General features: G+C 44.4%; 2 protein-coding genes across 2 annotated transcripts in view; one reads left to right on the top strand and one right to left on the bottom strand.

The window, feature by feature from the left end:
* Window positions 1–25,558: 25,558 nt before the first annotated feature.
* LOC119650915 (pickpocket protein 19-like) lies at window positions 25,559–55,346 on the top strand. Its single transcript, XM_038054140.1, has 8 exons — window positions 25,559–25,617; window positions 38,922–39,606; window positions 39,664–39,813; window positions 39,952–40,084; window positions 40,144–40,197; window positions 40,289–40,424; window positions 44,522–44,625; window positions 55,141–55,346. Exons 1-8 carry the CDS (start codon window positions 25,559–25,561, stop codon window positions 55,344–55,346), a joined length of 1,527 nt encoding a protein of 508 aa, XP_037910068.1.
* Window positions 55,347–60,777: 5,431 nt separating this feature from the next.
* The window catches only part of LOC119650901 (degenerin del-1-like), a 13,674-nt gene continuing 2,362 nt past the window's right edge, over window positions 60,778–72,089 (bottom strand). The window contains exons 3-4 of the mRNA XM_038054081.1: window positions 66,842–66,945; window positions 60,778–60,938 (exon numbers count right to left, since the gene is read on the bottom strand). Coding sequence (XP_037910009.1) covers window positions 60,778–60,938; window positions 66,842–66,945 — 265 coding nt within the window. The remainder of the gene's footprint in view (window positions 60,939–66,841; window positions 66,946–72,089) is intronic.

Here is a 72,089-nt window from a genome sequence, read left to right as displayed (position 1 = left end):
ACGAAGGAAGGGCTCTAGGAGAGGACATTTCGGAGAAACTATTATCATCTATGTGGTGCATAGAGATAAATTATCAGAGGAATTTGAGGTTCAAAGCCGGACCTGCTAGGGTTGAATTTTGACACCGATATTATTTCTTCTTGTTATCTCGGCCACTTGGTTTTAGTTCGGTCGACAGACTTGCTGCCTCGCCTTCCTCCCCGCCCACTCAGAGCCCCGCATATACCTGTCATACGTACGTGATGTGATCGGAAGAATGGTAATAAATAGATGTAGGACGGGCGACAATTGTATTGCTGGCTACGAAATAGAGTGGAATCGAATCGACCAAGATGGGCGGTGGGTGGGTAGGCCCAAGAGCACTTAGCGCAGAACGGTAGAGGAGGAGAACGGGCCTCTCAGAAAATCGTGAAGGTACTTGAGGCGGATTTTAAGGAACTGTGAACGATGGGGCTTAGGTGTGGTTGACGCGCTTTACTCCACCAAGAGGTGAATAGCAACCATGCATAAATGCAACTCTGCAGATAATCACAATTGTACAGTCGATGTTCAAGAGAAACGCTTCCCGCGTTAGCGAAGATGCGAATCCCGCTGGTACAAACAGTAAAGTATTTAGGAGTTCATCTCATAATATAAAACTCATTATGATGTATGCATGCATTATCTGGTGGTCGGGATTGATTTTGCTAACAGCAGGTGGCTGCTGGGGGCGGGCCGGAGAGTAGCTAACATACAGCGTTGATACCATTGGCGCGTAGAAGGACGGCCAATCATACGTCATGCCTCCATCTGGACATTCCTCGGCAAACGTGAATTTGTTCTGATGTCTGCCGATCATATGGTTTTTAGATACGTCTTTGAGAAGGCAAACTTTGGGTTTTCGTCATTATCATCATCAACGGCGGAACAACCGGTATCCGGTCTAGAACTGCCTTAGTAATGAGTACCAGACATTTCAGTTTTGCGCTGAGGTCCATCAAATTGATATCCCTAAAGGCTCCATCGTCCGATCGTCAGCATAGGCCAGTATTTGGGTGAGTTTGAAGAGGATGGTGCCTCTTTCATTTACATCTGCATCACGGATCGCTTTTTCCATGGCTGGGTTAAAAATTATGCCTGATAGGGAATTCTCTTGTCTTACAGATGGTGAATGGTGAGAGTGATCCATGGTCAGGGACTAGTTCGTCTAATCATTTTGTCGGGATATGTAATTTTCTCATGGCCGTGTACCATTTTACTCTTGTCTTGAAGATGAAAAAATAGTGTAACTGATGGCCATATTTCAACAGTTTGTCCATTGCTTGCCGCACGGAGAAAATCGGACGCCATATTGATTTCCCTGAAGTGAAGCCTCTTTGGTATGGGCCGATGTTGATCTGGGCGTATGGAGCTATCCCGCCCAGCAAAATAGCCGAGAATATTTTATTGATGGTACTCAGTAACGTGATATCTCTATAATTACTGTATGTATGGGACAGGTAATGCCGGGTTGCCAATAGTGAGGCACTGTCAAGCTATTCCATACCCTGAGCATGACAGGATGAGCATCGAAGTGTACGAGGTTTCATCTGCTGACTTGTTGGTAAAACTTCCGCATCTAATACGTTTGTTCTCTATACTTTCCGAGTTGATAGACCTGTTGATTCTCCCAGGATTTTCCGTCTGTCGGAGTTTGTGATAGGCGTGCCCATGTTCTTTGCTAGGCCAGGATTGCCCGGTACGTTGTAGTCCTCCGTTTCGTTGCTAACTTATATATTCAACGTAGAACCAGGTGTTCCGATTTTTTTTTTTTTTGCGGCTGGGGCCAAGTATGTTTTTGGCGGTATCAATGGCTCATTCTTCAGTTTTCGGCATCCTTTTCTGCCTTATAGTCATTACGGAGGGCTTTGTTGTGGATGGCTGCAGTACATCTCATTGGCAGAAGAGATTTTAGGTTCTGTCTTGATTCGACCCCTTTTGGCTCTGACATTCATCAAGACTGAGAAATGGCACCGTTCAATCAACGCTTTCAATTTGGTTGATAGTGGTCTCATCCTGTCATCTCTTGTAACGCTGTTACTTTAGCCCTATATTAGGACAAGATAGGGTTAGCTGTTTAGCAGCCCTTTTTCATGAATAGGAAGTGCACGTTCCATAAGAAAATGCACAAATCATTAGTCCGATTTCATTGCGCATCCGTAGTTGTAAAATTCGCCTAGTCTGAGGCTCTGAGGGTATAGGATTGTCAGCTCTGTCCAACCCCCAAACTGAAGAAAAAGATGTCCCACTATGCAACTGCTTGGTCTCTTCAGACTTCAGCCGAAGTTACCTCGGTAAGGTTTTCTCTACCAAAGAGTCTGCGTACTCTCTGTCTCGGGGAGAATATGAATGCCGCAGGCGGAAAGTCATTGGATATGCGCTTTTGGGGAACAGTACAACGAGCCTAACAAAGACCTGAGTACTTTCAGTTTGCGATAAACAAACATCTTTTCCTCGATGATATTATTCGTCCTTTAAAAGGATTGTCAATAATTATCTAACCTATCAGGAATATTACCACAAACCGCTCCAGTGATTTTCTATTAAAATACTCCTTTGTTAAGCAAAGGTCAAAAAACGTTTAACTCACTCCTTCACGTGGGAGTACATGATAAATATCAGCGAACTCGGATACGACAGGATCAAATCCATTAAATGATTGAATGACAGATTTCAATAAAGGCATCTGCTGGAAATCCAAACAATTGAATTATTTGATAATAGTGCCAGCCTCTAAATGCCTTTTCCTTTTCAACGCACTTCCTCCTTCCGGAAAAGAAAAACCTTAGAAACATCCACCTACAACAGAACTTTGCATCGTCCTTAAAGAACATCCTGAATGTCTCTGTATCTCTGGCTCTTTGGCACAAATATGAAACATAGGCGAGAGTGTGTACATTGGCAAATGAAAGGATCCATCTCGCATACAATACACGGGGATGAAAATTCTCTATACGGATGTCGTGGTTCCGTGATGGTTAATTTACTGGAAAATAATGTGAATGGATGCGGAAGGATGAGGTAATAAAGTAACCGAAAAACGTTCACTTAAATGGTAGAAGTTTAATCTGGTGATTGTACCAGTTCATGGTGAAATTGCGAATCGATGTGTTTACGTGGGCGAGAGAGGTGAGCCAATTTTAGAGCAGATTCACGGAGCTCCATGGCGTATTCAATAGGCAATTGAAGTCACTTATTGATGGCTGCCAGGCTAATTGCTGTGAAATCGAAATTCGAATGATCCTGCTCATTTGGAAGAATGTTGCATAGAACTCAGGTATCATTGGGAAAACCTAGATAATCGTTTCAACCAACGGGGCCGTCGGGACCATCGGGAGTTAAAAACAAATGGGGCTAACTTTAATGCTTTGTAAATAGAAAATGGAGTATGTGAAGTAGTTCTTCACTGGAGTGTTTGCAAATTATAAACTCAACTAAGATTTCACCTTGAATATCAGATGGTTTCCGCAAAGTTGTATTCATATCCTGCTAAAATGGTCGGAAGGAAGGTTAGCTACAACAGTCTTCTCTATCACGGATGTTGTGTAGGCAAAGGCTGACAAAATCGCTTTTGTGCTCTAAAGGAGTGACATCGATAGAAAGGATAAATATCTTTTGTGTGTAGACTATCTAAAATTTTTTTTTTTTTCTTTAATTTTTTAAGCAACCCTCTAGGGCTAATGGAATATTCGCATTTGGAGTACAACAATTAATGGTGAATAGAAGTGTCCCTTTCCTCAACGAATCACTTGCTGATTCATTCAGTGAAAATAAGGGAACGGAAGCCCCTGAGCATCTAAATGGCCTTATTCAAGGGATCAAAAGTGAAATATATGCAAATTCACTTCACCGATACAAGCTGTTGACCTCATTTCTCAAAACTATCAATGGAAACGAATGTGATCCCGCTTTTTATATTCAGCGGACAAAAGTCCTGCGATGACAATGATTCAATCTTATCCAGAGTTGGGTAAACAATATCGTAACCTCATCCCTTGGTACACAATATATTTCTTCCGGGTCATCGATAATGTTTCCTTGTATGGAGCGGAAAAAAAATAAAAATCCTGAAATAAATATGGAGCGCCCAGTCTGGACCTGAATAACTTTTAGCGCTTGGCTAGACACGCACGACTTCGTTTCAATTTCTAAGTTGAATTCACTTGACCGGATAAATTCGCTTGGATACATACATATGTCCTTGTCCGTAAATGTCCTCACTCTGTATGTAAATTTTTAATTGCTCTGATCCAGAGGTGTCGGTAGATAAGATATGTGTCATCGATATGAATTCAGTTCGACTGAAAAGTACAAATCCCAGAATTATTGTTGTGGGAGTCACTTTGAGAGCTTCAGGCGAAAATTGACATTGTCCTTTACGGGGATGAGACCCTATCAAGTGTTGTTGACAACTAGGAGTGTTGAGTTAATTTTCTTTGATGGTACTTCACTTTGCGCACTTTGCGACCAACAAATAAATACGTACAGTGGCTAGAGGAAGTAGTTTGTTGTGATTCCAAAATAAGGGATATGATAACCATAAAAGTCGAAGTGGCTCACAGTGCGTCAGTCGTATCAACTTGCAGGACATTTGGAGAAATTGGCGCTTGTCCTCTAATATTCGGTGTCATCTAACTCTAGGGCGACCCACCGGTCGGTCATCCTGGGCTAATGAATTCTGTTTCACAGTATACCTTTATAGAGTTGAGAGGCTTCCAAATTACCATACAGGCAAAGAGCGAGGTTCGGATTGTTTCTCATCGACTAGGATGCTCAAATTATCATAGTTTCAACTAACGAGCTACTAACAGGGATAATGACATGACCGCACCATCGAAGGTCCTTTTCTCGCAATTCGTTGATCGCCACAGTGTCTACGCCAGGATTGAAGCAGAAGTGAAGAGAGGAAGAAAGCGATATCGAAATACATTCCACACTTCAAACTACTTCTTTGGTTTACCGTAGACTTCGCGATGTATAACTGCATCCTAGGTAGTAGCCTTGAGAAATACCTTTCGGTGAAGAGTGCATCGCGAATGACCGATACATATCGGGACACAATGGGAGTCCCCGCAGCCGTTGACAGCTCCCTCTGGGCGTCGATGGGGTGATATGAGCCTACCTCTGCTAAGGTAGTTGTGCCCTTCGGGGCACTGGTCGGGTAGTGTGCATTGCACCGGGGTTAGTAGACCGCGTGGCCCCGATCGAGCGATGATTCTTCCGTGAGTGCCGGGATCAGCTAACTGTAGGTCAGGCTTTGGAAACTGGGAGTAGGAAACAAATGCTCACATTTTGTAAAAAATTCGATATTAGCTTTTGATTGAGACCATATTTTATAATGAGACTTTGCACTAAATGTTCAGTTATCACAAGAAACTTGACAAGTCTTCTTATCTGTGAAAAATACCAGTAGAGGCTTCAGTTTCCCCGAGGATACGCCCGTTCCTAACTATTCCGGCCCGCTCCTTTGCACACCATGCGCTAGTGAATTTTCCATAGAGAATAAATCTAATTATACGAAAAAAAAAATTGACGAAATAGCAGAGAAGGAGGAATTGCTGACTGCGTTTGGCCGTAGCACAAAAATGCGTCGTTCACGACTAGCAAAGGAGGCAGCGAAGGCTGAGATACCCGATGTTATACCGAGACGCCGAAATAAAGAGGAAGCCTTACCAGGACTGACTGTGCGGAAAAAAGCCCGGTCAAAATTGCTAGTCCTGAGCAGGTGCATTGGATGCACGAACCGAGTATAGCCTACCGTTCTAGCTAGAACCGAAGAGGAATTGCTCATCAGGAAATGCCCGGTGGTGGTGAAGTGAGTGCGGTCGGTAAAGGTCTCCAGAGGAACGTTAGCAAAGGCGTCAAAAACGGGCAGATGGAACTGGAGGAACTACTGGACCGTATCTCCTTCTACATGCGACCGTGGAGCAGCGGAAAACGCTTGGAAAGTAGAAACAGCCGCACTTCTCGCTGAGAACATTGCTAGCGTCATAAGGATCGTAGATAGCACACTGCAAAGCGAACTGGGGGAAAAGCGGAAAGAGGATGACGTGCCTGAAGGAGACTTTATGAAAGCAGTTTCCAGGGCACAAAAAAGACAAAGAAGGATAAAAGGAAACAACTAGTTACGCCCCAGAGACTCGCCTGTCCAAGGAGAAGGACGCTACAAATAAAAAGCCAGGTGCAGAAAAGACAGTGAAACGAAGAAGAAGTAGACCGTCGGCTCTGCTCATCAAGTCGACAGAAGGCAAAACATTTACGGAGGTCCTTAGTGAAATCCGCTACAGGATGAAATCCGAAGACAATGGAGCAGAAGTGTCTTCCATACGAAAAAACCAAAAATGGCGGAGTCCTCGTCGAACTGGGCCCAAAGACGACTAGCAAGAGTACGTTTTGCGAAGAGGTCGGGGGGCTACTGGGGGAGAAGGCTCTTGTTTCTAGTCTAGAGCCTATGTGCTCTCTTGGAATCCGAGATCTTGACTGCCTCACAGAAAAGGTCAAAGTCCAGGATGCCATTAAGACTGAATGTCCAGAGTCCTCGAGCAATAAGCGAAGAAACTCCTTAGTAGCGGGAAAATTAAAATTGGGTGGTATGCAGGGTTCGAATGCGGATAGTCCTCAAAAAGTGCTACAGGTGTCTAAACTATGGACACACGTCAGCAACCTTCAAGGGAATGTATATGAGGACAGCATGCCGGAGATGCGGCTACGTAGGTTATCAAGCGAAGACCTGCAATGAAAGCGAAAGTTCCGTTTTTTTCCGGCGCAGGTGAGAGCACACACTGCGGGCTTGGGACGGCGTCCAAAATTTTAGGGGGGAAATGGAAAGGACTAGGGCCCGAATGGCATTAACATGCACAGGAATGCAATCGCTTACTAGCTGCCGAGGTAAATGCTGTTCTAGAGTTAATCAGTGGGCAATACCGGAACAGGGACCCGGTTTCGTGGCGTTTTGACTTATCGGGTACTGCTGCCATCTGGGTTCGGGACGACGTCCGACTCCCTGTTCTTACTCAAGGTCGAGGGAATGTTTTTGTTTGGACTCGGTGTTTAGGGATAACGTTTTTAGCGTTTACCTGACGCTGGCAAGTCGTCACCAGTATATCGTCTTCTAAGTGGTTGACGCTGCTTCCCGGTGTGCACCAACCCGGCGATACCCCTGCCTGTGGAATGTCGCGAGGGTGAACATCGGGAAGTTTCTCGAAGCTCTTGGAGCAGACATAGTCGCGCTGGAGGGGGCTTCGTGCGGTGGTAGAGTTGCAGCTGACACTGTTGTAAACTCAGTGATGAACCTGATAGCGACAACGTGTGGGGCTTCCATGCCCCGGAGGGGCCCCAGCCGTGACAAGCCTTCTATGTACTGGTCCCTTCGGAGGGAGTGTCATAAGCTCCGGCGTTTGGCACAACGCTTACACGCTAGCAAGGAGGCATGTGTCATAAAGGCAGAGTATAGATCAGCAGAAAGGAGACTCCGCAGCGTGATACCTAAAGGGAAAGCTCGCGGCTCGCAGAACCTGGTCAATGAGGTGAATGAGGACCCTTGGGGGCTTGGCTATAAGATTGTTGCCTTTTTGTCGCTGGAAGGTGGTGTTCAGAGGTGGCGGTGAGGAAGACGGGGCGGCAACCCTGTCGGTCGAACCAAGACTAAGTGGCCGAAGAGAACCTTCATAGTTGTGACACCGGGAGACGCTCTATCGCATTGGCTTGCCGGCGGTGATGCAGTATGCGAATGCCCCAAAGGTTTAATTAGGGCGATCAGACCCGAGGGGGTTCATCTGAAGTGGCAATAGGTCAAAAAACCGTACCAGGGGTATACTGGTACCTTGGGAGCCGGGATAGCCCCTGAATTCACATAGTTCAGGAGAATTCCTGTTGTATGTGGGTTCAGCTCGATTGTTGTGGTTGGCCTCCTAGTAGGAGCTTCATGGTGGTGGTTGGTTACGTTCAAGCGAATAGAGAACTTCGGGCTTCAACGTGGTATTATCCTTCAACACGGGAGCCGTACTCCTTAGTTCGGTAGAGATTTAGGTATGTCTTACATGCACCAGTATGAATGTTGAGCCGTGCACTCGGTATAGACTGGGACCGTTGTAACTTGTCGCAACGGCGCTCTGATTGCGGTCACAAAATCAATCCGTGTCCATGGGATTAAGTACCCGAGGCAGGCACCCACGTAAAATCATAGAGACGTAACTGTCGCTGGAAGGTAGCGAGACTCGTGCTGATTAGCAAGCCAAAAGGGAACCCGGAGGTGCCGTTTGCATACCGACTGCTGCGTATGCTTGACATGACTGGGAAAGTGCTCGAAAAGCTAATCGGGAGTAGACTCGAACCGAACGGGTGGTGAGATTGATTACTTCCTTACTAAACTAACTGAACTCTAAGTTCGGGCTCATCTTATTGCGAAGAAGACTCAACTCGAGCGGCGGAGAGAGCGGATGGCAACGGGTTCCCTGAACTAACAAAACCATTCTTCCCTATCCATTGGTGGAACGGATTCCCAGACTTGAAGGCTCCCAAAGCCGGAAGAGTGGAAGGGATTGCTCGAAGTAATGTGTCAAACGGTTCCAGGCTTATTCTGTGTTGACACGGGGGTGTTCAGTTGGTAGTCCGATGACGTACTGTTGCGGGAGTCCAACATTTTCTGCGTAAACACATTCACTCTGCCTACTCCCAAAAAAAAAAACCGAAGATCGAAGAGGGAGGACGGTAATGTTTCTCTTGATATTTCTCTGTGAACAAATCCGTAAGGGGTATTGCGTTAGTACTGCTTCTAAATAAACGCGGTTTATGGATGTTTGCAAGTCAATCCATCACTTTCTAAGAAACTTGGACACTTCTTTCCCGCACCGCGTAGTTCTAGCGCAACAATTGGCTCGTTGTCTGTCTGTCTGTCGGGCTGTCTGACTTTTTTTTGTGTAGAGTAAGAAATCTTCAAAAGACTCTGACCTGAGTACACCAGAGTGTGGATCTTTTACCAATTAAAACCACCCACGACTCCCTCCACCCTTTGCCCCGTGGAATCACCATAGAGTATTACATAACGTGGCAGAATTAGCTCACTTTAGCTATTTTCCGATCTTCCATACGTGACGTTCGTAACTGCGCCTTCTTCATCATTTCCACTTTTCGCATTTTGCCTGAATTTGCGATCATTGAGTTGATCGCATCCTAATCTACCTGCGGTGCTGGTATTCTCCTCACCACATTTTGCAGTATCAGTGCTCAAAGTGCCTAAAGTTTCCTCTAGGTTTCTCCTTCCGTTCCTGAATCTCGGACAGTGGAAGAATACGTATTCTGAGGCTTCGGGGACTCCCTCGCAGTTTGGATTTGTCCAATTGTCCAATTTGAACCTATAGAGGTGCACATGCACAGGGGTGTTGCCAAACCTATAGTAGATATGGCAATTTTGACGTTTGAGTGCATCTAGAGTCGGTCATCTACCCCGATCGAAAGGAGATTACCTTTCCTCTCCACCTTGTTTCTGAAGAAGGCTCTCCATAATCGCGTATGGAGATCATCGTTCTGAGCAATGAGGTTAGATCGTCTACCTCTAGCACTGCTATTTTGGGAAGAACAATTGCCACCATGTTTGTCGTTGACGTGTCAACCCCAGCACATGTCGAGCATACTGCTTCTTTTCTCCCTGGCAATTTAGGAATCTGCCGTGCAGTCTACCAGTATATGACCTGATCGCACATTATCCTATCTCACGACAAGGCCTTCGTTAACTGCCTGCCCCTCACAAGTCAGTACTTGCTCTGTTTTTGGCAGTATAGTCAGTTAAATGCCCTTGATCGCACTACTACAGCTATGGCGAAACTCCTGACTCCTGGCTTCACTCTTGGCCCATCCTGGATTTCCCCTCTCTATTGAGTTCTGGTTTGGGGTTTTTGGGAGCATTTCCCTCATGTGGGTTGGCCTCCGTTGCTCCCCACCTTCTTGGCTCCGATAATGATGGCTTAGATCAGTCCTGAGCTTTCTTAAAGGCCTCTTCTGGCTTCGGATCTTTCTACAGATAACGCAAGTACCATTTAACAAATGCGCCAGTGAGGTCTGTCTTCTTCCTGACAGCTGATATACTAGTCTTAGACGTACCCTTGATCGTTCCTGCTTTTTGAGCAGTGGTTTTTGTTGGTTGCGATCATCGCGGTAGACTGATGTTGACCTTGAGTATTGCGAAGATGTACTTCCGCCTAGTTAACCAGTTTGTGCGCTGTACGGGGTCCTGCTTGTTTGTTATTGTTGTTTTGTTTTTAATTTTTGTTTTGTTCATCTGGTTCCCACGAGTATGCGGCTTAAGAGGTCCGCCCTGGCAAAGGCCTTCGCAGCACCGCAAAGTTATTGTTACTCACTTAGGCGACCAAGTATCAGTGAGGCTCCGTTCGAATACAGTCAGTTATCCCCGACTGTAAACTATCGAAGGTTACGCACGACGCTCTGGATTGGGGGTGGTGTTTTTCGATGCCTTAGCTTAGATCCGCTGCATTTTGTTGATTGTAGGGTCACCTCTTACAGGGTGTGGCTTTCAGCACCCGCTAAAGGTCTTCGTACGCGAGAGCATCTGCTTCTGGAGAGCCAAGTAGCATCCTTGAAAAGAGATAGGTGGAGTCTATTGCTTGACCCCTAAATATTTACGGACGATAATAGTAGTTTTATTTGGTCCTTCACGTGTTTATCTATATCAAAACGTATGCACAAGCGGCATAACAAATGACAACAAGCGTTTAGGCGATATTGATATTGACCAGTCTACCCATATCCAAATTTTGCTCCTTTTCAAGTCCTTTTAATGTTCACAATTTCCCAGGAAGAACATTCGACAAGCAACAGCCAAAGTACACGCGAAGTAGTAAAACCGTCATCCAACCTTCAGTCTGCACTGTACAGTCCTCGTATCCTTTTCGTAAACAACCCGTATTATCGCTTGGTGGAGGCGATACGGTGTCCATTGTGGTCAACATGTGTGGACACAGGAGGGTATTAATAATGCTTCGGTGTAAGCGATATGAACGATTTGTAAGCTCCTGTGTTCGGTTTTATTCTTGTAATTAATACGGTGACGGCTCCTAGCTACGATGGCGAGCATCCGGCAGAAGGGATTACCAGAGGGGAAATCGTGTGACCATGGAACACATATCAAATGAAAATTAGTCGACTAAACAAGAACAAAAGGAATTGTTCATTTTAATCCTGCCACGGCTGAGGTAGTTGTGGTGCCGGTGATGTGACGGGGGTTCCAAAGAAATGAAGCTTTGAGTGAATGATTTATTGCCTTCCGACTGCCTCTGCTCCAAGGAGCTTATCCAGATCAGGATCAGGATTGTTAGTGTTTTTTTTGTCACGAAATCTGACTGAGCGCTTTTTGCCACTTAGCGGAATGTTTTTGTCACTTTTGCCTCAATGACGACTGACTTTTCCCTGCAGGACACAAAGCCATTACGAATGGGAATAAATAGCGACAATTTAGCAGTCCCGTGTGAGGAGTGCGTGATGGCAATGGTAGTGAGTGTGTTTTTGCCATCAATGCCAACGGACCGATTTCTGTGCACCAGAGTTAATGCTAATCCCCGGAATCTTTAAGGTTTTAAGGAAGTGGTTTCCTTAAATTCAAGCCAACTTTCAGACTTAGGGGATGAATATTTAATTGAGTTTCTTTCGGAGCACGGTACAGGCTCTCCAGGATGTTCCTATACTCCCCATCCGGCAAGCATGTTGATTCACCCCCCCTTTGGAGCGTATTCATCGGAAATTTACTGAGAAACCAATTGGAATTCCACCCTTTTCGCTCAATTAAGGAATTCCTTCACAACCCCTATCTTATTTACATCTTCAATGGAAGTGATTAAAATCTGACATTGTAATCAGATATCAAGTGACATCAGGTAGGATCAGCATTACATTGTCTGCCAACAAAACTACTAATTCTGAAGGTGTACGGATGGTGGTTTGTAGGGAGTTGTGGGAGTGTCATTTGCGAAAGGTATTTCTCGACAAACTTTTCATTAGCTTCCGTTCCCGTATCTGATTTAGGGGCGACAATGAGGGATAGAATGTTTGAACATGGGGTTACTTGTAATTAGACAAAACAAATATTTTTATTGATTTTGGAAGTGTAAAATTAAGTGGTGGTTTGGCACTTAGGGGGAAGGTTTTCATTAGGTAAACTCATTAACTTGTTATTTGGAATTTATTCGAGTTAGGGTGAGAATTTTAATTGTTCAAAGATGGAATCGCGAGTTGTGGCTATGGTTTATGTACCCAGTAATTATGGGGTTGTCTGTGGAGTTTTATTGAAAGTTTTTGGAAACAAAGGGATAATAGGAAAGGGGGATGACAGTTCCTTCGAAAAATCCTTGTTCACTTTAGGCATTGATTCTATGTTTGATACTAGATTGTGTGGATATCCACATACATAGATTACAGGAATGCACAACCAGGTCAACCCGACGCCAATAAAGTATCTGCCGGCAATTACATCTTCACTGCGTGTGACCATAAAGGGCATGTCGACGGTAAAGGCGTGAGAACACACAATGAAGCTGGCGATTGTTTCGTCGGTTATCTACTTTGTCGTGGTGAGGGAGCTCAGTAAGGAGGATCCCCTGGGAATCCAGAGGTGACACCTGATGCTAAGCGGTAACCAAAACCCCAAGTCAAGGTGTGGCTACCGTGCCGAGAGCTGAATGGTCACAGGGGTTAAGATGTGGCCGTGAACGGTGAACACTACGTACCAGGAGACCCTAGGTTCAACTAGCCTTGTCCCGGAAAAAAAGGGACTCTGCCGATATCGACTTACTTTCCCCTGATAAAACAAAGGCCATGGTAGCCAGATATGAAGAGACTGAAAGCTAAAAAACAAAAGAAATGAACCGCACTTTTATCATGACAATTCAATCCTGAGCTCTTCGTTGGAGAACCTGAGTCTAGACTCAAACTCAGTCCTTAACGGACGAGCCGAAGTAGCCTCCTCCTGTCAGCATTCGTGATCCCGGGCTCCAATTGGCGCCAACTGCTTAGGCTAAAGTCTTACCTACGTCTAAGCATCTGCCCTCGGGCAAACAGTCTTTACGCAAAATAATGCCTCCGAGCAAAAAAACCCTTCGGGAAAACCGCTTCCGGGTAAATCGTCTTCTGGCGAGCCACCTCAGGGCAAACCGCCGGATAAGTCGTCATTTGCAGCCAAGGCTATCGAAGCCGATGGATGGATCTTGCGATCTCCGTTTGCGATACAGAGCAGTGTGAGCAACTAGGGAGGAAACTCCTCCTAGCTGTAAGGATTGCATCCTTGCAAGGGATTACATTACGCTTTGAGTCGGTAGGGGTATACCGCAAAATTTTACGGAGAAACTTTGCCGACGAAAGCAAGAACGAGTGGCTGAGACACTACCGCTCCTCCTTCAACGATGTGTGGGAGGGGGCCTGATAGACCGTGAAGAGGGTTTTCGAGCCACCATCGTTTAAAAAGTGCTTTCTCTGCCTTTCAGAAGAGGAGCATAATGGTGCTGATGGCCTGGAAAAACTTGGAGTTCAGAATGGATGATGTCAGGTAGCAAAGCAGGTGGAAGAGCTGGTAGATCCGGAACTTTCCTCACTATCGGCATTCCAGAACCGAATATTAAGAAGGATCGGGAACAAACGGGCTATCGACTCTACTACGGGCTTGGGACTGTCATATTACAAGTGTCACCATCAAAGGTGAAGTGCGACCTACGGCATCTTCATCTGAAGCGTAGATGAGGTGCCATATCCCTCAGATAAATTTGCAGCCTTGTAAAGCGGCGGTCGTACTTCCCAGCCGTCGGATCAATAGCTACAAGACATTTATATACCTCATACAAGAGCCATAGGTTACTGTTGGGGAAATTAGGAGCTTAAACTTCCGACATTCTGACTTGTTGATGTCAATGGAAGTGATAGACCCCGCTCCAACATAGTGGTTCCAAAAGACCTCTAAGGTATCTTGGTTAACGACCCATGTCATGGCGAAACCACAACAATTAAATTGACCATAAAAGCTAACAGGGAGATAAGAAGTTTCTATTGTGTTCTGTTTATTTCCCTTATGACGTAGACGAAGTTCCCAGTGGAACATTCATCGGAGCTAACCAATATGCCAAAAGTGAAGGCATGGGAATAATAGCAGGCTGTGATGTTAAAGTTCACTATATATGCTGGGGAAATTCCAACGTCAACGCGAGAGGATCAAGACTACTGGATTAGCTGGTATCAACCGAATTGCAGATCCTCAATTTGGGTAATGAACCCACTTTCTACAACGTAGTTAGCTAAAACATCATTGGCATCACGGTGGTGTCCCCAGACATTGCGTGATCTTGTCCGGGAAGAATCTAACGATCTCACGCTCTCGGATTGCAGCGCATTGATTTCGTAATGGGCATGGATCCACCTCCACCCACTTCCTTTCGGAATTCACGTAAGATAGATTGCGTGACATACAAAACAGAACGCAGCGCCCGAGTTGTGATCCCTGGGAGACGCGTCAAATCCATTGCTGGAATTGGGAAAACAATCCAGATGATCACAACTAACATGCGAGAAGCTTTCGAAGAGAGCTATCCACTCATGATGCCAAACACTATGGTGGAACTTGGATTTGGAGAAAGAGAGGAGAACAACAAGGGTGCTTCTCACCCGAGCTCTAAAGTTTGATACAGCTACTGGCTGGATTCGGTATAAAGATGCTCAAAAAACTCTACAGAAGAGCATAAGGTCGGCCAAACGATCGTCATGGACACACTTTTTTGGAGAGACCAATTTCTTTAGGCAACCTTAAAGCGGATCCTTGAAGAATGTAGCCAGCAGTTGGGTTATCTACGTTTACAGGGCGGCGCAGATAGCGATGAAGAAACGGCGAACCATTTGCTTGAAATGCACTTCCTAGGCAGCATCCAAAATCTCAACTCGGGGCCGACGAATACATACAGCCTTCAACCGGAATATATGACTTTGGCATGCAAAGTAGTTTAACTGGAACGAGTGAAATGGGCATTTAACTCGTTCTATAGATACAAGTCTGCAGGTCCGGATGGCATTATTCCGGCTCTAGTAATAGAGGGAAGGGATGCGCTGGGTCTATGCATTTTGAATTTATACTGCGCTTGCCTAGCACATGCTTATATTCCAACCAGCTGCCGTGATGTCTGCCTGCATTTTTGTTGCCCTTTAAGAACAAGGCACATGAAAACCTTAGTAGTGCCTTGACGGGACAGTGCGCCTCAAACTACTGGTGGTCTTGACCATGCGAGCAGGAAGAGGAGAGGTTCCTATAATTCGAATGCAGTTGCTCGGCCTCCTTAGACTTCAGATGAAGGTACCTTGGTAAGGTTTTCTTCAACGAAGGGTCTGCACATTCTCTGTCTCTGGAGAATGGTCTTAGATTCGCGAAAGCCCGCGAACGCTGTTGGCGAGAGGCCGATGTATAGATAATGTCCAGGCATATCTATTCTGCACTATGTATCTCTAGGTTGACCCACACGTCGGTTACTTTAGGGGGCTTATGGATTTCTTCATCTGGAAGAGCCAATAATGGAATTGCCGCCCTTTCTTAAAATGTGACCTATCCACTGCCTCTTCGGTCCTCTAATTAACACATTTACTGGTACGTTGGCGCATCCTTGGCTCGAAATTGCGTCAGAGTACCGATGACACAGCGAAGACAGGGGTTACTTAAGGCTTGCAGCCTTTGAGTTACAGTGGTGCTTATTTCTCGTAAGTTGCTCCCATATAACAGCACAGAGGTAAGGTTGGCGCGGACCCACCTTTACCTAGATGCGGACGTTGAGGCTTATGTATTTCCAGATTTTAGGTAACATATTTAAATCAGATCTAGTGCTGACAATGCATCGGGTGATATCAAGCATAGTGCCCCCATAATCAAAAACAAAGATCCAAAGACAAATTGGTAGTCGCTTTCGATAGGGAAAGTGCGATGGCAAGCCAGATTGAGAAACCTAATTTTGTTTAAGTTTGTCTTCAGTTTATCTCTGCTTGCCTCCTTTTCTAAATTCGGAGCTTTTTGGCCAAGATCCATGATTCGGTTAGAGAGTAAACAGATGTCACCGGTGTAGTCAAAAAGTTTGAGGCAAGATGATGTCCTCCATCCATCCTACTGCCTATGCACGATTTTGGAAACTTCGGGGTGGTGGAAAGCATACAAATACCCCTCCAATGGTCACATTTAAGGTGAGTGCCCTATTCCGATGTCTTTGCGATCATCCCCGTTTCCTATTCTCTGGGAAATATTTCTAGGATTGCCGTTTAAGTGGAAATATCAACAATTCACTGGCAGCCATAAAGAGAGCCATCGATCCCTTACGTTCATTAATCAGCTTCCAGTGATTCTTCAGTTAGCCAGATCTTATGACGTCCTCTCAGGATGTGGATGACGAACTGACTATCGTCTAGAAAAGAAGATTTTCAATGATGGCCCCATGCTTACCAACATTCTCAGTTTGACTATTTAGAGCTGTCCGATGAACGATAGTTGATGGTTTTCCAACTGTAGAATGTAGCCGATGTCAGCGTGGCTCCTGTCATGCACCGCCAGCAAATAGTCAATCTGATTGCTCATAAGTTGTCAAAAGTTCTCAATTAGTTCAAAGCGCAACTAACCTAATGGCAACCTGTCAACGACGAGGTGGTAGAAGCTGCAAAAATCCACAAATTTCCCACCATTATCGTTGCGATCGCCAAGATGTATTTCCCCATCCCAAGTTCGAGCAAGGTGATGCCAGAGTTCATTTTTGCCTTTAGATCACTCATCATGATTACAATGTCAACATCTCTCTCATCTCTCTCCTGAACTGGCTTTTGCTGTTCGTAGAAAGCCTCTTCCTACTCTACATCAGAAGCCTCTCTTAGTGCATACTACTGCATATTTCTCATTCTGGACGGGGATTTCCCAACCAGTATTTTGTTCTATCCTAAGCCATTGTTAAGAAAGGAGGAGGGAGGGATAGCTGTGGCCTGAATGGCTGAGTTACGCCTGAGCGTCTCAGCTGAATAGAGTATCACGAATTATGTAGTCAGACTTGTAACATAGTTGTGTGAACTCTGGCACGTTTTGAACCACCTGAAGCAGCTATCACCGATGCCATCCCTGGATAGGGTTTCGCGATGGGCCGACAACCTATCCAGGTAAAAACTACTCCGTGTCAAGAAACCTGGAAAATTTGGTTCAGATAAACGTCTAACAGACTATTCTTTCTGATCTTAGAGTGTATACTCCCTGAACAACCTAGGGGCCGTCAAGGAAAAGGATATAAGGCAAACCGGCACCTGTGTGCATTGATGTGCCCTATTGACGGTGATCGCATGCAGGTAGTGAGTGATAATTTTATGGATGTTTAGGCTGTAAAGCCGCCCATCCACGGTCAGGCAAACTAGTTTTTCATTCGATCACCGACCTCTTGAATAGTTCAAACTGACTGGCCAGCCTATTGCGCATGTTCATCGCTGGTAAACAGTTTTTATAAAGGCTCATTGGAACACATGGTGGTGTCCGGCTTACTGGTACGTGGATGGTGTTTTCAGTCCAACAGGCGGCCGGTTGGACTGTGAACTCTTCAAGCGTGACTGACAAGCCTGCTTGACCGTCGATGGCCGGCTTTATTCCTGGTTGGCAGGTCAGTTCTTTGTTAATGTTCGGTAGCAAGGGGTAGATATGTTTTTCACAAACCTCTCTTTGAAAGGAGAGTGTGAGGACGAACCTCGTCTCGTTCTTAGCGGGAGACACTTTGGTAGCTTCATAGTCCTCCGTATTGTTAAGGGGATGTAGCCCTTCATTTATCCTTTCTTTTTTAAGAGAGATATGTTTGGTTTTTTTCATATGGATTTATAGCATAATAATGGTTAGTATTTTGATTTTTTAGGGAGTTCTTGTAAGGCCTGTGTACAACATTATTTGATTATTGTTACGGTGAGGGACGGTTGGTTAGTTGTCTTCGATTTTCCTAGGAATCTAGTGCGGAGCGTCATCTTCAATGTTAGTTACTAAAATTGAGGGACTATTTATCGTCGGCTGCTCGGTTGAGTAGCGACTTCGAGGGAAAGTACAGCTTGACATTTTATAATTACAATGGTGTTTTCGCTTTCTAAATTGAAGCGTGGACATCGCAAATGTTAACAAGCTTTTTGAAAAGGATCAAGTTCGTGCAAGCTCAATTAAATTCATCGCGGAATGATGGCATAAACAAGACCATCACCTTTCACATTTTTCCTCGTTAATATGCCTCTCATGGTTACTTTAAGCACTGATTTGAACTTCATTTTCAGATGACGTCAATTTCAAAATGGGATCTTCTGCTCAACAAGAAAAACGATATATCACCAGAAACTTTTTACAGAAGAGACATATGCTAATTGAACTTTTCCAATAAATCTTATCATTTTCCACCGGAGAGGAATTTTAAAAAGGAAAGGCTTCTTAATTATAAAATTGACAATGGAAAAAAGCAATTATGTCGTATAATGCAAATTAATACCTCAAAAATATATTTGACGTGAGTAAAGTCTCTCTGCTGCGAACTATGAATGAATGCATCTGCGAGAAAAGCGATAGTATCCGTTGTAATAAATCACATTGGAAGTCTCTTTTTAAGGTATTGTTCGTACAAAATCGGTTCAGTACCTATCTGTCTTTTTTTAAGGAGGCGGAAATCTTCAAAAGACTCTGGCATGGGTACGTAGCGGGATTTTTACCCACTAAAACCACTCTCGACTCTCTCCTACCCGTTTGTAACCACGCCTTCCTCACTTCTTCTGCTTTCCGCAGTTTATCCTGGATTGTCGCGATCATGGAGTTCCCATCCCAATCCTTCTGGCAAGCTAGCATTCTTCCGACAAAATTTACTGGTGATAGCACTTCACCAAGAGTTTCCTCTAGGTTCCTCCTTTCTTCCCCGAACCTAGGACCTTGGAAGAATATGTGCCCTGGGTCCTCTGAGACCCCATCGCAGTTTGGAGAATCAGGCGAGATCTCCAGTTTAAATCTGTATAGGTATTGACAATATCGTTCATCGCTCGTAAGAAGCTTGCAAGTATGCCCAGGTCCTCCTACTGGGAATTATCCTTGCCAGATTCGTATTCGTGGTGGATGCTTTTTCGCAAGTATATTCTATTTGCTGCTTAAAATGGAGTTTTCCGTCTATCATCACCTCCAAGTATTTGATGGCCGGCTTGGAAGTTATGATACATTTCCCGATTCTAATGCAGACGTAATTTCTCTTTCGGCGCTTAGTGATGAGGACCGCTTCCGTCTTTTCCTCCGCCAATGCTAATCCAGCACTCTCTAACCAAGTTTTAACAACACTGATTGCTGCGCTTGACTGCAATGCAGCGTCCTCAAGATGCTTTACGATCACAATCAGTACTATATCGTCAGCGTAACCCGGGAGGTTAATTAGGTGGGTAGGTGGGAACACCAATCGTCGCTAGAGAGTTTCGTATAAGGTTCCAATTGGCCGAGTTGAATGCATTCCTCATATCCAGGGTCACCACCACACAATATTTGCTGGTACAACCCCTTCCGTAAATCGCGTTTTCGGCCAAGTTAGTAACAATTTTGATGGCATCACTGATTGATCTGGCTTTTCGGAATCCATACTGCCGATCTGAAAGGCCTCCTTGGCTCTCGACGACCGGGAGTAATCCATTATAAATTAGTCGCTCCAAGGTTTTCCCTATAGTGTTTAGAAGACATATGAGTCAGTTCCCCTGGAGGTTTGTGTGTGAGTTTAAGGAACTAGCACCAGCTTCTGTCATTTCCATGGTGCAGGGAAGATACCCTCGAACATGTACACTTCGAGCAACTCTGCGCTATCACCATTGGACCTCGCTTCTCGTGTCGCGAACAAGATCGTGCTTTTCGTCCGCCTCGGCCATTGCATAGCCAATCGTTAGGAGTTTACAGCCAGCCCCGCGGAGATGGTGTGGGGAGAGAATCTGCGTCTCCCCGCCGACCCAGGGTTAACCGACTCCGGAATGCTGTGCCTACTCAAAAACAGGGTTTCGAAGTTGTGGCCGGTTCCACATTCCCGACACACGACCACGGATGTAGACGCTCAGGAACCTTGAGACGTGCTTACAGGTCCTCATAAGGGGAGGCCGCTGCACTTACCATTTGAGGGCCCCATTATGGTCGTGGAGTGATGGGAGCGCTCCTTCAACCTCGACATCCAGGGATAAGCCTAAATGGGTCTCCTTGTCGAGACTGAAGGCCTTCGCCGAACCGGAAGACGCTCCAAAAAGCGTCTGCGAAGCATCAGGTTTGCCCGGTAATCTCATTGGCGAGATCACGGTTCCTCTGCTGAATACGTGCGGTTTCAGCTGGGGGCGCGGTGATGGAGCGGAGACAGGAATCACCGACTGCATTGCTCGTAGTGAGCATACATTCGCCAACGCACTGAACTGTCGCCGACACATCCGGCGGACTGGAACGGGGCCGGCGCGTTGCAATTTCATTTTCTTCTTTTTCCGACCGCCGAAAAGTGCGGGCGCCGGGTTCAGTTCTTTCTGTCCAGAGTGCTGCCCCATAGGTAACCATTGGCCTTACTATTGCAGAGTATATCCAAAGTAGTATCTTCGGGCTGCAGCCCCATTTTTCTCCTGCTATGGACCTACACGTCATCAGAGCTATTGTAGCTTTCCGACAAGTGTTCCCGACATGCGTTTTCCAGAGTAATTTTTGGTCTAGCTTAATTCCCAAATATTTGACCTTTGTTTCTCGTTTCACCTTCATGTCATGTAACCTTATCGCGTTCAGGTGATTAAGTTTACGTTTCTTAGTGAATGGCACTATGGTGGATTTGGCTGCATTGATACTCAGTCCCACCTTCCTGCACTAGTAACTCTTAGTCCAGTTTGGTTTGATCACATCATCATCAATGGCGCAACAACCGGTATCCGGTCTAGGCCTACCTTAATAAGGAACTCCAGACATCCCGGTGTTGCGCCGCGGTCTACCAACACGATATTTCTAAAAGCTGTCTGGCGTCCTGATTTACGCCATCGCTCCATTTCAGGCAGGGTCTGCATCGTCTTTCTTTCCTTCCATAGATTTTCCGGGCTGGATCATCCTCTTCCATACGATTAATTACGTGCCTCGCCTCCCGCAATCTGTTGAGCCGGATTTTATCCATAACCTGACGGTCATGGTATCGCTCATAGATTTCGTTGTTATGTAGGCTACGGAATCGTCCATCCTCATTTAGGGGGCCAAAAATTTTTAGGAGGATTCTTCTCTAGAACGCGGCTAATTGTTCGCAATTTTTCTTGCTAAGAACCCAAGTTTCCGAGGAATACATGAGGACTGCAAGATCATAGTCTTGTACAGTAAGAGCCTTGACTCTATGGTGAGCCGTTTTGAGAGAAACAGTTTTTGTAAGCTGAAATAGGCTCTGTTGGCTGCCAACAATCGTGCGCGGATTTCTATCATATAGGGTATCCTCATATTTGCCCCTACAGATTAGAACAATCTCGTCCGCGTAACCCTGGACCTGTATTACAGTATTTGTTAGCACGTCCAGGAGTTACCCTAGTTTCTGAGCATACCTCCTTTGCTAGTTTCCAAATCCTCTGGGGTGTCTGGCAGAATGTTGTTGCCTGCCGCCGTAGAGTAGGACCCTCTCTTGTAATTCTCCTCATTTTCGGTAAATATCCTATCTTCCTTCTTCAAACAGACAGAGGATATTGGCCCGTCTTTGGCTACAACCTTGTAAAGCCTGATTGCTTCTGTGTACCCGGTTTGTTTTGCCCGGTTGAAGAGTTTTCGTACCTCTGTTCTCATTCTGGTTAGTTTCGTGTTCCACCATGGCACATCCCTTGATGATTTAACTGTCTCATCCGGAGAGTTGTCCTCACGTGCTTCAATGACGACTGCGTTGAGGTTTCCCACCAGTGTTTCTAGTTTCAGTTTGTTCGTGATGTCAGCGCTCCCTTGAAGGTAAGCCATGTTGTTATTCAGATGCGTTGCATAGGATCCCAATCCATTCTCCTGGGAGTCCTTATTATTCTTTTTATTTCGGAGTTGGCCTTAGTGTCGAGTCTGACTATTTTGTGATCAGACATAAAGGGATTAGACATTAGAGCGTTTCCTAGAGTTATGCCTTGTACCTCCTGTCTAGTGTTGGTCACAAATTTTCGAGTGTTCCCTATGTTGTATATTTCTAACTACCGCACCTCACCTCTTCGAATGGTGTCGGTGCTTCGCCAGACTTCGTGATGGGCGTTGGCATCTCGGCCGAGGAGAGGTGGTAACGCCCGCTTCTCAAAGCACTTCTCCAGTTTAGCGACTAGCTCCAGTGGAACCCGGATGTCGTCTACTGGGAAGTATCCCGATGCCACGACTCTCTCTTGAGTGCTCCTCCTGGTTTCCAATGAGACTTGGATAGCCACAAGGCCACCGCTCAAGAACTCTGAAAGACATATGTATTCTAAATTAAGCTTAAGAATCATGCAAGTTCTTGGTTTTTCACAAGAGGAATTGCAAATTACTTTATGCTTCCTCCTGGCATACCGCGAATTTGCTCCCGTTGCACCTAGGCCCCTGAGCCAGCACTATTGCAATATTCTCCTTGGAACTTGCATTGCGATTATCGCAGAAGCAACTTTCACATGGTGGATGTTTATTTGAGCTATTTTAGTGCTGCAATTGGCTCTGTTATTGTTTGGAGCTCTTCTCCACTGTCGCAATATCGCCCTCCTCCTCCGGCATGGCGCTTTTCTGAGCGTTGCTGTCCACCCTATGCCCTAGTCCTAGGTCTCCGTCATCCAGCTTCTGCTCTTCACTGGACAGCAGGTCTACTTCCCTGGCTGATCCTGTCCTTTCCGTCTCTATGGTTTTCGAGAGTTCTTCGGGGACTTCGGAATGCTTTTCACCCCTCCGAGGTGTCTTTCCTAGGCGTTTCCCTGTCCACGTGCACAGGTATGTTGCCAAATCGATAGCTGATATGGCAACTCCGACTTTTGATTGTCTCCAGGGATCGGTCATTTATTTCTATTGTGAGGAATCTACCCTTGCCCTCCACCTTGCTTCTGAGGACTCTCCATAATCGCGTATGGAGATCCTCATTCTGAGCGATGAGATCCTCCGTTGCTACTGTTGCGGCTTTCGGGAGAAAAATTGTTGTCACCATGTCTGCTCCTGGTATATAATCCCCAGCAGATGTTGACAGTTCTGCTTCTTCCAAGCCTGGCAATTTAGGGACAATGGTCCTAAGCTACTCTGTAGTGTCTTCCGTCGCGCAGTCCACTAGTATATGACCTGGTCGAAAGCATATCCCGGCGAACATGAGTTTCTCAATCCATCTCTTGCACATCTGCCTGACGACATGGTCTTCGATAGTTTCCTGCTCTCCATGAGTGAGTATTTGCTAAGGAAACATTTTAGGCAGTATGTCTACTCGAATGCCCTTGGGAACTTGCCCGGATTTTCTCTCCTCTTGGGTTCAGGTTTAGATATTTTTTGAGCATTCTCTTCATGCGGGCTAATCTCCGCCGTTGCTCACTTTTTTGGCTTCGATAAAGATATCCTATATATCCTGAGCCTTCTTAAGGGCCTCTTCTTGTTTCGGGCCTTCTTTCAGACCTGTCTTTGGTTGCTGTCCTCGCAGTATACAAATGTTGACCTTGGATCCACTGTTTGACTTCCCAAATTCTCCCTTCATGCGTGTAATCATCTGGCTGTCAGTATTTCGTAGAATGTATCTACTCCTGGTTAACCAGTTTGTGGGCGATACGGGGTACCACTTGTTTGGTTGTAGTTTTTTGGTTTCAATACGGGTGCTCAATTGATTCCCACGAGCATGGATGTTAGGAGGTCTGCCCTGCCATAGTCCCCTTAGCACGGTAAAGTCAAACCTACTCACTGAGGCGGCCAGATATTAGTGAGGTTCCGTTCGAATATAGTTACTTACTCCCGACTCTAAACTATCCAATGGGCGCGGCTCGCATGAGACTCTGAATTGGGGGAGGTGTTTTTCGACTCCCCAGTCTAGATCCGTAGCGTTTTGTTAATAGTAGGGTCACCTTGCATAGGGTATGGCTACCACTACTCACTAACGATCTTAGGCTTAGCCCCTGGAAAGCCACATATCGCCCTAGATGAGAGACATCTCACCCTCATAGGGAGATAGGTTGGCTTCAGGGAGCTATATTCCGCGTTAGTTTATCCTGAAGTGCATTGCTTGACCCCCTCCTTAATGGTAAATCAATCGATACTTCGAGGGAATACAGCATATGTAGGAAAATGCAATGAAATACACTTTGAAAACGACAATCTATTCCTGAAAGCTAAAAGCTTCCTCGTCCTGATTATTATTTCCCGGAAAAATGAAAATATATTGCTTCCTGTTTTATTTTCCCATACAGAAACCATTTTCCCTATGTAAATATTCCTTTCTAGTCGACATCCTGCCATTTCTAAATTTATTTTCCCCGCAGCTATTGGCATGTAAAACCCAATTAGGTTCACTCTGTATAGTCAAACTGCAACGGATGCTGTAAGGATGTGGGTGAATGTTTGTCAGGGACCGGTTAAACTTCATTCGTTTTTAGTGTGTTGTTACCAGAGATAGTGGTTTTTTAATTGAATAGAAATCCCTATAAAAAACCATTAGGAATTAATTGAATGCCAACCTCCAACTAATTCCTCCACAGAGGGACTCGGGGCTGAAAGAAATGTCTGTGCCAGTGAAATTGGAATCTTGAAAAAACAATCAGGCGTGCTTTTGGTGGACGTTCCAGAAAGGACTAAAGATGAAAGAGGATGCCGTCCGTGATCGAGTATTCCGGAACGAGTGGCATGAAGCTGTGTTGAACTGAAATTGATTTGAGAGCGATTGTTGGTGGATGAAGTGTTAAGAAAGCCTACATGCGATGCATTCCTCACTGAAATATCACGGAGGCCACAATGCATCCACATAAATTACAAAGCGTCCTGAAAAGCCGTCCTAGACACAGCATATTTCCACGGCCAGAGAATTCGCCGTTCAGCTATGTTATTCCCTCTGCTAACGATGAAGTAATTTTTATGACTGAATGTCTCGGAAAATTCAATTTTCAGCGTTGGTAAAATAAATTATCACTTACACAAGAGGATAATCTATAAGGTTCCTTTCAAGCCATCATAATATGCTTTGGAGGACTGCGCCGAGAAATGTGGAAGCCACTGGCACTTGGGGGAAGTATGATATAAATTTCGTCGGGAAAGCATCCACAAGCCCATTAGAGATAAGTAAAACATCTAAATTGGTACTTATGGAACGTGGGGTGACACATAAAGGACGTTTTTCGTGTCTACTCTATTGCCTATACTAAACCGAATAATCGCATTGCTTGAGGTTACTCGGTAGATAGGCGTAGGGAAAAACATGGGAAGAACTAGGGCCGGGCGCGTTCCTAGAAAAAAATAGATAAATGTCTTATTTACCGCAGGCAATGCGACCATTTTTTGGTGGTTTCTTTCTTTTTGCTGGTCCTTGTTGGTAGGTTGAGCAGGTGAGGGAGGTCGGAGAGGATAATGGTCCGTGAATGTATGGGTACAGACTGTACCACAATTCCCAAGAGTAATCTTTTGGAGTAAGTACCTTTCGAAACGGTTTGTTTTGGTTCGGTATCCTTTTGAAGCGCGTTTTGTTTGACTTGCAATCTGAGTTTTCCTCAGATTAAATAAGAAGCTCTCCCGCATTGATTATCAAACAATCACGACTCTGCCTACTCATTAAAACTGGGATTAAAAATCTACAAAATTCGATCCATCCTCTCCCGGATTTCACCACGTTCTTCCTTATTACGTACACATGCCTCCGTCGGAGTTCAATACAGTTATTGAATGAATAATGTCCTGTGTAATGATCCTAGGCACTAAATTCCAAGGTCAAATTTTATGGTATATTGAAAGGGACTCGAGCCTTAATTTTAGTGCAGCAGAATTTAAGAGGCCCCAAGAATGGGAAGTGGATAAGAAACAAGGACTTGTAAGAAAAAGGATATTTTCCAGAAGGCAGGCGGTTAAAATTTCGTCGCGGAAATTTAATTTCACTTGACGATAATAGGATACGACTCTCGCTATTAGGCTGACTATGGTACGGGTTGAAATATGGATGGGATATTCATAAGCCTGTGTCCTTATATATAAAAGGAAAATAGGCTTGTGTGTGAAGATAATAATTGAAAATTCGTGTTTTAATGATTTTTGAATAAGGTGCTTGGGTTCAAGATGAAAGTTATTTATTGTCTATTGAAGTTAGAATCTGAAGACGTCCAGCAGCGATTTTAAGGGGGGGGGGGATTTTTTATTACTTTCGCAAGGATTCGAGTAAGATGGAAATTATTGATGGTTACTTGATTATTAAAGTGTAAATATAGAATGATGGAGGAATGGCGCTTTCATGAAAGGAAAGTTCACAAAATGGTAAATTTTAAACACCCATTTATGTGCTGCCACATTATTAATGAATAAAGGTGCCATTGCTATCCGTTAAATGGCATCACATTGAGATAATTCTGGTAGGACATGGTTTGAAGAATTCTAAGTTTTTCATTAAAGAGGCAGAAGGTACAAATAGATGTCCTGAAATCATCGGTTATTGTTCGAATTCAATTGGAAATTAGAAATCGGAATGAAGGCCTGTTTTCGCCCCGGGATCCTGGGGTGTAAGTATACAAAACTCTTTCAAAGTTCATATATTGGTTTAAAATCTCCCTGCATTTGCGCCACTGGATCTGGAGAGCGACCATGGGACGTTACTTAAACGGTGGCCTAAGAACGTAGGCGTTGTTTTGGTGCCACAAACTCCTAACACCGTGACAACTGTTATGAGAGCAGGGAAAGGAAAGCAACTCCTCCACCCTGCAGCTTGAAATCATTCTGAGGTCCCTAAAGAATGATTTACCCAGTGTCCGTAGCCTGATTCTAGCTAGAGTTGGGCAATCTTCTCCGCAGCTTCGGCAATGCGAATTGTAGGGTATGCTGGACCTGGCGACATGGTCCCCTGTGGTGAGTGGGGGACATCGTCGTAATCCTGTAGGCATATGCTCGCTTCTGGCACCGAAGTTCTCGTGATCGGGTTTTGTTATATGCGGGCCAAAGTTTCTTTGACTTGGCACGTCATCTGAAGTTCGCAGTTGTTAAGTACCGTGAGTAGATTCTGCATTTGACAGTCGCCAACGAGACATCGACTGTGCTCGCCGAAGAGACTTCCATGAGCAGAGGCCCGTCTAGCCAATCCGTTAGGCTGCTCATTCCCTCTTTATGTTCCTACGACCGGGAATCCAGAGGAGCGCGATCTTGCGCATGCCGCCCAGACTGTTCAGCGTGTTTCCGCACTGCCCCACCACCCTGGAGGATGTCATCGCTGAGTACAAGGCCTAAATGGCCGTTTGGCTGTCGGTAAGAATGGCTATGATGGGCTTGGGAAGCGGATCATTCCTCAGCCATCGACAGGCTTCCAGCATTGCCAGTACTCTTGTTTGGAATACACTGGTGAATTCCGAGACACCATATACTCTGTGTGAATTCGAGAAAACGCCCACACCGACTCCACAGACCACCTTTGATCCATCGGTAAAGAATACTGTGTCATAACCTTGTAACACGCCGCCGGTCTTCCACTTTGCCCTGGTTGGAAAGTACACAGCAAAGCTTTTCGTGAAGTTCAGCTTGCGTGTGGCGTAGTCCATGGGGAATTCCCAGATTTCCCGAAGTATTTCATCTAGGATGTTACAATCGCCGTAGGGCTTCGCTGTCCATTATCCGGGCTCACGTAGTCTGACAACACTGTACGCTACAATGTATTTGATATGGAGGTCAAGCGGGAGGAGATGCAGGAGTGCATTGAGAGCATCTGCTGGGCGGGATTGTAGAACCTCGGTAGCACCTGCACAAGCGGTTCTTTGAATCCTATTAAGCTTCGATTTATTGCACTTTTTGTTCAAAGCCTACCACCATACAATAGAGTCGTACATTAGGATTGGACATCCAGAGAACCATCCTCGGCCGGAGACCTCATTTCTTTGCAAAGGTTTTCTTAGAGACTTGAAACGCTATACAGGCCTTCTTAGCCGTGTGGCTATAAACTTCTCTATTTTGGTAGCCCACACACTCAATATGGCGGACACCCATGACCTCATCTTCCTATATTTTATAGTGGGAACAGTAAAACGTCACTGATTGCAAAACCGTTACCTATGAGACCATCGCATTTCAACATCGGCCATTGATTGCCGTCTTGTGAATTAAGCCACCGATAAAACAGTGTGAAGAGTGAAAGGAGAAGAAAGAAGAAATGATCTCACTTACGCGATTACGAACCATTACGAATGTCGAAGAATCGTGGAACTAAATGAAAGACTCTCGACAATAAAACACTGGCCAATTGGCAAATTTTGAAGAAAGCCAACCGGGAAGTAAAGAAAGCAGTCGCTGTCACCCGGGCGGACCATTAAAATCTTTACGATGAACTGGACTCTCGGGATGGCGAGAGAGATCTGTATCGACTTGCCAAAAGCCGTAACTACACACACATTACATCGAACACTTCTGTTGCGTTAATGACAAGAAGACAAGAACTGTACTTTGCTTACCAACCGTCAAGCCGCAACGGATAGATGGCGAGAATACTTCGAGCAGATTTCAACTGAAGAATTTGCTCATGCTCCACTTCCACAATCATTGCCGACATTTGCAGCAGTTCCATCTGTCAGCGCAATTGGTGCTCTGAGCTGGCGGGGAGGAAGATGAGGCGGCAATCCTGTCGGCTGAACCAAAACCAAGTGGCCGAGGAGAACTTCCACGTGGTGGCACTGGGAAACGCTGCATCGCATTGGCTTGCCGGCCGTAATGCAGTAGGCGAATGCTCCAAGGCCTAATTAGGGGGATCAGACCCTAGTCTGCACGGGGACTCATCTGAAGTGGCTTCGATCACGAAACCTTACCAGGGGTATACTGGTACCATGGGAACCTTATATGCACTCTTATACTTCGGGAGGATTCCTGTCGTACATGAGTACAGCTCGGTTGTTTGCGGTTAGCCCCCTAGCGGGGCTTCATGGGGGCTGTTGGTGTTGCTCAAGGGAGAAGAGACCTTCGGGCCTCAGCGTGATGTTGCGTTTCAATACGGGTGCCGTACTCCTTAGTTCGGTAGAGATTTAGGTAGGTCTTGCATTCACCAGTATGAATGCTAAGCCATGCACTTGGTATAGACTGGTACCGTTGTTGCTTGTCTGAGCGGGCTTCTGATTTTGGTCACAAAATCAATCCGTGTCTGAAGAGGATTGTAGGATTAAGTTTCCACGACAGGTACCTACGTTAAACACCAAAGGGCTTAACTGTCAGCGCAACCGAAGTCGAGGAGGCAATAAAACGAATGAAATCGGGGAGAGCCACAAGACCTGACGACATCGCATCTGAGCTCTAGAAAACGAAGAGCTGGGGCCCAACACTCTGGTTCAGTGAATTCTTTAATCGGGTTATTCAAGAAGGAAGAACACCATCTGGCTGGCAAGACGGTATCACTTTTCCAATATGGAAAAAGAAAGGTGGTCCAGCAGAATGTTCAAATTACCGTCCGATCCGGTTAATTTTCCATACCATGAAGATTTCTGAACGCATTCTTGACAACCGTATTCGTGAAATCGTTGAAATATCCATGAACCAAGCCGGATTTGTCAAAAACTGCGGAACTACTGACGCAATACATGTTGCGCGGTTACTCATAGAGAAACTCCTTGAGAAGCATCGCCCTCTTTACATTGCATTTCTGGATCTGGAGAAAGCGTTTGACCGTGTACCACACGAACTCATCTGGCATGCTCTGCGACAACACTTAGTATCAGAAGAACTCGTGTGCTGGGTTCAATTGCTCTACCACGATCCGAAAAGTAAAGTTTGAAGTATGGCGAGTATATCAAAACCGTTTCGTGTTTCTGTTGGTGCTAATCATTGAATTGTTCTCTCACTATTCCTTTTTGTTGGGGTTACGGACGTCCAACGTCCAGCGCCCCATACACTATACAGCAAAAATTATCTCGAGCAATTTGTCCAAAAATGGAAGGATCGCTCCATGATGCCACACGGTCTCAGATTGAATCTGAATAAAACAAAATTTTTGACGACCACTCCCCTTGAAACAGGTACAATCATAGTCAGCGGCAGTAACCTGCCTAGAACTGAGCGATTCAAATACCTCGGGTCAACGCTATCAGCCAATGGGGAAGGGTGTAATGAAATTGCGTTCCACAACTGGTGTTCTTTGTGATCGACGTATCAACGAACGACTCAAATCTAAAATTTAACGCAATGTCGTCCGTCCGTCGTTCTCTAGGGTTCTGAGTGTTGGCTGATTATAAAAGACAATGGCGTCTTGCGGTAATGGAGACGAATATGTTGCGTTTGACTAGTGGCGTGACACGTTTTGATTACATTCAAAATGAGGATATCCGCGATCAATATGGCGGGGAGAGGCTTCTTCGATGGTATGGTCACGTAATTTGCGCTATCGAGAATTCACTAGCCAAGATTGGTCTGAACATCGAAGTCGATTCGTTTTAAGAGAAGAGGTAAGAAACCGTAAAGCCGCGATCGCTTGCTTTTATCGAAGTCGATGGTAAACGACCAAAAGGAACGCCGAAACAGCGGTGGCTTGATACGCTGGATGGGGATTTAAAAGCTTCGAGATTGCACCCAGATCAGGCATTCGATAGAGCCAAATGGCGAAATCGACCACGACGAGCCAACCGCGCTTGTGAACGGGACAAAGGCTGAAGAAAAAGAAGACTTACTTCTGGGGTCCCTGAAAGGTTTGGAGACTTTTATGGCGAAATTTGAACTGAAAAGTATCCAACTATGATCTGAGAAGAATCTCTGGTTAGACACTTTCCAGTTCTCCACCCTAAGAATCCCATTTTCGGTTAGTAGGGTGTTATCTAGGACCTTCCCTTAACCGTCACAGCTCTGCGAGCTGGGAAAAATGGAAGGTTGGTGTGTTGCCTCTGTTACACACCGATCGATTTCTGTTAATAATGAAATCAAAGAATGATTCACCTGTCTCGTATGACTTGTATTGACGTCGCAGCCTATCAACAGGTTAGCCTTCTTTGTTGGTATGTTGCTCGTCAAATGTCATAGTTCTTCTGGCGGAGCCATGTAAGCCGAGGAAATATACACGTTCTCTGCATCCGACTGCTCCAGTTTGAGGAGGAGGAGGCGAAAATGCGTAAATCGCAGAAACGTTAAGTTAGCCATATTTTTTCGTCGAACGAGAGATTCGTCAATTACATACCTCAAACTTTCTTCAGAAAATTATTTGTGGATTTCGGATTTAGCAATTTTTGCGGTGACGAAATAAGAGTTGCTTCAGGTTTGCAGTAGAATGGGAAACAATAAAGTATTGGGACTCGATAGTATACTCAATACAGGTCTTAACCTAGCTGATATTCAAGGCTTGGTTGACAAAATCCTTTCTGTCTAACACTGGTAAGCCTCCTGGTGAAGCATTGTGGTATAAACTTATATGCTTTTGGGACACTATGGAGCAAATGTCGAAATGACTAATCTACGACATATCACTTCGCCATTCCGAGAGAATCGGTGGCTCATCAAACCAATAATGTGGCTTCTGCAAAGCTAGGTCAACTGTTGATGAGAGCAAATAAGCCAAATATCATCAAGTATAATACGGTAATAATGAAGGGGGGTATAATTTCATTGGAAGTGAAATGTAACATGAAAGAGGAAACTATAAACAAAAGTGTATAGGAGTCATACTAGTCCTTTGTATGTCTATCCAGATAGTTTTCTAGAGCCTAGGCCTAGGAGAAAGGATTTTTTTATTTCTGGAGGTTAAAAGCGTGTGTATTTTTCGTTGATGGAGCCTTGGTTTTCGTTTTAGATATATTCTAGGAAATGTAGAGCAAATGTTTTTTCTGTAGTTGTAGTATAGTTGCTTTTCACCGATACGTCAACGCCTAGACAGTTATCATGGCTGATAGTCAACTATGCATAATAAATTGCTATCATCTTTATCCGAAGCTTACAGGGCTCTTTATCCGAGATGAGAGCCTGACGAGTAAAATGTTTCTTCTTTTTAAATAGTCATTTAAGGCACTATATACTAGCAACTGAATAGCTTTAGTTTTCCATCAAGTTGCAACCCTTATTCTAGAAATATCATCAACATCCTTGACACTTGAAACTTTCGTAGTTTTCATGGTCATGATTCGTCCAATTTCGTCGATAATTATCAGGGATAATTACAATCAATCGAAAATCTTTCAAAAGGAAATGAGTTTCTCCGTGGAACGGACAAACTGGCAAGATAATTCTGACCTGATATGGTAACTTTCATTATCCAGCCGACAAGATATTAAATAATATCCTTGTCAATCACTTGGAAAAGGGGTAAATTTGGAAATACTATATATTATCGATATCTTAACATTTTCAACTGTAAGTTCTTAGGTTCCTTGTGACCCATTCGAGTGTGAATCGAAATGTTGTACAAGAAGGACTTCAACCATCTGAGTAAGAATTTCGTTTCGAGGCATTCGTATTCCACAAGAAAGCTTGTTCTTGGAGAAAAGGATGAAGCTGGTGTACAGGAAGATTCGGCAAATGCCATTGGATCTTTTGTTAAAATCTATCTTCTTCGGTCTTCAATTCACGGTGTGAGATATTTGGTTGAAAATGATCTGAAATTATTTGAAAGGTATTTTCCGTAATATTAGATTCAAATTGTTAATTATAATTATTCTAAAATAAGGACAAGTGCGATTGGGATAGTTGTGTTATGATGGTGTTGTCGCGTTTTGCTTCCTTTTGTTAGGTTAGGACGAAACTCTTCCGGGATGTCTTGTGTCGAGTTGCTAGAAAAATCTATTTCATTGTACGCACCATTTCCCCTTTTAGTACCACATAGCCTGAAAATTTACTTCTGCAGCCTTAAATCTTATTCAATCGTTTAACAATTCTATATTTATTTTCGAAAATTAAAATGAGCATTGGCCCCTTCGTTACATGTTATTAGCATTGCCATGCTATGTATACACCTTTGCAGCCTACCGTGCAATCAAATGCATTTATACTTAGCGAATCGGTGCAGGTAATAGGCAAATATTATATACTGCTTCGAAATTGCTGAACGCGTACTACATACTGCAACGGACTATTTTCTTCAGACGATGAACGAGATGCTTGTTGGATGAAGGGTTCTATTGGCGGGAATAACATCTTTTGACTTTGGGATTATTAGATATCAGTGCATTTGAATTTTTCGCTCATTAGGGACAACATAAAATAGCAACCGTAAAGCATTTACCCAAATTCTTCAGAAGATACTTCTCTGTTAAGAACCGAAGTCTCCGAGGAATACATGAGGACTGGCAAAATCATAGTCTTGTACAGTAACAGTTTTGACCCTATGGTGAGACGGTTCGAGCGGAACAGTTTTTGTGAGCTGAAATAGACGTGAGCGGATTTCACCATAGTAGCTGTTATCGATTGTGATTTTTGACACTAGGTAGAAAAAATTATCAACGGTCTCAAAGTTGTGACCTCTTATCTTTATTGCTCTTGTTTGATCAGTGCGATTTGATGTTGTTAGTTTTTGGTGTTGACGTTGCTACCATATATTTTGTCTTGCCTTCATTGATGTGCAGCCCAAGATCTCGCATTAATCGCCGCCTGCTCGATCTGGATAAAGACACTGTCTCGGGTCGTTCTTCCCATGATGCCGATATCGTCAGCATAGGTCAGTAGTTGTGTGAACTTAAAGAGAATGGTGACTCTTGCATTTATCTCAGTATCACGGATCACTTTCTTCAGGGTCAGGTTAAAAAGGGTGCATAATATGGCATAACCTTGCCTTAGACTGCTGTTGATGTAGGCTTACATTTCTAAATTTGCGATAACAGCAGGTTTCCCTTTTTGTTTAAGAAACCTACTTCGAGCACATGGTTTACTGGATGGCCACTGTAATATATGGTGTAGTGGCTCTTTTTCAGGAGACCAGTTCCAGTTCAGCGCATCGGTGTTATATTGGGACATCCGCCTTAAATTTGGAGCAGGAAACCGGTCAGCTGGTAGACAGCATTCGGTCTATGCAGGAAGCGCACTTTCCATAAGAAAATGTGTAAATTATTGTTCCGTTTTCGTTGCCGGGTGCGTCGTTGTAAATTCCATGCAGTCCGAGGCTCCTTCCGTGGCTTCGTAACAAGTTGTTTTCCATGAAGGGTTGTTAGCCCTACTCAACTCCCAACTTGAAGAACCGGTTGGTACAATTTGTCTCATTTTTAGGCGCGGGAGCCCCGCCTTCATTCTTCTTCGCCTGCAGCTTCCCGTTAAGAAAAAAAGCCGCAGCGGCAGGGGGTGGAGATAGGTTTTAGTAGTAGAACTGTTGCTGTTGATTCAGCAGACGTTTCTCTCTATACTCCATCGTGGGTGCCAATTCACGTTTCGCCCTGAGACTTATAGTACCCTTTGACCGCTATTATCATTATCTCTGTAATAAATGGCCGAAAGATGCCACCGCGATGAAGGCATCTGTTAAACTGCACCTGATTTGTAACTGACACAGGAGACACATGGGCTGGGGATGTGCTCTGTCGCTTGCTAGTCCGGGGGGAATTCCTCTCCAGCGAGCAGGCATGCGAGTCGGAACTGCGCTTGGAAGTTATGCAACTCCAGTCGTTTGGAAATATCGCGGGAATCACTGAAAATTAAATCACCTGTACTATAAATAGCATATCCGCTTGCAGAATTTTATCGGAGCTATATCCTGGATTTTTTTATACCCAAAGCGGGTGGGCGTGGAAACGAGTCTCCAAAGTACTTCCGATCAATCAACTCCACCTGTTTCGTGTTGAAGACTCTAGGGCCCACCTGAGGATGATCATGGAACTTCTCCAAATCCCATCTGGGTCACTTGAAAGTGATATCCACAGAGATTGCTCTTCTTGAGGTAATTAGTTCGGTTGAGCCGTCTTTATATTGCAAATAATATACTTTAGCTGCCTTTCTGGAAAGAGAGTGAGCAATCAACAACCAGACTGCAAAAGCCATGAGGAGGCTCTAATCAGAATAAGATTGGGGGGGGGGTGTCATTTGTAACTGATAGTTTCCTTGCTAAGAGCCAGGATCTGATCTGCGAAGTAGCTACTTGATCAGGTCTGTGAGCAGAGGGAGTCTGGTGCCATCTCTCTAGAGCTTTGGTTGATAGCGATGGATGGAATTTTATGGATACTGTGCAGAAGCGGGGTTAATTTTGTGGTATATGTCGAAGACTTGTTGATGTTTGTGCCAGACATATTTTCTTTCATTATGGGTCAGGTTGAAGAGACGTCCTGGGAAGCATATTCCAGCAGCAAGATACATATTTATATGTTCAAGACAAAGGTACCCGCGACAAAGATGGTAATTTTTCTCCCATGTCAAGTAATCGTTGGCGCAACAATCCAATTGGATCAGGGCCTTGAAGTGAGTTAGAGCACTTCATTCAAGGCCCTAACGTACGCTGTAGTAGACAATGTGGTCAGCATTGCGTTCACCCGAGACTATTATCCTGATTCGACTCAGGCACTGATTCATAGTTGAGTCGACTAGAATCCGACATCTAGTCACTATAGAAAATCTCTCTGCCACTGTTGAGATTTGAACCGTGACCTTCCGCTACGACGGTCTAGCGATCTAACCACTTGAGCCATCCGAGCACTTTAAGGTCCGTATCTCATACGGGGGTATTATTTCGCGGTTTAGCGTACCTCTCGTACCTCTGCTCTTTTCTGCTTTCCTCCAGCGACTATTCCTAGAGTTGTCTCTTCTTCGTTGCCAGAGATCATACAACTTCCACATCCCTACGTTTTGTGTGTTCCACCATACGTCTTGTATGATAGACCGCACTCATTTCTTTTGCTAGAATGTTGATTGGGTTCATAGTAGTCACCAGCAAGAAGTATTGCCTCATCTGATGTTATTCTAAAAGCGCTGAAAAACGTTCAGAAAGATCAGTGGTAAACGCTTGAAGCAGAATAGATCCCAACAGTTCGGATAGAAGCAAAGTCGGACAACGTTGTGTGCCTCGCCAATATTCGGCAACAATTTTATAAATGCCGCAGTGGCACTAGCTGCTATAGGTTTTCCATGAAGCTCAGTTTGGCATCAATCATCACCCCATGATATTTCATAGCCAGCTTTGTGACAACAGCATGTTCATCGACCTCCACCTTCATTGTGTTCTTTTTTTACCATTGGTTATTTTCCACTCTCGTTTTCTTCGTCGCATTGACCTCTAAATTCTCTGAGTGCCGTGTTGTAACCGTCCACAAGCAGACCATCCGCGAAGCCGATAATCGTAAACTTTGGGGAACCAGAGAGTCACAGAGTCCTCTTTGACAGGTAATTTTCAATTAGACTCACTAAATATCGGGAAACACCTACGTCAGCCAATGCCCTTTCAATTCGAGGTGAAAGCTGCAAGAACTAATCGCGTTTTTTGCCAGATTCACCTTCATGCTTAATGCATCTGCCGCAGAGTAGGCGAGATGGAACCTCTCCAACAAGTCATTGCTTCTTCCGTTGACGGGTAGCAATTGTTGTTGATGACTATCTTTTTGCGTTTAGGAAGCAACATCAACTTTTGGTTGATATGATATTTTCTCTTTTAGGCACGTTTGAAAGGTGTTAGCGAGAAGGTCTATCCTAGCCTATACTGCCAGCTTCAAATCTCTGTTAGTGATGCCATTCAAATCTAGGGTCTTATTTTCGCCGATCCCGCCATGCATCTCCCGCAGTTCCTTATCAACTACTGGATGTATTACGCATTCGTGGAGTTCGCCCACCATTTGCCTTGGACTGTGTTGTGGAGAGGAAACAGATTGGCTCTTTCAGGAGGCGCGGTCACCTGAAGTCATCTTCACAGGCTTTTCATTATCACATAATAGGTCCAGTCCCTCAAGGGTTTATATTGACATGGTCACAAAATTGTTTAAAGCAGTGTTTTTTTACTCCCCGGAATGGCCCTTTTTAAGCAGCCCTTGACAGTGTTTTTTCTCTCGATTGTCGCTTCCAGGCTTTACTTAAACCTCCTTGCCTGGGAACATGTGGCTCGCAAAGTTTTTTCGTTGTTGCATCAGCAGTTGGGTTGCCTAATGGAGAGTAGTCGCCTATCAGGTGATTTCGTTGACTTTTTTTCAGGTCGTACACTTGAGCGCCGCAAAATGCTTGTCCCCTTCAAAAGCTTTTCTCGTCAAACCGGGCAAGCCACCTCAGATTCTGCCAGATGTGTTTTTCAAGTTCGATTCGATCATCCAGGCTGATTGCCTGGCGATCACCGTGAGTATAGTCTTTAGGGACTTGCCAAGCAGCTTTACTAACTAAAGCCGCGATCACGCATTTCAAGTTCGCAATAGACACCTGAAAGGATATGAAGTCGTGACATTTACGAGTAGACCATTTAGCTGTGCAAATACTTCGTTGTCCGCCTACTCCCTTCAAGAGCGCACGCCTTAACATTCCTTGTTATGCTTTTCGGATAACATCCTATAGCACCCAGAACCAGAGCGGTCAGCATGTCCTCATACCCGGTAAGTGTAGCGCTGCGTGGAACATTACCTCTATATACACATATGTGGATTCTTCTCATTTTTGCTCTGAGGAGTCCATTCTTCAGACGCTCTATTATTTCCTGGAATGCTTGTTGTTCACAAGCCCATAGCTCTGCTTAGTCCGTGTGGTCTCTGACCCAGATGACCACACCGTGATTGCAATATGGCCTACTAATAATGGCCATATCGATGTTTTTCTCGGGGGTGGTTAGCGAGAGTAATTCCTGTGCAGTCCCTGATTGAGGCAGGTTTGCATCAACGTTACCTGCGATTTGCACTGAGGGCTTTTCTTTATTCCGGGCACCTACTGCTCCTTGCAATGTGCCGATGGGTCACACCCTCCTTCCCTTCGAAGATTAGCAACTTGGGTCAACTATACAGTCTTTGCTGGTTCGTTCAACATCTCCAGCGTTGCTTCGACCTGCCTTCATAATATGTATCTAAAGCATCGCTTAAATGCAACCTTCTTCCTAAGTTGACACATAACCTAGCCTATTTTAACTCTCGCAGCTGCCAACAGTTTAAGTACTACCTGATGCCACTGCCACTGATGATGACGGTTTAGTTTCCACCGTAATCTTTTCTTAGCGTTTTCACCGCAGGCTCTTGTAGTTCGCTATGCTTTATGTCGGCTTCCTATCCTAAGGACTTTCCAAATTGTCACAAGAAATTTCGAAGTTATATCTGTGAATTGCTTGAGCTGCAACCTTAGTTCTCCTTCCTGAGGCCGGAGAGTTCGAGGTCAACTTTCACTCTCCGGAAAATTTCAGCGTATGACCTTTCATTCCCCACGCTTCTGTATTTTCCTTTTGAGATCCCCTTTCTCCCAAATTGCGACTCCATGTGAGGTATCCCCCTCACCTGTTCCATTTCATTGGGAGTTGAGCCCTTTCTTTTCTTCGGGGTTTGCTGCCCTTTCGATTCGTTTAACCATTTACGCAGCCTCTCTCCAGGTTTTCCTCTCTCGCGTTTTGGACGGGAGCAACTTGTGTCGCTTGGCTCACTTTTTCCCTCGATGTCTTCACTCCTCCTTTTATCATTGGCCTTAATATTCTGGCGAATGTTCCTGCGCTCCTTGATAAATTCGCAAAGCTCCAAGATTTTCTTACTCAGTACGAAAAGCCCCCGACTGGATGCTCCATCTTGGCGTCGAGGTTTACTCCTTTGCGTATGCTTTCGTTAGACGTTGTGATTATATGATAGGCATGTTCGTCCATGGTTAAATATCATCTATCTAAATTTTGGAGATTTACGATAATATCTTTCTTAAGAAGCAAATAATGTAGACAGTACAAGATGAATATTCTCAATCGCATTTTCTTTAACAGGTTAATTTGGGCTTTCATAGTGATCCTGTCTATTTTTGCCACCATCTACATAAGCATTTTATTGGCAAATCGTTTCAATAGTTCACCCCTTCAAACAGTGATAGAAAGCACCACTCATCCAGTCGTCAATATTGTATTCCCAGCGGTTACAATCTGCAACTACAACCGTATCGACTGGGCGAAAATCGAGGAAGCTAAAAAGAAATTCATTCCAAACGCCACCAAGGAAGTCGAGGACTTGTTCGTCAAATTTGTATCCAAAATGGAAATCTTTAAATTCGGAAATTTTGACAGCTTTGATGAGCTTGAAGATGTCAACCTTCACCCTCTCGATTTCCTTAATATCTCGCAGCTGAATGAATTCATGAGCCACTCCTGCGAAGCCATGTTCGTAAATGGATGCTGGTGGCGTTACAGGACATTTAGATGCTGCGATATTTTTGTTCGACAGAAATCTGAGTTTGGATTTTGCTTTGCATTCAATTCCGTAGTGAATGAAGTTGGGTTAACGAAATGGGAACAGAATGAACCAGATTGGCCTGTAAAGACGTCAACGTATGGAGCCTGGAGTGGACTCAGAGTTAATCTTGTGGCTCGAGCAAGTTCTAGAGTGCCGGGTAGCAACTATCCCATTGGCATGATGGTGAGCTGACGTGGTGGCTTATTTTGTCTAATTCCTACTGAATTCTTGCGTTTTAAGGTCATTATTCACCATCCATTCGGCTGGCCAAACGATGGGTTATTTGTTCCAGCTGGAACATCAGCCGCTGTCGCCCTGAAACCCATGCTATCATATGCGATGCCCTCCACTCGGCGCTATGATCCTGTATCTCGTGATTGTATCTTTGTGGTAAGTTTAGTTTAATTGGCCAACAGTTTGGCAACATTGGTAGTATTTTTAATCTTGGTTAGGAGTAGAGAGTTTCCTGGACTGAATTTCGACAAAAATTATATTTCTTGCATGCACCATACTAAATATGACAATAAGGACGAGGCTTCCGACCCGAAGTATCTAAATTTACGTGGACTGCAATACATGAAAACCAACTGTCTCTCCGCATGCCGGCAAAACTACATGGTGGACAAATGCAACTGCACTGTGGAGCCCTTTTTCCCGATTGGTTTGTTCCAGTTAAATCCTTTTTATGGCCATTTAACATTGCATGTTTCTCCTATTCAGGAAGTTATAAAGCATGCACGGCTTCGGATTTTCATTGCTTGCTTCGACACAATGGTAGGTAGTCTATGAGATATTGCTAGGGTTTTCATCAGTTGGTTTCAACTTTTATCGAAATGACTATTAAAGATTTTATTTGTCATTTCAGATCTCTTCAACTTTATGATATCTGGCAGCGAGAGTGATAACGAAGAGAAAAACCAAAGTGCTATGATCTGTTCCTGCATGCAAGAGTGCGCGACTTTGGATTATCAAACCGAAATCCTTCCAATGCATTTGCTTAAGTGAGTATGAATAGCTTCCCATGAGGAGGAGGAGGTGGCGTCAATTAGAAAAGTTATTGGTTTGGCGGCACTAGAAAAGAAAAGTTTGTGGAAGGGAGCCGTATTTTAATTATTTTTACAATTATTGCCTGCCAAGTTGGTCAAATCAAATAGGTCGGAATATGTCTACTCATCGGGGTTCCACAAAGATTCTATGTTGCCATTTCGCAATGGGGAGACCAAAATGCTCGGTCAGCCCATCGTTGACGCACCTTTCAAGGATTTTTGTTTGTTTTGTGGGTAGAGTAGATGAATGCATTACGCACAGAGTGTTGGAATCCCGAAAAATTATGCCGTCGGACTACCAACTAAACGCCTCCTCGTCATCAGAGAACTAACATGGAACTATTTGACATATTACTTCGGGTAAGCAATCCGGCTCTCCCGACTTAGAAACCCTTCAACTCCGGTTATTCCTTTCACAAACATGATGGGTGGTGAGGGCCCCCCCCCCAAATCTTGTCCGCAACAAGAAGAACCCGAACCTAATGCGCAACACCACTTCATCTGCAAGCGCCCCTCAGCATCTCTCTGACAATGTTGTCTGGAGAGAACCTTCTGTGTCTGCATAACCTTGCTAATGAAATCCATCACACTTTGCATAAGAGAAAAAGGTGTGATAGGTATCATCTATCACTTCACTGCAAAACAACACGTGCCTGATCCATGCCCACTTCACCTTGCTTTCGATTAATCCACGAATCCGAATTGCCGTCCATCTGTTTCTTCATTCTTTTTTGTCAAGAGAGTGTGCGTCCTTCACGAGAAACCACATCCTTTAAGTTTTCTCCCTGGTGCTTGTAGATGGGTTTTCATTCTTTGACAAGCAGAGTAACACTCCTTCGATCACTTTGACAGCCGGTTCTGAGACAATTCGGTAGGCACTTGGGCTAGACGCATTGGATACATATCCTTGCCAGGGCATCAGCCCATCAGGGAGGTACCCTACCATTAGAGCTCCATGGTGGATACGATGCCCACAACATTCCCCGTTAACCTAACAAAGGCATCGGCTACAACTGAGGCCTTGTCCTTTTCTACTTCGATTTGCTCGAAGAACCTTATCATCCAGTCGAGCGTTAAGCCAAGATGTTTAATCGTTGGTTTTGTCTCTGTAATCAACTTACGATCGATATCAGACGCAGGGTCGGAATTCCTTTTCTGGTCAAAATGATTACTTCGGTTTTTTTCTAGTTGTTTCAGCCTTGGACCAGCCACCCATCCGCTTACCCGCCTCATGAATATTCCAAGTCATCTTTGTGCTTGTTCAGCAGTGCATCCGGCAACAACATCCGTGTAACTAACCAGGCGCGATTCCTTTGGCATGTCGAGTCTTAGCAGACTATCGTAAAAAGCCGTCCGGTTCTAGAATTGATTCCTGCGGTACCCCCGTGTTACGTGATTGCCATTCTCCTCTGACCCTCCAACGTCTCATAGAGTAGGGAGCTCTTATATAATCCTTCAATATCCGCAAAGACAGGGTGCCTAGCTTATCTGCCTATCCTACGGTATTGAAGCAATCACCTTCCAGCGACATGGAGGCTTAACATGATTACCTGCCGTGTAATATAATTTCACGATTCTGTTCGGATGCAGATTGATTTGTAGACCACAATTATAGGGAGGAAGTGGAAGGATCAGTGCAGGATCAGAGTCATTCATACCAGCAGATGTGGGGTCTACCAAACAACTATGCCGTCACTAAAGGGTATGGTGCCTCGAGTTGTACAGCGCAACTCAACACTTGAGCCTACAAGGAGCTCTGCCCGCGGTATAGGTACAATACCTGCAGACTCGAGCTCCTTCATAGTGAAAGGCGGGCAGTTCTAGACGCTTCCCGCACTGTTGGGATTAATCCGCCCGGGGTGTCCAGGGATCAATACCCGTACAATGCGGTCCATGTGTTTAGTACTATGCATGTAGAGATTAACCGAGCCCCCAGGATCCCCATTTATCTGGTTGGTTGCTTTGGCTTATCGCGCTTCAGAGTCTACTTCTATCTGATCTGTACTTTACCGTTGTGGTGCGTGCTTCTGTGGGGGAGGTATGAAGCACGATCGCATTGCAGTGGTGAATTCGCATCCGCGGCGACCTGTTCTGCCGCCGCCACACTGCACTATCGTCGCCACGGAAGGCGGCTTTGCTGTTCACGCTCGCGATGTTTCACGCGTTGAGAGAGCCCCGTTGGTGATTGATCAGGAACACAGCATGGAAAAGAAAGGTGGGCAACTCAGAATAGTCTGAATTTAGAAGGGGCGTATAGGGGCAGTAGTAAATCATAGGATTGTTGTGATTGAAGTAGGAAAAAGGAAGAGAAAATTACGACAGTGGGAATCATCAGGGTTTGAAATCATCATCAATTATGGCTTTTGGCTCCTTTTAACCATTGATTTTACAGGTACGTAGTATGTGTTCCAGGCGTATATTTTTAATGGATTTCTCTAGTGAACCAAGTTGTATAAGGACGCAGAAACACGGGAGGAGAGGTGACGTAACCGGGGAAGAGACCGTTAAAATCAGTTAGCTAATAAACGGTTCCAATTGGTTGATGATGAAGTTAACCGCCGAAAATAGCTCTGGATAAATCAAAGTTAGTTGATCCACTGAGCTGAATATGAAAGGCAGGTTTACTTCTCTCCTTCATGACATACATGGCTGAGACCACTACTCCCATTTTCTCTAAATGGAACTTAAGGGGGCACTGACCGGCTAAGCGCTTTACTGGGGTTTTATTATCTTGTTTATTAGATTATTCGATTTTCGTTTATTGGATGGAAGACAAATTTCTCCTCACAGCTGTGAACACTTGCAACAGCAGTCTGGTATCCATACTAGGAACACTTGCTTGGCAAATGAGCTTCCATCAGCGTGAATTTCATATCCATACCATCGAGGCCATCTCTCTCGAAATTTCTCCACGTTCGTTATAACTCCTTATCGATCGTGGATGTCCTTATTTTTGATGTGGCCATGGCGAGTCAAGTCACTGGTCCAACGCAATATCTTTGCTTCCATTTCTGCGAGGCATCGTTCATTGCCTTTTATAGTCGGCCAATATTTAAAATCACAGAGGACGACTGAGCAAACGACACTGCCGTAAATTTTGGATGTGAGACGGTCGTTGATGCGTCGATCACAAAAAACGCCAGTTGTGGAACGCCACTTCATCCAAATTGCAGTGATGCGTGAATCAATTCCGTGGGTTATCTCTTGTTTTACCGTTACAGAGTTATAGTCTTTTTCGTGTACAGTATTCAAAAGCTTGACCTCCCTTATTCATTTAACCCCAGCGAGTGGTATCAATTTACATTGGGTTTAAGAAAAGGCTCCCACATATGCGAATGGGGCGTCCGATTTTTTTTCCCAAAATATAATCATGTGATGTATCAAATGAAAGGGCTCGATTAGTCCTTTACGAAGCTGATTTTATTTTCGGTATTGGGTGAAACACAGGCGAGGGTGGAAATGTGTGTCCTGATAAGTGAAATAGGTCTCGTTTTTGGAATCTATTCACTCGAAAAAATTTGGAAAAAATTACAGTGGTGCACCTGAACGATTTCCACGCCTCAAATACATCCCGTTCCCATATCTGCACAAATAAAGTTAATAATAGCGTATCACGGTATTTTAGAAAATTGCGTACATATATATGTTTGCACCAATATACGATGATAGGCAATCGGGATACCACTGTGATAACGATGACCTCTTGCCTGACCACGTTGAAGAACATGGGTTCATTACCAAAGCCAAGAATTTGGTCCTTTCGCGTTGAAGTTAAGTTAGAAGTTACGATTCAATTCCGCCATTACCTCCCACTTTTATTCTTGCTATATTGGACAGCTCTTATTAATGTTCCACTAGGTACTTCTTGTGACTTGTGGCTAACAGCACCCAGGTGGTAGTATTGAGGTTGCTCTTGGCACCAACAGCTCCAGAGCCTTAGTGCCATTATAGTTTTCATCTGGAAGTCAGAAAAACCACATATTGAATCATGACAGCCCACAATATTCTTTCGTTGAAATGCTAAGGACCTTAATTTAAAAATAATCTTTCAGGGATAACTTTACTGAGGAAATGATTATCCTGGATGTTCACTATCAACATGGAACCCTGATCAAATACAGAACTGATGTCGTTTATGGATGGTTGGATCTTTTAGGTAAGATTGTGAACAGAAGCAAAGTATATACATTCATGTTACTTTGACTTTTGATTTCAAATTTTGTCAAGGATTTAAGTTTTTTCTAAAGATTGATCTTTCAGACTATATACCGCGACTTAACTGCTGGAAAACCTTAAATGAAGTTGGACACTTTCGCTGCCACCAATTGATTTTTTTCTATAACTTTTCAGGCAGCATTCTCTTTTCTTTTTTTGAAAAGATCTTTGGAAGATGATCCGCTAGCTACTATGCAAGTTGAACGGATGATACTTTTCTTTGAGTCCTCCGTGTGATTGTTGATTCTTTTTCTACAGACGTGATCTTCAGTGGATTGAAAGTTTGTATATGCTAAGAAGCATGTAAAGTTGCAGTAGGTATGCAGCTGTCAACTGCATTGAGAGATGCCGATCCTACTTCAGTTTGTTGGAGTCACCATATCACTAGTCCCCGTTTGGCTACGTATTCCTATTATTCCTACCGTGCTCACCTCAGTCAGGAGATTCCTTCTTAAGGTTTTCTTCAGAAATATTTAAATTCGAATAATGTTTGTCAGCCTATCGATTTTGTTCGCGGGATCGTCATGTGATCCTGGACCACAATTTAGTGTTGTACTCTTTTCACATACTTAATCCTAGTATAAATAATTGTCATCACCTATCACACGAACTAGAGTCGTCAGATATGGTTCGATAAGTGAAAAATCTTCGCAGTATCTTTAGCTGAGATTGCAATCTGAAGCCTAACCAGCGACCTAGGTGATGAGGAGGTGACTGCTCTGTTGCGATCCAGTCTTCAGTCTTACATCTCTTGTTGAACCAACCTTGATCATTATAGGCGTGCTCTCTTTTCGCCAAGTGGTTGGTACTGTTTCCATCTTATGCTAAGTACATCGATTGACTAGCGCCCTCAGAACAAGCCTCCTTTATATTTCAATCTGAAATAATTTGCGAAACTAACACAGATTATGTCAGAAAGTGTCAGTGTTCAATTAAATACAATTACTTCCGTAGGTATCCATCTGGGATTTTTACTTAATCCGCACAGGATTTCTGGGGATTATGGGATAATTTTGTAGCTCGTCCATATAGATATTTAATTCAGTTAATTAACCTACAAAGTTAAAATACGTTTACGGATTGCCATGTCAATGATGTGGATTTTTTCAATGAGATGAAAGAAATTTGGAGTATCTATTCCTGGATAATTTGTACTTGATATCTTTGAGGAATGATAATGGCCTTTGTTGAAAATAGGATGGGCTGAGCTTAAATGGAATAGAGTGACGCTTGAACGAGCATTTGTTTGTATCCATTTGCTAACCGTTCTGGATTCAACAAAGCATGAACAGCATTTAAGTCGTCTTTATGTTCATTCTTTGAAGCTGCTGGAACAATTTCCTCTTTTCCTGCTTCAATGCGTTTTCTACCTTTTCCGCCAATCTCTTTCCCAATTCTTCGAAACTCTGAATCCTATTTACTAATCTCAACCTACTGTACTTTTCAAACCAGAAATGACTATTGCCCATTTTATATTCTAATACACAATGCAATGTTATGTGCATGCGCAAGTTAAATGAACAATACTTGTTCAATTTAAAAAAAAAAAAATTGTGATATTAATAATAGTATTTATTAATGGAAAAATAGATCTTAACTCTAATACTGACAGTTACGTAATGAGCAACGATTCATTCATTTTTTCATTTTAAAATCATTTATTTAAAAAACCAGTGACTTACATTAAATACATAGCGTTTGTTTCTTATTACTAGCCTAAATGTAGCTTATGTGTCATAATTAAAAAAAAACGGGTGGCTATTACAATGTTTGGCCTGGCCGACCTTCTCTGACATTACTTTTTTCGGTGTATTTACTTTACACATAGATCTTGACAATTCATGATTAAAAAACTGGACATATATTTGAAAAAAACTGCGCCTGCACCTAGAGCGCGAGAAGGCTTATTTACTTACTTATTCTAACTTAATCTAATCTAATAAATAATACTTAAATCTAATTCTTATAACTAATGTTTTTATAGCGCTCACAATTTCACGCTTAACCTCTGTGCACCCCTACCAGGCAAGGAGTGTCGAAGAGAGAGACAATGGCGGGTTTTAATGCAGAGCTCACAATTTGGCAAGGCCTTAAGAATGTGGCCAATGGGGTGGAGTTACCCTCCAGATAAAGTTGCCTCATGAGTGGATTGGGGTGATTCTCCGTTCTTTCGAAGAATCTTTCTAACAGGTTGAGAGCGAACTCTCGAACAGGTTTAACTTTTGCTCGCCTGTACACTTCGGCGTTGCGGCCGCACTTCTTGGTTTTCCAATTGTACGACAAGCCGACGCAGTGTCTCAAAATTTTGCGCTCGAAGGACTCGCACTTCTTCATAGCTTTGGTCGAGCAAGAGATCCATGTAGGGGCTCCGTAGCAAAGAATCGGTCTTATGAGGACTTTGTATAGGGTCAGTTTAGATTTAGTGCAAAGTCCTACTCTTTTACGAAGAATAAGTAGATTTTAGTTAGTGCACCGCGTGCTCTGCTGAGAACAAGATTAAGGTGGGGGTCGAATCGTAGGTGTTCATGAAATAGCATTCCCAGGTATTTCATTTGTTGTGAACTGTTTACTACGGTATTCCCGATGCGTAGCTTTAAGCGTTTAGCTTTTCTGTGGATAGATCTAGATCCGAAGTATCTGGATTTTCTCCGAAGAGTAATAACCTGTGTTTTAGCCTCGTTGATTTTTATCCCCCAGGTCTGGTAGTACTTGCAGAGATCTGTTAAGTATTTCTCAATAGCATTAGCTGCCTTACCGGGTCGGAGGCTCGACGAGAAGATAAGCGTGTCGTCAGCGAACTGTAATAGTTCTGTGCCGCTCTCTGGGATTGGAGCGTCGGCCGTGAAAATGTTGTAGAGTGTAGGTCCTGAAATGGATCCCTGTGGTACTCCAGAAGTGACCGGTAGGAGATCGGAATAATCATTTCTCCCGCTGACGTAAAAATGCCTATCTTCGAAGAAACTTATTATAAGTCTGATCACCGGGATAGGAAAATTAAGGCTGATTAATTTGAAGATAAGTCCGTTGACCCACACGGAATCAAATGCCTTTTCGAGGTCTAATGCACACACTACTGTGGGCTTATTATTGACGTTAAGTCTGCTACTCACTGAATCGTGAAGGCAGCTTAGTGCGTGTTGGGTCCCGTGCTTAGTCCGGAACCCGAATTGATGGTTCGGAATAATGTTTTTCCGATCGCAATGTTGTACTAATCCCACTGTCCATACTTTTTCGAAGAGCTTGCCCAAGTTGGAGAGGAGAGAGACGGGCCTGAAGTTTTGTGGTTCGTGGGAGCCGCCTTTTTTTTTAATGGCGATTATCTTTGCTACTTTCCAAGTAGTGGGAAAGTAACCATTATTGATGCAGTTGTTGAAGACTGCAAGAAGGAACTTCATTGATGCCCTAGGGAGGTTTTTGATGACAATATTAGCTATGTCATCTGGTCCAGTTGATTTTTTGCCGTTAAGGCTTTTAGTGATGGCTGCGAGCTGTGATAAGTTCAAAAAGGTTTTTGGGTCATTTGGCTTGCAGGATGGGTTAAAGGTGGAGAAGGTAGTTAGTTTGAGTGAATGCTCATGAAGAAAGTCTTTGATTGTCGTGTCTACAATCGAACTGACGGCTCGGTTGTTACTAGGTAACGGAGAGTTTAGTTGATTTAGGAAAGACTCCGCGAGTATTTGAGCTTTCCTAGCGTCACTGCCGATGTTTTCATTGTTCTTGGTAAGAACGAAGTTTTTGGATCTGTTGCGGCCTGTCAGCCTATTTATATGTACAAACATATTAGATCCGGGTTTCACATCTGCTAGCTTGCGAGTGAGTTCCTTGTTACGGAATTGTTCCACCATTTGACGGATTAATGTACTAAGGCAGTTAATCCGCGAAATTAACACTTCATATTCCGTGTTAGTTCTGTTGCCATTTTTGTGGAAGTTTCGTTTGAGATTTCTGCGCCAGATTTTTCTGACTTTCAGGTGTTTCATTATCTCGTGCGGCAGTTTATTGAACTGAATCTCATCGATTTTGAGGAGCTTTGTGTTTCTGCGTGTAGCAGAGTTGATAGCATCAGTAGCCAAGATGATGGCCTCATCGATTTCTTTGTCCGTTAGGTTTTGCGAGACAGTGATTTTTTTCAGGTTTAGCTGTGGTGCTAATTCTGCCCTGAGTTTATCCCAGTTAGTATGGGCGATTGATCTTATTGCGCTGGGTACTCGCTTTTGCAGTTGAGAGTTTAGGGAAAGTATAAGTTCAACTGCGAAGTGACATCCCTGGTAAAGTTTTGCACGTTAACACCTGCAGTGTGAGAGTGGCGTCTGCGGACTTTAGAAAATAGTCAAGTATTGACTGACTTGCAGGCCATGTGGGTGTGTCTGGCAAGATCATCTCAAGCCGGTTTAATGGACTTTGATTATGGATCCATTTTTCGAGGGCAACCCCATTTCGGTTTTTTGCCAAATCGCCCCAGGAAGTGTGCCGTGAGTTAAAGTCCCCACCAAAAATTAGGTATTTAGATTTAGACCGGAGATCGCTCAAGGTTTGTAAGTCTTGGCCCAGTTGTTCAGAGGGAGAGTTACATTTTATGTAGACTGCAGCTATTAAGATGCGTCTATTGTCGTTAGTTTTAACTAAGGCCGTTGCCGCGGAACAGGTCTGCAGGTTTTTGATGGAGACTTCCTCAAATGCATAGTCTTTTCTGACTAAAAGGGCGGAACCGCTGTTTGTGTCGTCCCGGATAATGTTATATCCGGTAAAATTAACGTTGTGCCTGCTTTTTAAATGTGTCTCTGAAACACAGAAGAAGTCTGCTTTCAGGGAATCGACCAACTCTTGTGCGGTGGCACGTTGGGCGTGTGAGACCAAGGACGCGGAGTTAAATGTGACGACTTTTAACTCCATAAACTCATCAAAAGTTGGATAGCGGCTAATTGTCGCTGTTCATTTGTTTGGGCCGAAGCGAGAGTTTCGACCAAGTTTTGGAAGGCCAATTTGTTGCCTTGAGGGACTTGAGGGGCTGTAGCTCTAGGAATAGTGTTCCTAGTTGTTTGGGTAAGAGGAGTTTGGGGGGCTGCAGTTCTAGGGAGAGTATTCCTAGCTGCTTGAGCGTAAGAAACGCCCGGTTTGGCCAAGCTTTGTGACATCTGAGTCACCGCCTGTTTGACTTTCATGGTCTCGGCATTTTTTTTCGCCCTGCCAGCTTCTCTTCTGGCAACCATGTCCTTGTATGCCGGGCATCCGCGGTAGTTGGCGGGGTGTCCGGCCTGGCCGCAATTGCAGCAAGCTGGTTTGTCTGCGGTGGGATTTGAGCATTCCCCTCGCACATGGGTTTTCATGCACCTCACGCACCGGTGTACGATGGAGCAATTGATGGCGATATGCCCGAAGTTTTGGCAGTTGTAGCACTGCACTTCTTGAAACGGCTTGACTTTCTCAAGCGAAATTTTCTGGTGAAGGATATATTTCACCTTAAATGCTTCGTTTAGATCTTGTTCTGGCTCGAAAGTAGCCATGAACAGCCCCGATTGCGACTTCAATGGAAGCGCCGGGTTCAGGCTGTGGGCTAGTTTGTCGGCTCGTGTGACTAGATTTGAAACACTTTTCAACTTTAGGTACGGGTACTCTTCGTTGAGTTCGCGCATTATGTCAGCCGGCTCAGTCTCTCTATGAAGACCACAGATGACCAAGGACTGAGTCCTTAAAGCCAGAGGGGTACTGGTCGTGGCATGCAGTCCCTTTTCCTTAATAAGGTTGAAGATCGCTGCATGATCCTCAAGACTTTGAGCAAAAATGAGGGTCCTATCGGCCCTCGTATTTTTTCGGGTTGCTTTTAACCCTTTCTCCTTTAATATCCTCAAGAATTGAGGAACATTAATTTTATACCCAGTGATGGGCGGAATTTTTGCCTTTTTTGGACGGGTAGCCTGGGGGGAGGGTGCCTGAGGGTTTGCCGGAGGGGCATTAACTCTACTTACACTCACCTTTTCTTTGTTTCTCTTTTTCCTCCGCTGGACGAAGTTGAACTCGTCGCCTTCCTCTTCTTGGATGACGACGCACATCTCTCCATGTTGATGATGTTGTTGATCCTTCTGTTGTTGCTCCTTCAGTTGTCGCTCGTCTTGTTTTTGTTCATGTTGATGTTGTTCACGATGATGTTGTCGTTGCTGCTGCTCCGACGTTGCGATTGGCATCCTCCCTTTGAGGGATGCCAAGCGATCCTCTAGCCGCTTTATAATTTTTAGCTGACAGTCCAGCTGTTGGACCATCGCAGCCTTTTCTTGTTTTAGCCCCTCGATTTTTTCGAGGAGGGTCGCGTTCATTGCTTGCAGCTCTGGGGAGCTGCCTTCTTCTTCTGATGACATCTCCTCGGGGTGTATCATCTTACACCTCTTGGCGGACATCCTGTCCCCAAGCCCGTATTTGCTGTTGTGCGCAGCAGCTCTGGAATCTAACAATATTTTTTTAATTTAATGTTCTTATAATAGTTACCTGGTGGTCAAAGGGTAGTATAGGTCCCGGGGCGAAACGTGGATTGGTACCCACGATGGAGCATAAAACCTGGGAAATGCCTGCTGAACCAACACCAACAGCTCTACTACCAAACCCTATCTCCACCTCCACGTGGTGACCGCTGGGAGCTCTTTCTTGACGAAAAGCTGCAGACGGAGAAGGATGAAGGCGAGTCTCCCGCGCCTAAAAACGGGACAAATTCTACCAACTGGTCCTCCAGGTTGGGGGTTGGGTAGGGCTGACAACCCTACACGGAAAACAACCGTTACGAAGCCACAACAGGAGCCTCGGATAGGACGGATATTAAAACGACGGACCCGGCAACGACAAAGGAACAATGATTTGCGCATTTTCTCATGGAACGTGCGCTCCCTGTACAGAGATGAAGCTGATAAGCAGCTAGCCGATACCCTGTCCCAATATAGGGCTGATGTAACAGCGTTGCAAGAGATGCGATGGACAGGGACCGGTTTCCTGGAGAAGAGCCACTACACCATATATTATAGCGGCCATCCAGTAAACCATGTGCTCGGAGTAGGTTTCTTAGTCAGCCAAAAAATGAAACCTGCTGTTATCGGCTTTGAAAGTGTAAGCGAACGGCTATGCACTCTGCGCTTGCGAGGCAAGTTTAGAAATATAAGCCTCATAAACGTTCACGCCCCTACAGAGGAGACTGCAGAGTCGGAGAAGGATACCTTCTACGAGGCAGTAGAAAGAACCCTCGAAGCCTGTCCCAGATATGATATCAAAATCATACTTGGGGATTTTAACAGCCAAGTAGGGAAGGAGCCCGTATTCAGGCGATACGTTGGCTCCCATAGCTTACACGAAAAAACAAATGATAACGGACTGCGGACTATTCAATTAGTAGGGTCACACCAAGTGGTTGTTAGAAATACCTGGTTTGCACGGAAAGCGGTCCACAATCATACGTGGGCCTCTCCAGACGGGACCACTTTCAACCAAATTGACCACGTGTTGATCGAACGCCGCCACCTCTCAGCCTTGATGAATGTCAGAACATATAGGGGGGCCAATATAGACTCGGATCACTATCTCGTTGGCATGGTGCTCCGAGCTCGAATAACAATACCACCTAGAATCCCCTCTGACAATCAGGTGAGAGTGAACACTGAAGCCATCCACAACACAACCCTCCGCGACACCTATAAGAGGGAAATGGATGCCGCAATAACCGCAGTCAATAGAGGACCTGGAGATGAAGCATCAACTAATGATCTTCACAACCACCTGAAGAACGTTATCATGGATACGGCCACAAATATACTTGGCCCCAGCCGCAAAAGGAGTCGGAACGGCTGGTTTGACGATGAATGTAAGCTAGCAACGGAACGGAAGAATGCCGCATACCGAGTAATGTTGCATTCTCAAAGAACGCGGGCACGCGCAGAGACTTATCACGAACTCCGTCGAGCGGAGAAGCGACTTCACAGACGGAAAAAGGAAGCCTGGGAGAACCAACAAGTCTGTGAACTAGAAAAGTACAGGGAGCAACCGCACCAGGCGCGGAAGTTTTACCAACAAGTCAGCAGGATGAAGCCTTATACACCTCGATGCTCATCCTGCCGAGACAAAGAGGGAAATCTGATTTCCGACAGAATGGGCATATTAGAGCGATGGGTTGAGTACTTTGATGAGCTACTGAACAACCAGAACATCGGCGAGTTGGAGGTCCCGCCAACTGAAGACGACGGACAAATACTGCCACCACCAAGTTTAGGAGAAACAGTCCGTGCAATTCATCGGCTAAAAAATCATAAGTCGCCAGGAGCCGATGGAATTACAGCCGAATTGGTTAAATATGGAGGCGACCAGTTACACCAAGTGGTTCATCAACTTGTGCTCAAGGTATGGGACAGCAAATCAATGCCTGACGATTGGCAGCGAGGCATAATCTGTCTCATACATAAAAAGGGAGATATCACACAGTGCAGCAATTATAGAGGTATCACGTTGCTGAGTACCATCTATAAGATATTCTCCACTATCTTGCTAGGCCGGATAGCCCCATACGCCCAGAACATCATTGGCCCATACCAAAGAGGCTTCACTCCAGGCAAATCAGCAACAGATCAGATTTTCTCTCTGCGGCAGGCGATGGAAAAACTGTTGGAATATGGACAACAGTTGCACCATCTGTTCATCGACTTTAAAGCCGCCTATGATAGCATAGCCAGGGTAAAACTGTACACGGCCATGAGGGAATTCGGTATCCCGACGAAATTAATAAAACTGACTAGGCTGACCCTGACCAATGTGCGAGGCCAGATAAAAGCAGCAGGATCACTCTCAAGACCATTCGACATCAACAACGGTCTACGACAAGGGGATGCGCTATCATGCGTCCTCTTTAACCTGGCCCTCGAGAAGGTGATCCGTGATGCTGAGGTGAATGCAAGAGGTACGATCCTCTTCAAGTCCACCCAACTACTGGCCTATGCTGACGATATCGACATCATGGGAAGAACCACCCGAGACGTTCAAACTGCCTTCATCCAGATCGAGCAGGCGGCGCGAGATCTTGGGCTGCACATCAATGAAGGCAAGACAAAATACATGGTGGCAACGTCAGCACCGAAGACGAATCAACCAACAACATCAAACCGCACTGGTCAAACACAAACACGAACAAGAATAAGGATAGGGGAATACAACTTTGAGACCGTTGACAATTTCTCCTATCTAGGGTCGAAAATCACAACCGATAATAACTACGATGATGAAATCCGCGCACGGTTGTTGTCAGCCAACAGAGCCTACTTCAGCTTACAAAGACTGTTCCGCTCGAAACGTCTCACCATAGGGTCAAAGCTCTTACTGTACAAGACTATGATCTTGCCATTCCTCATGTATTCCTCGGAAACTTGGGTTCTTAGCAAGAAAAATTGCGAACTCTTGGCCGCGTTCGAGAGAAGAATCCTCCGAAGAATTTTTGGCCCCCTACATGAGGATGGACGATTCCGTAGCCTACACAATGACGAAATCTATGAGCGATACCATGACCGTTCGGTTGTGGATAAAATCCGGCTCAATAGGTTACGGTGGGCGGGTCACTTAATCCGTATGGATGAAGATGATCCCACCCGGAAAGTCTATAAGGGCAATATCTATGGTAGGAAAAGAAGACGAGGCAGACCCTGCCTAAGATGGAGCGATGGCGTGGGCCAGGACGCCAGACAGCTTTTAGGGATATCGAATTGGTGGACCTCGGCGCAAAACCGGGATGTCTGGAGTTCCTTATTAAGGCAGGCCTAGACCGGATACCGGTTGTTGCGCCGTTGATGATGATGATGATGATGATGATAATAGTTACGCTTTTTCGGACGTGAATGGCACCACTGTCCAGAACGTATACTTCCTTCTGGATTCTTGTTCAGCTCTGCTCTTAATGACCGCTCGCTTCGAGAGCTCGGAGCGAACTGCAACGATTCAATAGTCGTTCTCATATTTATAGTATGGATAAGTAACCATATGTTAAATGATAAGAGAACGACTTTGTTCTGTTGATTTCTTATCATAGAACACAGTTCGATCCTTATCCTCTCGTTTTATGATCACGTTACATTTTTCCGTAACCATCAGATAAGATACACATTTGTTTCTTAAGATGTTATTTTCTTATCTATTGGTTTGTTGAAGAAATGTAATTCTTCCTTATCAATATTGGATTGTGAGTGTTTATACATAACTCGCATGGCATCGTGCAATTAGGTGCATGTTGCCTGGTGAACCGATGCAAGCGCTGCAGAAATATTCATTTATGTATGGTTGTAAAATTACTAACCACATGCTGCAACCTGGGATTATTTTGTTGCGAGTCTAACCCAAAGTATTCGGTCATTGTCCGCGGAAAATAATTTCTTTTTATTTCTGCTAATCGGTCGATGACAGACAGTTTTTGTTGTTTGTTCAATACTCTCTAATCTCATTTCAGTGGCTTTTGGTGGTATTGCAGGACTTTTTATGGGCGCATCAGTTCTCAGTGGAGTTGAGCTGTTTTATTACTTCACCATTGGATTCATTGTATACATGCGAGACCAGTTTGGGAAAATGAAAACTTCCAGAAAGGGTAAAGCTGCTCCAGTTCCCCGGAAAATTCTTTTCGTTGGCCCTAAAGAAATCTTGGCGGGAAAATATTAAAAGACAAATAGTTCTGAAATAATTATGAAAATATGTTCTAATAAAGTGTTGTTTGCGATTTGTTGTTAAAGTAAACAAGATATCAAAGTTGTACTTGTATTTGGGGGGATATTTGGAAAGGAGTAAGTCAATAGCAAGGTAGTTGTATAGAAAAGCAGAACCCTTACGAGTCCAGTTTATCTTATTCTTGTAAAAGGCAAATAAACGCGTGCATTTTGAACCATCTATTTTACAGATATTTGTTGTCAATGTGAATAATTATAATAATAATAAATGTAATTGACTAATGAATTAGTTTTCGTTTGCCAACCTTTTTCATTGGAAGAAGGGTAACATTTACCTTAATGTCCCGATTAATTTGCGAATTGAGCATTGTCATAGCGAGCACCTTTTCTCTTTATCTATAATAAATCGTCATTAAGACAACTTTTGTGATCGTTCTCCTAGCGAGGAGTCAGTAGTTTTCTTTTAATCTTCGCATATCTAAAACGTAATTTAGATAAGATTTCGCAGATTTGAGGAAGGCACTGCATACGCTATAAGTTTCTTTGGTGTCATGAGCGGCTATGTAATTTCTTCAAGGAACGGCGCAACAGATATTAAACTATCCGGACTTTTGTATGTGGTTAATATTTTCACTTTGGTGGGGTATAGCACGTCAACAATGCCGACTCGCCATCAGTCAAGATTCTCTGAAATGCGCTTTAGCTTCCCCAGGGCTTTTCGAGACGCCTGCAATCCAACTTCACTGCCAGGCCTGTGCGTCGACCAAGTTTTTCAGTTGTAATAATATCAGGCCAGCGTACTCCGATTATATGATTCAGGTGTTGACGAAGGCTTAGAGTCTTCGAGTTGTAGTAGTGGTTACTTTCCAATTGCTAGTCAGTTATAGCAACACAGAAAAACACATTAACATAGAACAGCATAAGTTTGACTTTGGCGTAGAGATAACTAAATTTCTAAATTTTAGACAAGGTAGCGAAAGCGTATCAATCGTTGATAATGCTTCGGCTACATGAAGTAGATATACAGATTCATTGACAGTTTCGATGCTCTGCCCATTATTGCTGATTGAGAGAGTTCGATGGCCCATCAGACTGAGGATCTTGGTTTTTTTGGTGTTCAGTCTATATCTCTATTTGGCTCTCTTCCAAATCTAGAGCCGGTGAGGGAATAAACAAAGGTCATGAGCGTAGTTTGAGACAAGATGTCATTGTCCATTGAACACTGGAATTTTACTTCGATGCAGCACGTGGCACTTTGCACCACCATATGTCACTTTGATAATAGTTAGGCTCCTGGCCGTTGATATCCTGGGCACCGAGGGCAACGTTACTCCTCAGTAAGCGAGTTTTGTCGCAGGACTTGGAAAAGAATCTGGGAAGACGCGGGATCGACATTAATGCAGCTGTTATACAAGACGAATATTGAAGGCAGTAAGCTGAAACTTCATTTCTTTCAATGGGAAAAAACATAAATAGACCCTGTGGTTTCATCAAGGGGAGGCGTAATATCTTAATATCTACGAATATCAGGGCTCTGATATGGGGCATTAAGTTGTCATTTATTAGGGCACCAGAAGAGAAAAACGCCCAAGCGTCATTTCGAGAAATCACGCAAGAAACTCAGTTGACACCTCCTCAACATAGATAAAAGTAGGGATAGTACTAGTAAACCTTCCAGGCACCAGCAAGCGACCAAGGAGAAAAAAGCTTCTTCACCGAAAAAAGCTGACCCGCGGAAAATTCCGGGAAGAAATCATAGTAAAGTAAAGGGAAACTGGTGCGGTAGTATGAGTTTTGTCAGGCGAACACAGAAAAGAGATCTGACGTTGGAGTTGAATAAATCGAGCGAGAATTCAGCGCGACCGAACAGAAAAGGTGAAATTAGAGTATCCTATAATTCGAGCAAATAGGGTTGAATTAAGAACACTTCCGCTAACCTGGTTGTTCTTCTATTGTTGTGTATTTCGTTTTATCCGGCATATTTATAGTTAAAAAAGTGAAAAAAGACTAATATTTCCCATGATGCCGAAAAGATTTTTCATTTTGCATATATCGATATTTCGGAAACCAGTTGTCTTCCCCTCAGTGGCTAGACTAAAACTCATTGAGGTATATGAAAAATAAAAAATATTCTTCGACATAATGGGAAAATTTAGTTTTTTTTAGTGTCCTTATTCACTTAGCTCGAAAACACGAACGAGTGGTTTAGGCACTAGTACTCCCGCCACTCTGATGTGTGGGAGGGTGCGTAAATAACCTCGAAAAGGGTCTCTGAGCTTCTGTCCTTAAAAAAGTGCTTCGTTTGTCTTTCAGAGGAGGAACGTAATGGTGCTGATGTTTCGGAACAATTTCCTACCCAGAACAACCTCAACACTTCCACTTGGATGCTGCTAGACATCAAAGCAGGGCGGAGAGAGCCGATATGCCGGGAACTCTCCTTACTATCAGTGTTCCCGAACCTGATATTAAGAAGGAACGGGAACAAACGGCTGCTGGCTCTACTACGGGCCTAAAACCATTGAAGAGGACGTACAATTTTTCGACATGCTCACCTGTAGTATGCCAATGGATGTCATAGACCCCGTTTCTGCATGGTGGTCTCAAAACACCTTCAGGCTAATTTGGTTAATGTCCTAGGTGATGATGATATCACAACGGCCAAACCTACCATAAAAATTGGCAGGGAGATAAAGAGATTCTATGGTGCTCTGCGTATTTCCCCCATGACGCAGAAAAAGCTCCCAGTGGAACATTCATCAGAAATGTTCAATACACCAAAAGTAAAGGCGTTAATAGTAGGATGTGATGTCAACACCCATCACATATGCTGGGAGAGTACCAGCATCAACACAAAACGACCGAGACTATTGAAATATCGGGTAGGAATCAATCTGAAGATCTTGAATTTGAATAATAAATTTATTTTTTCATCCACATTCAACTATTCCGGAATCCGCGGAAGACAGATTGGGCGACATATAAAATAGAATTGAGCGTCTGAGTTACGATCCGTGAGAGGCGAATCAAATGATCACAACTAGCGTGAGGCAACCTCTCTAAGAGGGCTGCTCACTGAAGACGCCAAAGAAGGGTAAAAGGTGTTCCCTAATTATGCTCTGAAGCTTGATTTAGTCGGTGGATCGAATCAGTAAAAGAGGCACAGGAAACTCTAAAGAAGAGCATAAGGTTTTAACCGATCGATCGTTATGAAGACGCTTTTGGGAAGAGAGTAACTGTCTTGAGGCAACCTCAAAGCTGAAGTGGATTATTGTGAAAGAACCTAGCCAGAAACTGGGTTGTCTACGTATAGAGAGAGAGGAAGGTACACAAAGAGCCATTAAAAAAATGGTAAACCGTTTACTTGACGTGCATTTCCCAGGTATGGTACCTCTCATCTCGGGGCCGAGAGGTGTATATAGCTTTCAACCGAAAGATTGGAATTTGGCATGCACAGTAGTATCACTAGAGCTAGTGGAATCGACATTTAACCCATTCCATATATGCAAATCCGCAGGTTCGGCTGGCATCATTCATGCTCTGGTAATAGAGGGAATAGGCGCTCTGGGTCCACATATTCGGAATATATATCAAGCATGCTTAGCACACTAACTGGTGTGATATACAGGTATTTGTTTTCAAAGTAGGGAATTTCACCTACACGAATGCAAAAAGTTTCCGACCGATCAGTCTAACTTCCTTTCTACTAAAAGGACTGGAAAAATTCATCGATCGGTTCAGAAGGGATCAGTGGCCGAGTGAATCGCATCATTTGAATTTGTTCGGACAGCCGGGAAGCATTATCAGCACTAAACAGTAACAACATATCGAGCAAGTTCGTGTGCAGTTGCCACTAGCTACTGCTGTCCACTAAACGACACATTCCACGGCACCCAAATGTCAGTGGTAATGAGGAAGCTCACAGACTGCCACGCAAAGGTCTGGATTCACAATGGTGGGTCCAGAACCAACTTTTGGCATCCAGCCATCCAAAATCAAGTCTACTTTGAAGGGTGGAATTGCAGGGAGACGAGTGGGGAAATTGGAACTATTACCGGCGGGCGAACATTTTTGCGAGAGAACCCTTGGCTGAGTAGATTTTTGTTGTTCTTTAAGAAGTGGGACACAGCTTTTTAAACTACCATATCGGAGCAAATCGGGTGAGGAGGAGGAGCAAACGGCTCTGCACTTCATATTCAGCCGCCTGGCCCCCTTAGATCTCGGACGAAGACACCTCGGCAAGGTTTTCTTTAACGAGGAATTTCCATCCTCACTGCCTCTGGAAAATGTTCTCGGATTCACAAGAGCCTACCAATGCCGTAGGGGGGATACCGTCGCTAGGCGACTTCCGGGGATAGTACAATGGGTCTAAAAAGGGCATAAGTTCTTGGAGCAGCTGGCCACCCTATAAACTAAACTAGATTAGCTCGGATAATCAATAGTTATCTCTGGGAGAAATTTCTTTGGTACGAACCGGACAATGGGCTGCAAGAATACCTTGCTGCAGAAGAGGCGACGTTGTTTGGTTTTGTAGACGACCTGGCGATTTTTGTAGTTGCGAAGCATTGCGATCAAAGCATGGTACGGAGTAGTTAAACTGAACCTAGTGGACATCCTTATTATCAATTGAAGGGAAAACGATCCTGTAAAAATGCAGGTTGGTAATCAGGAAGTGGTTCGAAAATCGGAGTAATGGTCTGTCTGGTCGGGAGTATTGAACAACACGGTGAAAGGGAGAAGGACAATCGCGTTCCGGTATGTTAGTATGTATCATCGCGGCAATGATTTCTTTTGATTTTCTAGCGAATAGGTAGCATTGTCTTTACTACAGATTTCTGAAAAGCCGTTGTTCAGGAGAAGGGCCGATATTCCAGTTCCTTACGCGACACGGTGGTTAAAGGAAGTATTTGCATCGCTTCGAGGACTTAGAGCATACTATATCCAATTGTCCAAGATTCGTTCTGGGGTCGGAGCCCAGGGAGTCTGCCACCCTTCGCTTTCTTTTGGCCTTCGGAAACCCAGTTTTCATTTGCGTACGCTAGCGGTTTTTTATGAATGGTTGCTTCACTATGCTAGTTTCCTAAGTCAATGTTTCGATGTACATCGAAAAGATAATCCAAATTAAAAAACTTCGTTTTATTAGTCAAATATTTTATTTTTAATAATTCTTTCACATAAATACGATAAATAGCGATTGATAAAATTGATGCGGGTGATACAAAGCCATTTTACTTTTTTACTTTGCCTTATATTTTTTTTGCAATATGGAGATCTAAATTCAAAGAGTTTTGAGAGCAATATACAAATATTATGACAAAAATTCCTATCCAATTCCCATGAATTGATGATAAATTCAAAAGATAAATTAAGGTCGGCAAATTTCCAACAGATCAATTGATATTTTCATAAACTCTAAATGTGGTCGTGATTCATGGAGAACGTCCCGACAATAGTTTTACTTCAGAAGTTTTCATTCTTCCAACTTGGTCTCTTAAATATACAAAAACCCCGATGGTGAAGTAATAGATCAGCTCAACTCCACTGAGGATTGACGCCCCCATAAGCAGTCCTCCGATACCACCAAAAGCCACTGAAATGAAATCAAAGAATAATAAATAAACATGAACCGGTCAAAATATCAATTAGGCTAAAATATTACTCAAAACATTCAAGTCTTATGTTGGTACTAGTCGCGCTAAATGTTGGTCCTCAGTCGGGTTTACTCGAGCGGGTCGCGGGGATCTAATTGCACTGTAGAATCCGCAGATTATCACTTTTGAAAACCTTTCTGTTTCTTGTGATAAACATTTCAATGCTATGTCATTTTGAATGCTAAAGGGAAAAAAATGCCTTTTGCCTAGCGGGTCGATGCAGGCAATAGAGAAACATTTATGCATTTAAGGTTGTTATACTAACAAACGTGGTTTGTACTGCTCGCGTGCCGGCGAATGCATTTTGTTTTTTCTTTATATCGCAAGCGAGAGTCGCAAATTTTAATGATTGGTCTGGTTTCTTCGTACCAGATGATCGAATCCTAACCGGATGGAATGAAGGCGACCAATGGTGTGAAACAAAGGGTGATAATTTTTGAGTTTTTATGGAAAACAAAACCTTACTAAAATTTGTTTACTGCCTTCTGTCTGTCCATCCACCACTTTGTCTGCTATGTCTGTCATGTCTCAGAAACGGCTATACGTGAAATTCCGTTGAGTTTGAGAACTACATACATGCCAAAGGGGAGGAGATTTTTTTCACTGACTATGACAATGTGTGATATTAGCCGAAAGGTTTCGGCAAGTACTTCCCCATGTTGGTCTTAGTTTCGACATCAATTGTACTGGGGCGGGGCCTAGAGACTGGCAATCTGCACAGTCATGGTGATGATTGTTAGTACACGATCATTTGTGAATGTCCCGATGCCGGTGAGGAGCATATCTGTTTGGGAGTCTATCGATGTGGGAAGCACATTAAGCTTGTAATCAAATTTTTGTTGCTAGAAAAGTTCACCAAACACCGACTTGTCATTAGTTGTTTTGCGGAAGTTATATGATCTTGTCGTGGGTCTGCGGGTTCAGCTTCTGCGGTAAAATTCCAATTTTAGGTGATTCAACGGTAATGGAGTATGGTACTACGAAATTCACCCTTAGTTATTTTATTCTTGTTCTTAGTTACCGTCGAAAATCACCTTCCCTAATCCAGGGTGTCATGCGGACTATGCCCATTGACTAGTTTGCAGGAGGTAATCCGTATTGTATTCGAACGGAGCCTAAAATTACCGTACTGGACCTTCTAACCCGCATATTCGTCGAAATTATACGAGTACACAAATGAACACAAATAGAACTAAAAACAAACAAGCGGAGCCATGTACTGCACACAAACTAGCCCATCAGGGAGAGGAACATTTCCGTAACACTGAGCGCCAAGTGCCCACGTCCAAAGAGGCTGAAGTTGGAAGGTCAGGCTGTGGAGCCAAGGTGAACATGAGCTTACTGCGAAAGCCGACGAGCAAAAGTAAGTCTAAAGCCACCACATTAGATGCTAGGAAGAAGACAAGTCTCAGTGGCGTAGGTGCTAAATGGTATCTGCGCTATCTGTAGGATCACCCCAAATCCGGAACAGGCCCTGAAGAAAGCTCAGGACAGAACTAAGCCTTCAGCATCAGAGCCAAAAAGCGAGAAGCAGCGGAAATCAGCCTGCAAGTGGAAAATGCTACCAAGAGACATCAACCCGGGCCCCAGAGTGTGGAAATCTTGGGGCGGTTAGGAGTGAAGACAGGGGACTCATCGCTAACTATATTAATGCGGTAAAGAGCATTCGACTGTTCATACTGCTGAAAGTATTTCCGGAGGAAACACTTTCTCGTGAGGAGCAGGAAATAATTCAGGATCTCGTCGTCGTGGAGATGTGTGAAGAATGGAGCTCGTGTTGACCGGCATACGCTTTCGAGGAGGTCTTACACTGGTAAACTGTTTGACGGAAGACATGGGGGGACTGGCTTAGGACTATGGTTTCTAAACTGCCAGGATAGAAGGGAACGGAACTAATGACATGTGCTGGTCTACCTTGCCAAAGCCGAAACGATTGGGACGGAGAAGGTTCTACGCCTTCTCATCACTCCCACATCCTCCCACGGTTATTGCGAGTTTGTAGAAGCAAGGAGGAGGGCCCTCCTCAAAACAAGGGAAGAGAATCGATCCCTGGGGGCAATTAAATATTGTAATTGCTTCATCAATTTCAGTTTTGGAAGCATATCTGCGCACGCTCACAGGGAGAAACCAAGGAAGGATACTTGGGAGGATACATCGGGTGGAAAGTCTACCGAGGGCCCCGAAGGGATCGCTGAAAGGGCAGGACCTAAGAGGGAAGTAGATCTGTTGCCCACAGAAGAGGAGAAGCTGGGTGATCTTGATCTAGGTGGCATGGCATGTCAGATGGGGAGGAGAGTAATGTTTCAACATTGGAGAAGGGCTTCAACCACTAACGGATCTGACGGCTAGCACTAAAATAGCCCAGGTAAACCTCCACCATGCAGAAGCTGCATCTGCGGTAATTGCAAGGGTAACTTCCAAGGATTAAATTGGAATAGTGCTGGCTTAAGAACCCCGGGTGTACCGCGGACTTATTCGCGGTCTGAGGAAGTATGAAGGTAATCCGGAACTCCTCTTTTGAAAAATCAAGAGTTTGATTCATTCTCAAAAGAAACTTAACATACATATGTCTTTCAGAGTTTTTAACTGGAGAAGAAGAACTCAAGAGGCAGTTATGGCATTAGAAGACGACACCCGCATCCCATCGGAATTAGTCGTTAGGCTGGTGAAGTTCTGCGGGAGGAAGGCGCTACCACTTCTTCCCCGCTGCGATGCCAATAATCGAAAAGATGAGTGCATTCTGGAGTTCCAAACAAGAGTTATTAGACATAACTCTAGCGACTAGGACTCCTACACAAGTCACCTGAGTGACACCATAACAGGTAAGCAGTGACCTCAGCAGTGAAATATACCTAGAAACAGTGATGCAAGGCCTGAACAGAGTCGCCATTACTGTAAATGAGGCCAGATGTCCGGCTAAGACCGTCCAGTCATCAAGGGAGGTACCATGGTGGAGCAGGAATCTTGCGAAAATGAGAAAGGAGGTGCAAACACTCTTCAACCGGAAGAAAAAAACAGGGGTTTTACAGAGGTACAAAAGGGCACTGACGGCGTGTAGCAACGGCTATATAAAGCTATAACCAAAGACAAGGCGATATCTTCTGTCTGTCTGAAGAAGGAAGATGTGATATTTACTGAAAATGAGAAGGGCAGGATATATTTGATGCTTGGAACTCATTTTCCGGGACCCTACTCCATGGCGGAAGGCAATAGCATGCAACTTGACCCCCAACAACGGGCAGAGGGGAGAAAAAATTAATTGGAAACTAGGGGAAGAGGTATGCTCGGAAGCTAGAGTACGATGAGCAGTGGAAACCTTTAAGCTACTGAACTCACATCGAGTAGATGGTATTTTCCTAGCACTACTCCAGAGAGATCTCTCCTAATAGTGGTAAGGGGCAACATAACCTTGAGATATATACCAAGGGCATGTAGATGGGCAATAGTGGTCTTATTCCGAAAGCTGGTAGAAAGGATCCTTTTCACCTTGAATTTTTCAGACTAATTTACCTGCTATCCGTACTTTAGACGGTGGGGAAGGTCACAGGGATTTATGTTAGAACTAATGTTCTAATACGGAATCTTCTACATCCTTGTCAGCACTTTTATCGGAAACGACGGTCAGCTGAAACTGCTCTGTATTAGCTGACGGATGTATCACGGGATGCCGCAGAAACGAAGGGAATAGCACTGTATGCGTTTCTGGGTATTGAAGGAGCGTTCGATAAGACATCGCACGCGGAGATATAAGGTGCTCTAATCCGCCAGGGAGTAGGAAACACTCTGGAATTCCGAATGAGCAGATTGATAGAGAGTAGGCAAATAGAAGTATCAACAGGTACAAATTCTACTGTCATGAACACTGCTCAAGGTTGTCCACAAGATGGGGTATTATCACCATTAACGTGGAGGATGGTAGTGGACGAGGAGGAGTTAATAAACACTGGAACACATGTCCTGGGTTACGCTGATGATATTGTTTTAATCTGTAGGGTCAAATATGAGGATACTTCTTATGATGGAATTCAAACCGAACTGCGAATCACTAGTAATTGATGAAAAAAGTATAAATATGGTACCATTTACTAGGTCGGAAACCCATAAGGGCTCTGATGACTTGCAGATCCACAGCAGGGAAAAAATAGGGTGGAAATCTGGGCAGAAAGAGCGGAACTCAGCACAAATGTCAGGGAGTTACAATAACTTCAAAGATCTACTTGTGTATGTATCAGTGGGGCAATGAGAACCTGCTCGCCGGCATCCCTAGAGGTCCTTTTGGGATTGACTCCTCTCCATCTGCACGTACAAATGTAGGCAAGGAGGGCGATCTCGAGAGTGTCCGCGAATAATAGTGGGGCAGGGACCTGCTTGAATCGAAGGAAGATTGACATTCTTTCTAGAAGGCATCCCGAATTATTGACACCAAGGGATAAACGACAACGAGGTTCCACTTCGACAAAAAAGTTTAAAACACCTTGGAGCAACATGGCAAACTGGAGGAGTTTGTCATTGGCATTTGGCTTAAATCAGCAACTAGTTACTTGAAGGAACAGGCATTGAGTCATTGGTTTAAAGAAAATGCATGTTGGACCATTGAGTTAGCATTCCAGCATATAGCCATAGACAGTTGTACCTTCTTTAATCTCGCAAGGAACTATAGGGGCCAGAACATCGCTAGCCCAATTGACAGCCAAGCGACTTTTAAGGCACTTAGGTCCTACCAGGTATGAGAATGCCTTCACAGACTGAATATGGTCGGCTCGCTCCGTAAGGTCAGGATACTCTGGGTTCTAGACCTCATTGAGTTAGGAGGCAATGAAGCAGTGAATGAGCTGGCCAGGAAAGGAGTAACTTAGCAGCTATATGGGCCAAAGTTATTCTGTGGAGCTGGAAATGGGTTCATGACTACGACATTGAAAAATGAAGAAGAATGACAAAGAAAACTTCACTGGGCATACTTACCAGGAATGGAACACTCCAGGATGCGCAGGGAGGGGGGGGGGGAATGATTCCAAGTGTTCAAAAAATTCTTTAGAATTCAAAAAGAAGAGTCTTCGGATCATAGTGGGAATAATCATTGGTCACAGCAGGCTAAACTATCACCTGTAAACTAGGGATATATACGGACACTGTCCTTAGATTCTGTGAAGACGGTGATGAAACCTCACAAATGCCCTGATTCAGGTATTTGGGAGAATACTTAGGCCAGATGTCAGGTTTAAACGATATTGCATCAGTACTTCTGCCATTTTGAAGCCTTTCTAGGAATACTACTCCCAATTTCGGCCTTTTGTTCCGTTCCGTTGCATCGGATAAACGATTAATTTTTATTCTTTTGATAACTCGATATGGTTCTTCCCATTGCGATAGAGCTTTGGCAGTTTTAGTTTCTTTTGTTGTCGAGTACGAAGCTACACTATTTGTTTTTGAAGAAAGCCTTCCTTCAGAATTTGACGACTGTTGTATCGAACTTGACGTTGCTCGATGTTAGTTCCTTCTTCGTAGCGGAATTCACTCTACCAGAATGACCGAGGAGTGGGTTTTAAGCTGCATTTTGCTGAACAGTTGATGAGGATATAAGCTTTTCGGAAGAACCTGGAGGGATCGGAAACACATTTCTCATTTTTTTTTATTTATCTTTATTGATAAGATGCTTTCTGTTTGTTTTAGCCGGTGCGCTCATCGACAGGAATGGAAGTATATGGGCTGATGAATAAGGAGGAACTATTTAATTTTACCTGCGTCTCTGTCACAAATCTGTGGTGTTTAGATCATCTTCTGACGCAAACTTTAATTGAAAATTCGAATCAAAAGTTGTGCTTATTTTATCTAAGTATCTTACCTAAAAGATCCAGCCATTCATAGACAGCTTCAGTTCTATATTTGATCATAGTTCCATGTTGATAGTAAATATCCACGACTAGTCCTCCTTCCATCGAATTATCACTATTGAAAGACGACTGTTATGTTAAAACGGTAACAATGCTTACAAAAGTTTATAAATTAGTTTATGAAGCATCCAAATGTAGGATTTAGTTTCCCAAAGATGACAAATCTTCCAGTGGAATCCGGCAAGGACCACAATCTTCAATCTTATTGAGAAATTATTTGAAAGACGGCTTCCTGGTCTATGAGGCGCCAGAGAGCCAGAGAAGGATAGAGATAATGGCGGGGTATCCAGAAATCCATCCTAGGGCTGGACCTCTGGAACGCTGTCTACGATAGTCTGTTAAGACTCGACGTGCCAGAAGAGTTGCGCCTGGCCGTTGTTGCATATGCACTGCTGAACACCGTAAAGTGAGTGAACGGATAGATGGAAGGAGTCATCTTCCATCAAAAAGAGAATCCCCACCGCCCCACCCCATATAGATCAGCGAGTTGATCGTAGGTCAGAATCAACCGTCAAGTACCTTGGGTTATCGCTGGAAGATTAGCTTTTTTGAGAAAATCAAAGCAGCAGTGGAAAAGGCTTTTGGAGTCGGTCGAATGTGGGGAGCCCTGCATTTACTAGGAGACGCCTTCTTGTGAACGTAATACGGTACGCCCTGCTTTACGGCGGGGACGTTTAGGTTGATGTCTTCGGCAAAGGGTATTCAAATAGCGCCGGCGTAAAAGCCTTGGCCTACCAAGAGGCCACAGTAGTGAGTCGAGGCAATTTATCGAATCGCGGTCATTTTTAAGCAATATTCAAAGAAGGGGCTACGAAGGACGTGGTAGCTCACCTTCATATCAACAGGGTAAACTACGAGGGGGATCGATTTGGGAACACCCAACCAGCAGGAGTTGAATATGAGAGCAATCATTGACACCAAGAAGCTGGATTACGGACGACTTGATGTCGATGTACACTGCAATCCGCAACAGTCAAGCTATGCAACCTGGGGTTCGCAACTCAGAATTGAAGTCAAATACTAATCCGCATCGTCTGCAGACTATGCGTAAGGCACCAGCTACTGGTAGCAAACAAATCACAGCTTCCAAGGATCCACCCTCTTAAGTGCAAATCTTTTGTTGCTTTGACAAAACCTTTACGGAAACCTGCTGCTGCTGCAAAGGGGAACATTTGCCTGCGATGTTTTTAGAAGCTTTCAATTGAGGATAGGTTTCGTTTCATCAAAAAGGAGATATTGTGCAAAATTGTCACACCAGAAAATGCAACAGCTGAACACATTGCCTTTAGTGCAACCAAAACTCTCACGCACTATCCACTTCAAGATGAACGTGAATGCGAAAATGACTAAGGATCGTAAAATTTCCGGGCTTCTATTAGCTACAGCTCTTGTAAGTCTGATGAAAGATCCACGCTTCTGGGCGCTCAGACATCCTTTATCTCACAGAAAGCTGTTAACAAGTTGCTTGGCTCAATTTGCGAAATTCGCGGTGTACACGCCCATTCATATCGCCGATCTTCTAATCCAATTGCAATCTAATGGTGGAAGCTTACGTAATGGACTCATTGACTACTCTAGTGCCCAGTTGGCGAATCCCCAATGTCAAATCAGGAATCGACCTGATTCTAGGAGCGAAAGTCTTCCAAGAAATTATTTGACAAGGTTTCAGGAAGGGCAGACCGAAGAAAGGGAAACTATGCTGGCTCCTGTCTGGCAAGGCGTCGCTTCGCAAGAAGGGCAGGTTTTATAATACAATGGAGGACACCCCCTCAATGGCTGAATGTGGAGTTAGCTACCAGAGTTCACTGGTCCCCAAGCAGACGGTAGATGTGTAGTAACATTACTGTTTAAGGATGACCCTGCAATTGCACCTCTGAGAAATTTTAGAAACCAAACTTTCGCTTGCTTTAAGTAGTTGGAAAGGTGCCTCGATTGGGATTATTCCTTTGGAGAAGCCTCTGTTTCATTCCTATCTGTCAGCTTACTAAGTATGGGGAAGCGAGTTTCCCGCTTGCAGCGAACAGGTTGAGGAGAGACTTTTATGTCTACAATTTATAAAGTGACGCAGGAAACAAGCAGGGGACGAGACTTTTAATCAAACAAATGTCCGGGATACCATAGGGTCCTGGCGCATTCTTGTTTTTAATAGAGAGGGCTGTCTCTTCCAACTTTTCTATTGAGAAAATTGGACGGTTCGCGAGGCACTTTATACTTTCGTCATCATCTGATATGTGCAGGAAATAGTGGTCAAGGACAGGGTTTCCGCAGAGGCTGATTTTTTTCGTATTTTTCGGATTGCCAGTTTGTAAACAAGTATCCACGGGTCCGCATTCACCTCGTCGACCAGGCCCTGCCAGCAGCGAGTTTTGCTCCTGTTTATTGCGAATAAGAGCCTCCTTTTGGATGATCTGTACTCTGCCATTATGGTATATAATTGTTCCCCGTCGTTTAGATGTTGTGTTAAATGGCAGAGTTTGTGACACTCCTTCGCCGTCCACCAATACATAGAAAATTTGTCACATCTTGATGCCTTCCAGAGCATGGAAGCTCCGTAGGCCGTTGCCATTAGGTTCGTAACTGAACTTACGAAAGTGTTAGTTGCAGCGTCATCACCCCCAGGAGTGCCAGGCCTTACCTGTTCCAAGAGTTTCGACAAACCTCCTGGTATGGATCTTTGTAACGTTCCACGCGCAAAAAAAGCGCAGGGCTGGTGCACACCGAAAGTTTGTGTCCAGTTTTAAGGGCGATATATTGATGGTCACTTGATGAGAAGTCTTCCAGAACCTGCCACCTGTCCACCGGGTTCAGCGATATCAGTAATTCCCACACGAAATTCTTCCCCCGCTGCCTGGCTGTCGGAAAGTTGAGGTGGACTTGGTCTTTGAAACTACAAATACTGTTCTCGCCGCCATTTTAAGAATTCATCCCCCTCTGCAGTTTGGGTGAGGCATGTCTCATTCAAGTGCTATGTCATTGAAGTCACCCCCGATCCGTATCCACCCTTCTGTGCCTAAAATAGCTTCTTCCAGACCATCAAGCCTGCGTTGAACTGAAAACGTTACGTTTAAACACCGGATCCAGCCCTTAGTCTTGTGCAAGAGCACTAATGTGGGTGCCGTCCAGGATACAGATGGCAGCGATACCTGCCCCAGTGCATATTTATCTGTAGGGTGCGGATCATGGTGGCCGCACCCTAGCTTTTTCTAGTTCTTCGCTATAGCGGGAGTACTGCCAGGATCAGATAGCACAGGTCAGCTTATCCTGGAGCTCACGGACGGATTACCGCTCGTTGGGGGCAACGCAGTCTACTAATACCGCTTCAATGCTGGCTTCGGATGCACGCCACAACTACCACATTGCCAGAGCTAGGCTCACATTAACCAATGAACGTCGACAAGGAGTTGTCAGGGTCAGGGGATGACAGCTGTGGTAGAGCCGACGAGGGAAATTTGCAGAGAAACCTCAAGATTGCCTCATCCTTACATTGCGATGCTCCGTTGAGACATTTATCATGTAGTCATGGGGGCATATACTCTAAGTCCCGGTAGCAAGGCAAACAAAAGAGGGATTTACTGGGTAAGATTCTAATGACGAGGTATACCGCGACATCGATTAACTTAGGGGCGACCAGCTGGTGGTGCTCCAAACAACCACTGGATAGGATGTCCTACTGAACGCGTGGGTAAAGGCATATTATTCATCGGCCTCGGATCGGCTGGAAGAATTTTGCCGGAAACTAAACTCAATGAAATGGGCAGCAGGTTTAGGCAAAACTTCAAGCTCTGCCTTGTTAAAACGAGCTGGGTAAGAAGTACACTAGGATTCTAGTAACGATCGATGGCCGCGGAAATGTATTGGGGGTGGTAAGTAAGGTAGTTGGACCGAATGAATACGGGCTACTTCACCTTACTGTAGTTCCCCGCACAGGCGGTGAAGGAAGATATTTGGTACCCCGAATAGCAGTTTTCATGTTCGCCAAGCTATTTCGAGCCCATCGACGATGAGCTCGGATCGTCTCAGCGAGGTATTTTGTGCCAACCCAAGGTCATTAAAGACAATAATAAAGCTAACATGCCCATTGTATGCTGCTCGGAGTCATAGGGCAAGTTAGAAGGAGTTAATAGGAAGCAACAGCTAGCTATATGTCACCTATGGAGCTGCAGTGATCTTTTTGGCTAGTACTTGGTAGCCTCGCGGGCTTACATTAAGAGGTGTTGGGGTTAGGCACATCAGACGGACAGCTGTAGCATCCTGAGCGACGGCATACATTTGCGATCTACTTTTTCGCGTGTAAGGAAGACAGTTTCGGCCTTCACACTGACGTTGCGTCCGCAGACTAGTCGACAACAGTATCGAGGGTCGTCAGAAGGTTTGCTTTCTCCATCTCGAGTGAAAATAACAATGATAGAAGCACACATCCTGGGTCTAAGTGAAATTAGATGGCGGACACAGGGAGAGTATTCCTCTCCCTCCTTCGTCAATGTGCCCCTATGCTTTGGAAAGCCAAGCGGTAGTAACCGCGAATCCTGTGTCGGGGAGTTAATGGCTATCGAAAGGTGTGCTCTCTTGACCTGGGAGCCGCTTTCTGACAGATTTGTAACTGCAAGATTCTGGTCCTTGCGGAGGAGTATCCCAATTGTACAGTGCGATATGCACCAACGGAGACTTCCAATATAGTGGATATGGAAGCTTTCTATGAGCAATTTCATGTACTTTAGGAATGGCTTTCCAAAGGTGGCATTCTGCTGAGTGCTGGGTGATCTGAATGCTGTATATGATGGGGAAACGCGGTCTTGGCGACCAAAACGGTAACGGTGGAAGGTTTCCGGATTTTTGCAGCTTTCAAAGTTTCGTCATTGGTGGTACATTATTCGACCACAGAGCCTACCATAAGGTCAGTTGGGTTACAATTCACCGTCACCGCACGAACCTACATTGACTACTTTGCGATCACCAGTAGATTTGAAAGTTGTCTTCTGGATGCGCGCAACAAAAGAAGCGCCAATATTGGTTCGAAAAGGATCGACCTTGCTTGCGTGTTGCGTTCACCACTTCTCGCAGGGTTGGAAAACCCCAGTCCTCCAAATTCAATATCGGCAGATACCTGCTTGAGAATATCAACGAGCAATGGGCGGCCATCAACAGTGATTTTCTATCGAGTGCTACGTAGGTCGCGGGCTATGTCCCGAAGAGACGTCA

Source organism: Hermetia illucens, chromosome 3 (genome assembly GCF_905115235.1).
Source record: "Hermetia illucens chromosome 3, iHerIll2.2.curated.20191125, whole genome shotgun sequence".
Taxonomy (NCBI): domain Eukaryota; kingdom Metazoa; phylum Arthropoda; class Insecta; order Diptera; family Stratiomyidae; genus Hermetia; species Hermetia illucens.
This window is presented reverse-complemented; position numbering and strand designations above follow the sequence as displayed.

Bases quoted from the DNA above. Each gene is read 5' to 3' on its own strand.
- LOC119650915 (XM_038054140.1), top strand. From the start codon at position 25,559: ATGGTCCGTGAATGTATGGGTACAGACTGTACCACAATTCCCAAGAGT. The intron at 40,425-44,521 runs GTGAGTATGAAT...ATAATCTTTCAG, and splicing joins CTTCCAATGCATTTGCTTAA to GGATAACTTTACTGAGGAAA. The intron at 44,626-55,140 runs GTAAGATTGTGA...ATCTCATTTCAG, and splicing joins TGGATGGTTGGATCTTTTAG to TGGCTTTTGGTGGTATTGCA.